The sequence below is a fragment of the Nerophis ophidion genome, linkage group LG04, assembly GCF_033978795.1.
Source record: "Nerophis ophidion isolate RoL-2023_Sa linkage group LG04, RoL_Noph_v1.0, whole genome shotgun sequence".
Classification (NCBI taxonomy): domain Eukaryota; kingdom Metazoa; phylum Chordata; class Actinopteri; order Syngnathiformes; family Syngnathidae; genus Nerophis; species Nerophis ophidion.
Window position 1 is genome coordinate 44,237,980 of NC_084614.1, and position 72,089 is coordinate 44,310,068.

Below are 72,089 nucleotides of genomic sequence, written 5' to 3' on the forward strand. Positions count from 1 at the left end.
CTCCCCTCACCTCCCAGGGGGTGATCAAGGGAGATGGGTTGAATGCAGAGAATAATTTCGCCACACCTAGTGTGTGTGTGACAATCATTGGTACTTTAACTTTAAATAATGGAAATCACCACTCCGCATAGCAACTGATGCTGTGGTCTTACAAACCCTGTTTCCATATGAGTTGGGAAATTGTGTTGGATGTAAATATAAACTGAATACAATGATTTACAAACCCTTTTCAACCCATAATCAGTTGAATATCCTACAAAGACAACCAACATATTTGATGTTCAAATATGTTTTTGCAAATAATCATTACTTTTAGAATTCGATGCCAGCAACACGTGACAAAGAAGTTGGGAAAGGTGGCAATAAATACTGATAAAGTTGAGGAATGCTCATCAAACACTTATATGGAACATCCCACAGGTGAGCAGGCTAATTGGGAACAGCTGGGTGCCATGATTGGGTATACAAGCAGCTTCCATGAAATGCTAAGTAATTCACAAACAAGGATGGGGTGAGGGTCACCATTTTGTAAGCAAATTGTCGAACAGTTTTAGAACAACATTTCTCAACAAGAGGAAAATATCCATTCGGATTGTTAAAGGCGCAAAGTTCAAAAGCCAGCATCCGTGATGGTATGGGGGTGCAAGGCATGGGTAACTTACACATCTGTGAAGGTACCATTAATGTTGAAAGGTCGATACAGGTTTTGGAGCAACATATGTTGTCATCCAAACAACGTTATCATGGACGCCCCTGCTTATTTCAGCAAGACAAGTGTTACAACAGTGCGGCGTTGTAAAAAAAAAGAGTGCAGGTCCTTTCCTGGCCCGCCTGTAGTCCAGACCTGTCTCCCATCGAAAACGTGTGGCACATTATGAAGCGTAAAATACGACAGCGGAGACCCCGGACTGTTGAACGACTGAAGCTCCACATAAAACAAGAATGGGAAAGAATTCCACTTTGAAAGCTTCAACAATTCTAAGTTAATTATTATTTGCAAAATAAAATAAAGTTTATGAGTTTGAACATCAAATATCTTGTCTTTGTAGTGCATTCAATTGAATATGGGTTGAAAAGGATTTGCAAATCATTATATTTTGTTTATATTTACATCTAACTCAATTTAACAACTCATATGGAAACGGGGTTTGTAAGTTGGAATTGCCACAAAACACATTTTAAGATTGTTCACACTCTACCGCCATCTGGCGGCTGAAGTGGATTGTAAAACCCCTTTCCAAATTCATCATGTTTCATGTGTCAGGTAAGCGAATGGGTCTGACTGTACACATACAAAGTCTCCAAGGCAGAAGCGTGTAAGAAAGTACACAGTAACAAACGTGTCCGCATCATTCAATTTACTGCATCATGAGTTTAACTTCATTAAGTAGTGTGACCACTAGGTGTCGCCCCAAAAATTACAACTCCACTTCAATTTAAAGACAGTAAGAGGCCTTTACAGAGTATTAATAAATAGGTTAGTGTTTTCCATGTTCTCTGTTTGACTAATTTTACTTGATTAAGTCTTTCGTAACAATACACACTACAAAAACATTGAAAGTATGTATGATTCCTGCTGACATTGTAACGGATCAAAGTCTGTATCAAATATCAAGGCTCCTAGCGAATCAAAAGTGGAAAAAGTTGTATCAGCTTACCTCTACGTTCAATTATTTTAAGGATTGGTTCAACACAACACAGTTGTTCTCAGTGGGTTTATGTCTTACCACCTCCACATGACAGACATGTGTTCATCATCACCCCTGCTTTATCAGCTGTGTGCACCTTGTTCTGTGTACTTCTTCTACTGGGTTGACCAGGCAGTTTGTTGATTGGTTTGAGCACTGCTGCCACCTAGCTGGAGGCTTGTGAATCATCACCCTATCCTATCATTTTCATACACCCATCCATCCATTTTCTACCCTATCCTTTCCTATTTCTACTTAAACAAGCAGGAACAGGATAGGACAAACTTTTTTTATCCCACATTGGGAAATTGTGCGGTTGCACTGCAGATATTTACATAGAGTAACAAAATCAAAACAAAATGAAAAAGTAAAAATAAGTAATCCTCCGTGCATTTCACCAACAGCTAACAGCTAATGTGTTTCCATACACAGTGTGGACCTACAAACCCCGTTTCCATATGAGTTGGGAAATTGTGTTGGATGTAAATATAAACGGAATATAATGAATTGCAAATGCTTTTCAACCCATATTCAGTTGAATGCACTACAATGACAAGATATTTGATGTTCAAACTCAAAAACTTTATTTTTTTTTGCAAATAATAATCAACTTAGAATTTCTTGGCTGCAACACGTGCCATGGTAGTTGGGAAAGGGCATGTTCACCACTGTGTTACATCACATTTTCTTTTAAAAACACTCAATAAACGTTTTGGGAGCTGAGGAAACTAATTGTTGAAGCTTTGAAAGTGGAATTATTTCTCATTCTTCCTTTATGTAGAGCTTTAGTCGTTCAACAGTCCGGGGTCTCCGCTGTCGTATATTACGCTTCATAATGCGCGGCACATTTTCGATGGGAGACAGGTCTGGACTGCAGGCGGGCCAGGAAAGTACCCGCACTCTTTTACTACGAAGCCACGCTGTTGTAACACGTGGCTTGGCATTGTCTTGCTGAAATAAGCAGGGGCGTCCATGATAACGTTGCTTGGATGACAACATATGTTGCTCCAAAACCTGTATGGACCATTCAGCATTAATGGTGCCTTCACAGATGTGTAAGTTACCCATGCCTTGGTCCCTAATACACCCCCATACCACCACGGATGCTGGCTTTTGAACTTTGCGCCTATAACAATCCGGGTGTTTTTTTTTTCTTTTTGTTCCGGAGGACACCACGTCCACAGTTTCCAAATATAATTTGAAATGTGGACTCGTCAGACCACAGAACACTTTGCATCAGTCCATCTTAGATGTGCTCGGGACCAGCGAAGCCAGCGGTGTTCCTTGGTGTTGTTGATGAATGGGTTTTGCTTTGCATAGCAGAGTTTTAACTTGCACTTACAGATGTAGCAACTAACTGTAGTTACTGACTGTGGTTTCATGAAGTGTTTCTGAGCCCATGTGGTGATATGTAAATTCTTTGAGGTATCAAATACCTTCTTTGTCATGTCCCCATATCAATCCAGTGCTAACTCAACAAAAAGGGTAATTTTTTCTCGTTTTTGACAGAGACATTATGGGGTGGTAAGGGTGCTAAATAACGATGTGTTTGAAGCAGTAGACATAGGTTTTAAGATTAATTTGGGTCGAGGTAGAGGAGCCGCAGCCACGCTTCACCTCGTACCTCTTGCTATTCCTAACAGAATTGCTATTGTGACAGCCAGTGGACGCATTTAAAACAGCAGTTTCTTTCATTTAAAAAAATGCAGCTCATTTTAATACTTGGCAAACTCAACACACGGGCCGAATAAAACCTGTTCAGTCCTGGGGGTCGTACGTTTGACACCCCTGAGCAAGGCTAACCGCTTAGCTATCTTTAAACAACTCCAACAAATAAGTGCTTGGTAAAAGTTAAAGAAGTGTAGATGAAAGCATGTCACGGCAGAAAGTAAGCAGATATTGACAGGAAAGTTACAAATAGATGATAAAAGTTGGAGAGAGGATACTACAACTGTCAGTCAGTACACCACATGTAAATTGGTTGTCGATCTCAGGAATGGTATCAGTATGTGATTGTTACAAGAGTGATTACATCAATATTTTTATTTTCTCAAAATCTTTTTTGAGGGTTTTTTTTTTGTTGTTGTTTTGTTTGGTAATTTCCTGCACACAAAAAGACTGAGGGCAAAGGCAAGTGATTGAAAAAAGTAGTAGTTTTTACTTTTGTTTATTTACTGTGCGACGAGGTGGCGACTTGTCATTATCAATAGTGCTATTGCTATTGTTGTTTGTATTGCTCCAGTTGTAGTGTAATAACGTTCATTTTCATTTCTGTGTTAATATTTACTTCACTAACTGCTTCTTTGCTATCACTTTTTGTATCATATATCTAAATATCGTATGTTGTTCTTGTTGTTGTTGTGTTGTTGTTCCTTTTCCTTATCCACCCTCTTTTTTCTGCAAATTCCCCTTCTGTCTTCCATTTTTTTCTCTTTTGATCCTCTCCTGATGCGGTCCGGCTGTGCCAAACATAAATATAAATCCATTAAGTCAAATACAAATAAGGCAACAAGAGAAGTATCCCACACTTTTGTTTTGTAAAGTAAATCTGCACAGCAAATATGGGCATCTACATCCACAATATGATTTGCCCGAGTAGCTAGACAGGACACACAAAAAAATAAACTATGACAGCTAATGGCAAGAACATCACGAAAAGATGCTTGGTTCGACCCCTTTTCCTCGTGAGGATTATGAGTCATTCTTCATCTAAACAGGACCATAAAACAATTCTATACGTTATCATAAAAACAGCAGACTTTGTAGAGGAAGTGATGTTTTATTATGTTTGTTGGCGCTCATCAAGTCTGTAGCGAGCAGTAATCAGTGATGTTGTTGAACAAAAAGCAAACGTTGTGATGTGTTTTGAAATCAATACATATGCTTTAAATAATCAAAATACGTAAACACATCCATCCATCTATTTTCTACGGCTTGTCCCTTTTGGGGTCGCGGTGGGTGCTGGAGCCTATCTCAGCTGCATTCTGGCGGAAGGTGGTGTACACCCTGGAGAAGTTGCCACCTCATCACAGAAATTCGTAAATATTAAATGTTATTATAAATGTGCCTGTTACTACATTACATATATTCTTACAGAATATATATACAACCCTAATGGAGGTGTTTGGATGTTTTTCAGGCAGAATAGAGCGGTTCCCATAGGCCCCATTGTAACCAAACTTTTAGTAGCATTTATTTAAAAGTTACAACGCATTAAAAAAAAAAAAAAACATTTGTGTTATTCTCTTTCATAAGGATTTTGAATGATAGGCACAATTTTTTAAAAAAAAGTACAGCTTCCCTCTAAATAAAAATTAAAATGATATAAATAAATAAACATTGATTGATTGATTGATTGAAAAGTTGTGATCGGAATAAAATTAAATTTAGCAAAGTAAAAGTAGCGTTTTTTTCTTCACAAAAAGTCATGTAAAGTCATGTTGTTTTTATGCAACATGCAGTACTTTTTACATTTACTCAGACAAATATAATGTATCCAAAAAGTGACCTAAGTAAATGTGACACTTTACCACCCACCCCTCTTCATTCTTAATGGGAGTTTTGTTTTGTTTTGGAAAATGTGGATGTATGGAAAATGAGGACATTTTTTGGAATACATCATCAGATAGTCAACGTGTTCTAAATTGTTTGAGATGTATGACACTACTGAGGCATAAGAAAAGAAATCCATTTGAATGATTTTGAATCCCCAAAATATGTTGTGTATTTTGAACACATTGACATTAAGACACAGAATGGAAGAAAATCCAGTAAATCCATGGACATGAATTAGCTGCAGCTGGTAATGATGAAGCAGAACATGTAGGGAATGTGACACCTCAGCACAGTAACCGTGACATGTGGAAATAAAGCAGAAAAGAGAACTATGATCCGTGATTACTCCGTGCAACATTATACATTAAAATTATCGAAATTGTCATGAAGTTTCCACAGCTAAGAACAAAATGTATTTATTATGTTTCTGTGCACTCCAACTTTTAAATCATTCACATTTTATCCAGTTACAATTTACAGCTTATGTGGGATTTTTTTCCGCCTTGTGTTATTTTGTTATTAGGCGTCTCTGTAATGAAAACCAGGATAAAAATGTTTGCAGTGACAAAATAGGTCAAAGTAACATTTGATGGAAGGCAGTTTATTCCAAGAGGTTTTCACATGGAGTCATGTTTAACATGACAAATGATTTGTTCATCTCGTCATAACAACCCTCTAACAAGACTACCAAAGTAATCATTTATAAAATAAAAAGTCTTAAACAAAAATATTGTATTTTGTATCACAATGTATATTTCAAAAGCTTTTTTCGGATAAATCTGTTGGAAATATCAGAACAGAAATACAAACCTCAAAACCAGTTGAAGTTGCCACGTTGTGTAATTTGTAAATAAAAACAGAATACAAGGATTTGCAAATCATTTTCAACTTATATTCAATTGAATAGACTGCAAAGACAAAATATATTTAATGTTGCAACTGATAAACTTTTTTTTTTTTTTTTTACAAATAATCATTAACTTAGAATTTAATGGCAGCAACACATTGCAAACAAGTTGGCACCCTGGCATTCCCAAACATGGCGTTTCCTTATAACACTCAGTAAAGGTTTGGGAACTGAGGAGACCAATTTTTGAAGCTTTTCAAGTGGAATTATTTTCCATTCTTGCTTGATGTACAGCTTAAGTTGTTCAACAGTCCGGGGTCTCCGTTGTCGTATTTTACACTTCATAATGCACCATGTATTTTTAATAGGAGACAGGTCTGGACTACAGGCAGGCCAGTATAGTACCCATATCATTTTACTACGAAGCCACGCTCTTGTAACACGTGCAAAATGTGGTTTGGCATTGTCTTGCTGAAATAAGCAGGGTCGTTCATGAAAAAGCCGTTGCTTGGATGGCAACATATGTTGCTCCAAAACCTGTATGTACCTTTCAGCATTAATTGTGCCTTCACAGATGTGTAAGTAACCCATGACTTGGGCACTGTTACACCCCCATTCCATCACAGATGCTGGCTTTTGAACAATTTAAAATGTGGACTCGACAGACCACAGGACATTTTTACACTTTGCATCAGTCCATCTTAGATGAGCTCAGGCCCAGTGAAGAAGTTGGCGTTTCTGGGTGTTGTTGATAAATGGCTTTCGCTTTGCATAGTAGAGTTTTAACTTGCACTTACAGATGTAGCAACCAACTGTAGTTACTGACTGAGGTTTTCTGAAGTGTTCCTGAGCCCAGGTGGTGATATCCTTTACACACTGATGTCGGTTTTTGATGCAGTACCGCCTGAGGGATCGAAGGTCCATAATATCATCGCTTTCGTGCAGTGATTTCTCCAGATTCTAAGAACTTTTTGATGATATTACGGACCGTAGATGGTGAAATCCCTAAATTCCTTGGATTAGCTCATTGATGATGATGATGGATTATATTTATATCGCGCTTTTCTATTGTTAGATACTCAAAGTGGTCACAGAGAAGTGGGAACCCATCATTCATTCACACCTGGTGGTGGTAAGCTACATCTGTAGCCACAGCTCCCCTGGGGTAGACTGACGGAAGCGTGGCTGCCAGTTTGCGCCTACGGCTGCTCCGACCACCATCATCAACATTCATTCACCAGTGTGAGCGGCACCGGGGGCAAGGGTGAAGTGTCCTGCCCAAGGACACAACGGCAGCGATTTGGATGTTAATAGGTGGGAAGCGAACCTGCAACCCTCAGGTTTCTGAGAAATGTTGTTCCTAAACTGTTCGACAAATTGGGCACACATTTGTTCACAAAGTGGTGACTCTCTCCCCATCCTTGTTTGTGAATGATTGAGCATTTAATTGAAGCTGCTTTTATACCCAATCATGGCACCTACTTGTTCACAATTAGCCACTTCACCTGTGAGATGATCCAAATAATTGTTTGATGAGCATTCCTAAACTTTCTATTTATTTTTTGCCACTTGTGCCAGCTTTTTTGAAACATGTTGCAGGCATCAAATTACAAAAGAACTAATATATGCAAAAAATAACAAAGTTTACTAGTTCGAACGTTAAATTTTTCGAAAACTGAATATAGGTTGAAAAGGATTTGCAAAGACCTCTATGAAAAAGAAAAATCGAGGACCCAGATTTCCCTCACCTGGACACAGGTCACCGGGGCCCCGCTCTGCAGCCAGGCCCGGAGTTGGGGCACGATGGCGAGCCCGAAGAGGCAACGTGGGTCATACCTCCAATGGGCTCACCACTCATTGGAGGGGCCATAGACGTCGGGTGCATTGGGAGCTGGGCGGCAGCCGAAGGCAGGGCACTTGGCAGTCTGATCCTCCGCTACATAAGCGAGCTCTTGGGACATGGAAGGTCACCTCACTGGGGGGGAAGGAGCCTGAGCTAGTGCGAGAGGTAGAGAATTCCGGCTGAATATAGTCGGACTCACCTCGATGCACAGTGAGGTCTCTGGAACCAGTTGTCTCGAAGGGGCTGGACTCTCTTCAACGCTGGCGTCGCACGCAGTGAGAGGCGACGAGCTGGGGTGGCAATTATTTTTTACTCCCCGGCTCAAAGCCCGTACTTTGGAGTTCAACCCAGTGAACGAGGGGGGAGCTTACCTCCGCCTTCGGGTGGGGGGGAAGGGTCATGACTGTTGTTTCTGCTTACGCACCAAACAGCAGTTCAGAGTACCCACCCTTTTTGGATACGCTCGAAGGAGTACTGAAAAGTGCTCCCCGGGGTGATTCCCTTGTCCTACTGGGGGACTTCAACGCTCATGTTGGCAACGACAGTGAAACCTGGAGAGGCGTGATTGGGGAGAATGCCCCCCCGGATCAGAACCCGAGCGGTGTTTTGTTATCGGATGTTTGTGCTCGTCACAAAATGTCCATAACAAACACCATGTTCAAACATAAGGGTGTCCATATGTGCACTTGGCACCAGGACACCCTAGGCCGCAGTTCCATGATCGACTTTGTGTTGTGTCATCAGATTTGTGGTGAGTTGCCTGCGATGGTGGGGGAGAATGCCAGACACACCTGGCAGGCCCAAATTTATTGTGAGGGTTTGCTGGGAACGTCTGCCAGAGTCTCCTGCCAGAGAGAGTTTCAATTCCCATCTCCGGAAGAACTTTGAACATGTCACGAAGGACATGCTGGACAATGAGTCCGAGTGGACCATGTTCCGCACCTCTATTGTCGAGGCCGCTGATTGGAGCTGTGGCCGCAAGGTAGTGGGTGCCTGTCGTGGCGGTAATCCTAGAACCCGTTGGTGGACACCGGCGGTGAGGGATGCCGTCAACCTGAAGAAGGAGTCCTATCAGGTTCTTTTGGCTCATGGGACTCCGGAAGCAGTGGGCAGGTTCTGACAGGACTCAATCCCACCACCACATCTTACTATGAGGAAGCAGTGCCTGGGGAAACTGTGGCGGACTTTCCTATTTCTGGGGCTGAGTTTGCCGACATAGTTAAAAAGCTCCCCGGTGGCAAGGCCCCGGGGGTGGAGGAGATCCGCCCGGAGTTCCTTAAGGCTCTGGATGCTGTGGGGCTGTCTTGGTTGACAAGCCTCTGCAGCATCGCGTGGACTTCGGGGGTGGTACCTCTGGATTGGCAGACCGGGGTGGTGGTTTCTTTTCTTTAAGAAGGGGACCCGGAGGGTGTGTTCCAACTATTGTGGGATCACACTCCTCAACCTTCCCGGTGAGGTCTATTCAGGTGTACTGGATAGTCGAACTTCGGATTCTGGAGGAACAGTGTGGTTTTCGTCCTGGTCGTGGAACTATGGACCAGCTCTATACTCTTGGCAAGGTCCCTTGAGGGTGCATGAGAGTTTTCCCAACCAGTCTACATGTGTTTTGTGGACTTGGAGAAGGCATTTGACCGTGTCCCTCGGGAAGTCCTGTGGGGAGTGCTCGGAGAGTATGGGGTAACGGACTGTCTGATTGTGGCGGTCCGCTCCCTGTATGACCAGTAAGTCAGACACGCTTCCAGTGAGGGTTGGACTCCGCCTAGGCTGTCCTTTGTCACCGATTCTGTTTATAACTTTTATGGACAGAATTTCTAGGCGCAGTCAAAGCATTGAGGGGTTCTGGTTTTGTGGCCGCAGGATTAGGTCTCTGCTATTTGAAGATGATGTGGTCCTGATGGCTTCATCTGGTCAGGATCTTCAGCTCTCACTGAATCGGTTCGCAGCCGAATGTGAAGCGACCGGGATGAGAATCAGCACCTCCAAGTCCGAGTCCCTGATTCGCGCCCGGAAAAGGGTGTAGTGCCATCTCTGGGTTAGGGAGGAGACCCTGCCCCAAGTGGAGGAGTTCAAGTACCTCGGAGTCTTGTTCACGAGTGAAGGGTGAGTGGATTGCGAAATCTACAGGCGGATCGGTGCGGCGTCTTCAGTAATGCGGACGCTGTATCGATCCGTTGTGGTGAAGAAGGAGCTGAGCCGGAAGGCAAAGCTCTCAATTTACCGGTCGATCTACGTTCCCATCCTCACCTATGGTGATGAGTTTTGGGTCATGACTGAAAAGATAAGATCACGGGTACAAGCGGCCGAAATGAGTTTCCTCCTCCGGGTGACGGGGCTCTCCCTTAGAGATAGGGTGAGAAGCTCTGCCATCTGGAAGGAGCTCAAAGTAAAGCCGCTGCTCCTCCACATCGAGAAGAGCCAGATGAGGAGGTGCGGGCATCTAGTCAGGATGCCACCCGAACGCCTCCCTAAGGAGGTGTTTAGGGCACATCCAACCGGTAGGAGGCCACGGGGAAGACCCAGGACACGTTGGGAAGACTACGTCTCCCGGTTGGCCTGGGAACGCCTCGGGATCCTCCGGGAAGAGCTGGATGAAGTGGCTGGGGAGAAGGAAGTCTGGGCTTCCCTGCTCAGGCTGCTGTCCCCACGACCCGACGTTGGATAAGGGGAAGAAGATGGATGGATTTGCTAATCATTGCATTCTGTTTTTATTTACGAATTACATAACATGCCAACTGGTTTTGGGTTTTGCAGACAAGCAATCAGGGAGCACATACGTCTCCAGGCCCTACACACAAATAGTAAAAAGTCCTCAATCCAGACGGTGATCTGAATCAGCCCCAAAAGGCCCTGTTACTTATCCCATTACTGAAATTTCCTGAAATTTTGACAAAAAAACCCCGTAACGTTTTGAGTTAATTACGGGGGAATGGGAGAATAAAGCCTTTTGTCTGTTATTCTCTTTGGGTGGAGGCGGGTACGCGGTAACTTAAAATGCTTCTCAATTAGAATCAGAATAGTTTTTATTGCCATTGTCTGAGAACGGGTTCACAAACTAGGAATTTTACTTGGCGCAATCGTGCAACATAAAACACATTAACACAGAATAGAATAACATGAGCTGTAACTAATTTAGTTGTAATTAATTTCTGCCATGAGCCTCCTGGGGTACAAAAATGTTCTAAGGCGACCCCTCTGAATTGAAATGCTATTGGGGACTTGACAGTCGTATTTAATGGCTGCAGTGGGCCCTTTTTGCAATTCACATCCTTTCAAGTCTGGGCTTCAAACCTCATATATTGCTACTCTTAACTCCTTCTCAATGTCAAACCAGAATCTGCACTTTTTTTTAATTGCAGCAACAGTAGAAAAAAACAAAACATGTTACAGACATAAGATGTTGTAAAGGGTAGTAGAATGGCAAAGGCTATGTAAGCTTTGTCAAACTTCTGGCTCTTTTTATTCTGGTTATCGTCACTTGTTTTCCTTGCCGCTGACAACTCCTTCATTTTTCCTTTCATTCCTGTCACAAACTTTCATGTCTCAGCCTCTGTTAGCTCAGTAAACATATTCCTGTGTACTTACCTCTTTTACTGGGTAAAAACGATCGAGCCTGTTGATCCCACTGTACGCAATACCTAAAGAGAATGGAAAAAAGCATTTCACTGTGGTGTAGTCTGCATGTGACTAATATAACTTGAGCCTTGAACTTTGATCCGATTGAGCACACTTTGCTTGTATCGTACATAAATACTTACTAGGAAAATCTCCCTTGCCACTCACAACCATCCTGTGACCTCAGGGGGTTCTGGACCCACAATTTGAAAAACCCCAATAAAGGAATGTTACAGAAATTACCCCGATCATCCCGAAATGTACTCACTTATTCCTTAGCCCATTTCTGAAATGTGCTGAAAGTTTGGCAAATATCAGCCCAGAACTTGTTTAGCATCCACTTGGTACAACAATTCTTCTCAACAAAAGAGGAGAATGTCATGTCTGGGATCCCGTTTTGTTTAAGTTATGTTCTGTTTGGTTTTTAGACTCTTTTAGTTCGGGCTTTTTCACTCCCTTGTCTGGTTTCCATGATTACCCATTAGTTTCACCTGTTCCAAGTTTGGACTTTCACACCTGTCACCAATCATGTCACTATTTTTTAAAGCCTGTCTTTTTCTGTTTGTCGGTGTGACGACAATAACGCTGTTAGACTTCTGCTACCGATGTTACCCATGCTACCATAGTTCCATATCTGTCAGGACGTGGACTATGGCAGGGTTTGTTTTCCCGAGATGCAAAGAAATTGGAGTGGACATGACGTGAAGGTAGGGACATCATTTTACTATTTAAAAAAAAAGGAACAAAGGGTGCAAACCATAGGCGCGCACATGGCGTATAACTAACTTGGCTTTGAAAACAATAAACTAGCACTTGAGCTAAAGCTATGGACATGAAAACGAAAACACTTACTGTGACAGGAAAATAGACATAACTCACTCCGCATGTAACTATGGTAGCAGAAGTCCAACAGCGTTATTGTCGCCACACCGACCAACAGAAAAAGACAGGCTTTAAATAACAGTAACATGATTGGGGACAGGTGTGAGAGTCCAAACGTGGAACAGGTAAAACTAATGGATAACCATGGAAACCAGACAAAGGAGTGAAAAAGCAGGAACTAAAAAGTGTCCAAAAACCAAACAGAACATAACTTAAACAAAACATGATCCCAGACATGACAGAGAACTATAACCTTGGAGGAAAATCAAATTTAAAACCTTTGGTATATAAGTATGTGGAATTAAATTATGGAATGGTATACCAAATAAATCAAACAAAGCACCAATATGACTCAGTTTAAGGGACTGTTCAAAGTACAAGTGTTCACAAAGTACACAGAACAAAAATTATGATGAACATCTCTGAGCTGCAACCTTATCGTGGTAGAGGAGTTTGCGTGTCCCAATGATCCTAGGAGCTATCTTGTCCGGGGGCTCCCCTGGTAGGGTCTCCCAAGGCAAACAGGTTCTAGGTGAGGGATCAGACAAAGAACAGCTCGAAAACCTTTATGAAGAAGAAAAAGCATGGACCCAGATTTCCCTCGCCCGGACGCGGGTCACCGGGGCCCCCCTCTGGAGCCAGGCCCGGAGGTAGGGCACGATGGCGAGCGCCTGGTGGCCGGGCCTGTTCCCATGGGGCCCGGCCGGGCACAGCCCGAAGAGGCAACGTGGGTCACCCCTCCAATGGCCTCACCACCCATAGCAGGGGCCATAGAGGTCGGGTGCAATGTGAGCTGGGCGGCAGCCGAAGGCAGGGCACTTGGCGGTCCGATCCTCGGCTACAGAAGCTAGCTCTTGGGACGTGGAACGTCACGTCACTGGGGGGGAAAAGAGCCTGAGCTAGTGCGCGAAGTCGAGAAATTCCGGCTGAATATAGTCGGACTCACTTCGACGCACAGCAAGGGCTCTGGAACCACTTCTCCCGAGAGGGATTGGACCCTCTTCCACTCTGGCGTTGCCGGCAGTGAGAGGCGACGGGCTGGGGTGGCAATTCTTGTTTCCCCCCGGCTCAAAGCCTGTTCATTGGAGTTCAACCCGGTGGACGAAAGGGTAGCCTCCCTCCGCCTTCGGGTGGGGGGGACGGGTCCTGACTGTTTGTGCTTATGCACCAAACAGCAGTTTGGGAACACTCGAGGGAGTACTGGAAAGTGCTCCCCAGGGTGATTCCCTTGTCCTACTGGGAGACTTCAACGCTCACGTTGGCAACGACAGTGAAACCTGGAGAGGCGTGATTGGGAAGAATGGCCGCCCGGATCTGAACCCGAGTGGTGTTTTGTTATTGGACGTTTGTGCTCGTCACAGTTTGTCCATAACAAACACCATGTTCAAACATAAGGGTGTCCATATGTGCACTTGGCACCAGGACACCCTAGGCCGCAGTTCCATGATTGACTTTGTAGTTGTGTCATCGGATTTGCGGCCTTATGTTTTGGACACCCGGGTGAAGAGAGGGGCGGAGCTTTCTACCGATCACCACCTGGTGGTGAGTTGGCTGCGATGGTGGGGGAGGATGCCGGACAGACCTGGAAGGCCCAAACGCATTGTGAGGGTCTGCTGGGAACGTCTGGCAGAGTCTCCTGTCAGACAAAGTTTCAATTCCCACCTCCGGAAGAACTCTGAACATGTCACGAGGGAGGTGCTGGACATTGAGTCTGAGTGGACCATGTTCCGCACCTCTATTGTCGAGGCAGCAGATCGGAGCTGTGGCCGCAAGGTAGTTGGTGCCTGTCGGGGCGGCAATCCTAAAACCCCTTGGTGGACACCAGCGGTGAGGGATGCCGTCAAGCTGAAGAAGGAGTCCTATCGGGTCCTTTTGGCTCATAGGACTCCGGAGGCAGTGGACAGGTAACGACAGGCCAAGCGGTGTGCATCTTCAGCGGTCGCGGAGGCAAAAACTCGGACATGGGAGGAGTTCGGGGAAGCCATGGAAAACGACTTCCGGACGGCTTCGAAGCAATTCTGGACCACCGTCCGCCGCCTCAGGAAGGGGAAGCAGTGCACTATCAACACCGTGTATGGTGCGGATGGTGTTCTGCTGACCTCGACTGCAGATGTTGTGGATAGGTGAAAGGAATACTTCGAAGACCTCCTCAATCCCACCAACACGTCTTCCTATGAGGAAGCAGTGCCTGGGGAATCTGTGGTGGACTCTCCTATTTCCGGGGCTGAGGTCGCTGAGGTAGTTAAAAAGCTCCTCGGTGGCTAGGCCCCGGGGGTGGACGAGATCCGCCCGGAGTTCCTTAAGGCTCTGGATGCTGTGGGGCTGTCTTGGTTGACAAGACTTTGCAGCATCGCGTGGACATCGGGGGCGGTACCTCTGGATTGGCCGACCGGGGTGGCGGTTCCTCTCTTTAAGAAGGGGGACCGGAGGGTGTGTTCCAACTATCGTGGGATCACACTCCTCAGCCTTCCCGGTAAGGTTTATTCAGGTGTACTGGAGAGGAGGCTACGCCGGATAGTCGAACCTCGGATTCAGGAGGAACAGTGTGGTTTTCGTCCTGGTCTTGGAACTGTGGACCAGCTCTATACTCTCGGCAGGGTTCTTGAGGGTGCATGGAAGTTTGCCCAACCAGTCTACATGTGCTTTGTGGACTTGGAGAAGGCATTCGACCGTGTCCCTCGGGAAGTCTTGTGGGGAGTGCTCAGAGAGTATGGGGTATCGGACTGTCTTATTGTGGCGGTCCGCTCCCTGTACGATCAGTGCCAGAGCTTGGTCCGCATTGCCGGCAGTAAGTCGAACACATTTCCGGTGAGAGTTGGACTCCGCCAAGGGCGTCCTTTGTCACCGATTCTGTTCATAACTTTTATGGACAGAATTTCTAGGCGCAGTCAAGGCGTTGAGGGGTTCCGGTTTGGTAACCGCAGGATTAGGTCTCTGCTTTTTGCAGATGATGTGGTCCTGATGGCTTCATCTGACCGGGATCTTCAGCTCTCGCTGGATCGGTTTGCAGCCGAGTCTGAAGCGACCGGAATGAGAATCAGCACCTCCAAGTCCAAGTCCATGGTTCTCGCCCGGAAAAGGGTGGAATGCCATCTCCGGGTTGGGGAGGAGACCCTGCCCCAAGTGGAGGAGTTCAAGTACCTAGGAGTCTTGTTCACGAGTGAGGGAAGAGTGGATCGTGAGATCGACAGGCGGATCGGTGCGGCGTCTTCAGTAATGCGGACGTTGTATCGATTCCGTTGTGGTGAAGAAGGAGCTGAGCCAGAAGGCAAAGCTCTCAATTTACCATTCGATCTACGTTCCCATCCTCACCTATGGTCATGAGCTTTGGGTCATGACCGAAAGGATAAGATCACGGGTACAAGCGGCCGAAATGAGTTTCCTCCGCCGTGTGGCGGGGCTCTCCCTTAGAGATAGGGTGAGAAGCTCTGCCATCCGGGAGGAACTCAAAGTAAAGCCGCTGCTCCTCCACATCGAGAGGAGCCAGATGAGGTGGTTCGGGCATCTGGTCAGGATGCCACCCGAACGCCTCCCTAGGGAGGTGTTTAGGGCACGTCCAACCGGTAGGAGGCTACGGGGAAGACCCAGGACATGTTGGGAACGCCTCGGGATCCCCTGGGAAGAGCTAGACGAAGTGGCTGGGAAGAGGGAAGTCTGGGTTTCCCCTGCTTAGGCTGTTGCCCCCGTGACCCGACCTCGGATAAGCGGAAGATGATGGACGGAAGGATTTTGAACCCATTTTTTTCTTTTTTTGTTGAGTCAAATATTATTTATTTATTTAATATTTGTTTGTGAAGTGAATTATATTTATATAGCGCTTTTTTCTAGTAACTCAAAGCGCTTTACATAGAGAATCCCAATATCTAAGTTAGATTTATACCAGTGTGGGTGGCACTGGGAACAGGTGGGTAAAGTGTCTTGCCCAAGGACACAACGGCAGTGACTAGAATGGTGGAAGCGGGAATCAAACCTGGAACCCTCAAAATGCTGGCACGGCCACTCTACCAAACGAACCATGCCATTTGCTTACTATGGTATATAATATATCGGTCTAAGCCCCCCCCCATTGTTTACCTATATTTCACCTTGACTGAATGGGGCGCCGGAAGTTCTGTCTCCCTGTAATGTTTGTTTGATCTTGAATGGGAGTGTGCTGATATTTTAATTTCTCCTCGGGGATTAATAATGTACTTCTGATTGTTTATTTATTATTTATGTCTTCACTGTTCTGTTACAGAGAACAAGGACATTGGATAAAATTGCTATGGTATTAAAAAGGGGTAGGATTAAAGGCCTACTGAAATGAGATTTTCTTATTCAAACGGGGAAAGCAGGTTAATTTTATGTGTCATACTTGATCATTTCGCGATATTGCCATCCATCCATCCATTTTTTACCGCTTATTCCCTTTCGGGGTCGCGGGGGGCGCTGGCGCCTATCTCAGCTACAATCGGGCGGAACCATATTTTTGCTAAAATGATTTAATAGAGAACATCGACGATAAAGTTCGGAACTTTTGGTTGCTAATTAAAAAGCCTTGCCTGTACCGGAAGTAGCAGATGTGCGCGTGACGTCACCGGTTGTAGAGCTCCTCACATCCTCACATTGTTTACAATCATGGCCACCAGCAGCTAGAGTGATTCGGACCGAGAAAGTGACAATTTCCCCATTAATTTGAACGAGGATGAAATATTCGTGAATGAAGATAGTGAGAGTGAAGGACTACAAGAAAAAAAAAAGAAGAAAAAAAAGACGAGGGCAGTGGGAGCGATTTATATGTTGTTAGACACATTTACTAGGATAATTCTGGAAAGTCTCTTATCTGCTTATCGTGTTACTAGTGTTTTAGTGAGATTATATAGTCATACCTGAAAGTCGGAGGGGTGTGGTGACTGCCAGTGTCTCTGAGGGAAGCCACAGAGGAGCCAAGAAAGTCGCAGCTGCCTCTTTGACAGCTGCAGGAGGAACGACACAAGCTCCGCTCATGTTTACGAAAAGAGCTGACTTATTTCCACAATTTTCTCACCGAAACCTGCCGGTTGACATGTGGTAGAGAACCATGTTCGCTTGACCTCTCTGTTCCACATTAAAGCTTCACAACAAACAAAGAAACACCGGCTGTGTTTGTATTGCTACAGCCGGCTGCAATCCACCGCTTTCCACCAACAGCATTCTTATTTGTAGTCCCCATTATTAATTAAGCAAATTGCAAAAGATTCAGCAACACAGATGTTCAGAATACTGTGTAATTATGCGATAAAAACAGACTACTTTTAGCCGTGATCGGTGCTGGGAAAACATGTACGCTACCACCGGTGACATCATGCATACACGTCATCATTTCGCGACGTTTTCAACAGGATACCTCGTGGGAAATTTGAAATTGCAATTTAGTAAACTAAACCATGTGTTGCAATGTTAATATTTCATCATTGATATATAAACTATCAGACTGCGTGGTTGCTAGTAGTGGGTTTCAGTAGGCCTTTAAATAAGCTCTGCTTTTTCCTACTCCTTTTCGGACGTGCTGAAATGAGAAAACTGGAATTATGTGATGCATTACATTGTGTTGTATGCATGTTCGAAATAAACTGGCACTGAACTAAACTTCTTTGTCTCCGTGGGTAGAGGTGGGGCCACTAGCATATGGTACACAATTTTAAATCAATCAATCAATCAATGTTTACATATATAGCCCTAAATCACTAGTGTCTCAAAGGGCTGCACAAACCACTACGACATCCTCGGTAGGCCCACATAAGGGCAAGGAAAACTCACACCCAGTGGGACGTCGGTGACAATGATGACTATGAGAACCTTGGAGAGGAGGAAAGCAATGGATGTCGAGCGGGTCTAACATGATACTGTGAAAGTTCAATCCATAATGGATCCAACACAGTCGCAAGAGTCCAGTCCAATGCGGATCCAACACAGCAGCGAGAGTCCCGTTCACAGCAGAGCCAGCAGGAAAACATCCCAAGCGGAGGCGGATCAGCAGCGCAGAGATGTCCCCAGCCGATACACAGGCGAGCAGTACATGGCCAACGGATCGGACCGGACCCCCTCCACAAGGGAGAGTGGGACATAGGAGAAATAAACTAATGGGACAGTTGGGAAGAAGTGCCAGAACAGCGCCCCCATCTGGCTGTAAAGAGACATGTAAGACAACGTTGTGATTTTTGAAAAATCATCACTAATTTAGTGGAATCACAAATAGGTTTTGTTACTTCAAAAATAGGTCTTTATAAGGATCATCTTATGGTCACGGTCGTCTTACATTTGTGTCAATACTGTTTCAATGGGAAGTATGAGTGAGTTTCATCCCTCAAATGGTTTATTATGTGTTACATGAAGTGTGGTGTGCGGCCCCTGAAAAGGAGCTTTGTAACATCTGCATGGCGCTCTGTGCCTTCGCTCTGATTCAGCCATTTATAACCTGGAGGCAGACTTAAGGTTAGCCGCAGGGTAAAGCATGTTTTTTCTGCACGCTCTCCTGACGTCGCTCGTTCCTATATGTATCACTTGTTGAAATACACTTCCTCCTCGCGTCTTGCGCAGGTTCGAACCCCCACACGCCCTCATTTTCCGATCCAATGTTTTAAAAGGGAATGTTTTCGCAAATAAAAGGGTATGCTGTTATGGACAGGAACATTTTATCTCATCCTTCCTCTCCTTGCTGTTATCGATAAGCCAAGTCCAATTAGTCAACATCAAACTTGGAACAACCTTCTTTTTCCACGACATCATCGTGGAAAGGTCAATGTACACACTGACTTATACAAGGTGGAACTAACATACATTATATTGCCAAAAAGTATTTGGCCACCTGCCTTGACTCACATATGACCTTGAAGTGCCAACCCATTTCTAACCAATAGGATGTGGGTCCACCTTTTGCAGCTAATCCAGCTTCAACTCTTCTGGGAAGGCTGTCCACAAGGTTGCGGAGTGTGTTTATAGGAATTGTCGAACAAAAGCGCATTGGTGAGGTCACACACTGATGTTGGTCCAGAAGGCCTGGCTCTCGGTCTCCGTCCTAATTCATCGCAAAGGTGTTCTACCGGGTTCAGGCCAGGACTCTGTGCAGGCCAGTCAAGTTCATCCACACCAGACTGCCATCCATGTCTTTATGGACCTTGCTTTGTGCACAGTCATGTTGGAAGAGGAAGGGGCCTGCTTCAAACTGTTCCCTCAAGGTTGGGAGCATGGAATTGTCCAACATGTTTTGGTATCCTGGAGCATTCAAAGTTAATTTCATTGGAACTAAGGGGCCAAGCCCAACTCCTGAAAAACAACCCCACATTATAATTCCTCCTCCACCAATGCAGTCTGAAATGTAGCGTTCTCCTGGCAACCTCCAAACCAAGACTCATCCACCCGATTGCCAGATGGAAAAGCGCTATTTATCGCTCCAGAGAACGCGTCTCCACTGCTCTAGAGTCCAGTGGCGACGTGCTTTACACCATTGCATCCGCTGACCCCTTTCTTGTCAGTTTACGTGGCCTACCACTTTGTGGCTGAGTTGCTGTTCCCAAATGTTTCTTTTTTTTTTTATAATAAAGCCATCAGTTGACTTTGGAATATTTAGGAGCAAGGAAATTTCACGACTGGATTTGTTGCACAGGTGGCATCCTCTGACAGATCCACGCTCGAAATCACAGAGCGGCCCATTCTTTCACAAGTACTATAGAAACAGTCCTAATGCCTAAGTGCTTGATTTTATACACCTGAGGCCGGGCAAAGTGATTAGGACACCTGATTCTGATCATTTGGATGGGTGGCCAAATACTTTTGGCAATATAGTGTATGTATACAAACAGCAAAACATGCATACATTCTATTAAAAACTAATCTGATTGTTGTAACACTCAAAATAAACTTTGATTGCGGTCTCTTTTTTTTAACACCAAATCTGTTAATACACAAATTAAACTACTCAAAATGTCCACTCAGGAAACTTTATCTCATTTTTGTACAAGCTTCTCTTACCATTTGGGTAACAGGAGGGAAGTTTTAGCATAGAATTAGCATATTGATTAAATATAGTCACTATACATGTATGCTAATAGCATGCTGACACTAAAAACATTACAGTGATCCCAAAAAAAAAATGTATTCTAAAATGAATAATCGGGTAACAGGACTGTGCTGGGGTTTGAATTCCTGAGTCGTAGTCCCAGAAACATGATAAACAAGGAATTTCGGAATTTACTTTTGTTCTTGCCATTACCTGCAGAATATTTGTAATGATGGGACTTCCTTTGGACTATGTGACATATGAGAGGGCGGGGGATGCAACACACTCAAGTTTTGATTTTTAAACCATTTTTTAAAAAAAGAACGAAAATTAGGTGTCCCGATACCACTTTTTCCAATTCTGATACGATATCGATATTGGAGCCTTGAGTATAGAGCGATACAATAGCAGCAGGACTCAGACCTACTTGTATTATTTTGTAATGTGGAATGTTGGGAAAGGTTTCCATCCACCCAGTTCCTACCGCTTGTCCCTCCCTGAGTCGCTGGGGGTCGGCAGCCTGTCACAGCTGCACTCGGGCGGGAGGTACCTCATCACGGAGTCGAAGGTTTGAAACAGAGAACAATGCTAATATTGAAAAATAACCTATTAATGACGGAATTGATGTATGCCGTCCTTAGGTTAAAGTGGCGTGGTCATTTTTTTGGCTCTATCGAGTCGCTTTTTTTATTTTTATTTTTTTTTTAAAAGGTAAACTTATAAGTTGAATGATGCGGACACGTTTCTTACTAGAGATTTTTCTAATAGGCTTCTGCCTTGGAGACGTTGCATGTGTATTGATATATCACCATTTGTTTATCTTGACAAATGTGTTTGTTTTAGACTGCAATATTGTTCAAAAAAGGACACTCATTATGACCACCAGCAGCTAGAGTGATTCGGAAAGCGACAATTTCCCCATTGAGCGAGGATGAAAGATTTGTGGATGAGGATAGCGAGAGTGAAGGACTATAGAAAAAAAAAAGACAAGGGCAGAGACACATTTACTAGGATAATTCTGGAAAATCCCGTATCTGCTTATTGTGTTACTAGTGTTTTAGTGAGATTATATAGTCATACCTGAAAGTCGGAGGGGTGTGGTGACCGCCAGTGTCTCTGAGGGAAGCCACGGAGGAACGACATGAGCGTGTAGCTTCTAGCTCCTCATAGCCTATAGCTGTTAGGGCTGGGCGAAAATGAGGACTCAGGTCCAGAAGCGTGACAATTGACTCAGACTTTACTTAATTAGTTTTCTTTGCTATCTCTAGGAGAGAATGGTCAAAACAAAGTGGCTACAAAATCTATCTGTGATATATGTGAGGAACAAAGGAAATGTAGCAAAGGGCATAAGGCAAAAAAAAATAGAAAATCACTCCATAAGGAGGAAAAAGGCAGTAGCAAAAATTCTATACTAGTCCAATAGCAAAAACCAACTACGATTATCTATAAAAAGGAAAATCAATCATGCAAAGGAGTCGAAAAGCCAGCAAACTAAAAGCGCTCCAGAAGGAGGAATAAGGAAGACAAGGCACTATGAAAGAGATACAAAAGAATAGCACGAAAAACTTCAGCAACAGAAAATCACTCTCTCAGAGGAAACAAAGAAATCAATAAATAAAGCGAGACAATACTTATCAAACTTGGTACAAGGCTGGAGGTACGTAGCGAGATGATATACTCTGGCACAAGACAAGAGGAGGACTAGACATTTTTACACATGAGGGAGGGTGACACAGGTGGGCACAATCAGGCAATCAGGAGAGACATCAGACCACTGAAACGGGAGGAAGAGCAAGTGACCTGAAACGAGAGGGAGAGTCAACCTTTCAAAATAAAACAGGAAATGACAAGACAACATGAAACCAGACAAGACTTCACCCAGGTGTGACAATAGCCTACTATGAGTACCTTTTGTAAATGACTTGACTAAAATAAAGTACTGTCCAACTGTCCAAAGTGAAAGCAGTTAAAGTAAAGTTGAGATAAGGGGTGACATTCATATGTAAACGTTATAAACTAGCCGTCAAATTTGATACACAGTCCAATTTGAGGAAGCATGGTAATCTAAATTCATCGTTTAAATTGTATTTGTTAAATATCCAAATAACAGCTTGATTAAAAACATTTACCAGATTGTATTATGTTACAGCTTTATTCCAAAACGGAATACATACAATTTTGTCCTCAAAATTCTACACAATACCTCATACTGACAATGTGAAAAGGGTTTTTTCTAAAAAAAAAATGTATCGCAAATGTATTAAAAAATAAAAACAACAAATTACATGCACATAGGTATTCACAGCCTTTGCTTTTTTGATGCACCTTTGGCAGTAATTACAGCCTCTGGAATACGATGCCACAAGCTTGGCACGCTTGTCTTTGGGCCGTTTCGCCCATTCCTCTTTGCAGCACCACTCAAGCTTCATCTCATTGGATGGGAAGCGTTGGTTTTCATCCAGGATGTGTCTCTGTAAATTGCTGCATTCATCTTAGTCTGGTCAGGGAGGTGACCTAGAACCCGATGGTCACTCTGTCAGAGCTCCAGCATTCCAGAACCTTCCAGAAGGACAACAATCCCTGCAGCAATCCACCAATAAGCATATAGCAGGATGGGACTTGAGGTAAGTACACTCGGTATGTTTCTGTGTTAACATCTCATTTTACAATCCTAATATTTGCTGTTTGGTGCTAATAAACACGGCCGAGAATGATGTGGTCATGAATTCTGCAGGTAGTGCTACAGAGCTGCAGTGTTGTTGGCGTCAATGAAATGTCTTGGACATTGCACTGCATTCAAAGCATGTTTTCTGAAAATATTTATTTTAAAAGATATTAAAAAAAAAAGTTTTTTCAGCACATATAAAGATCTTTGATGGATTGATGTTAATGACTTTATACATATATTCTCTCAACACTGCGTTAGTATAAACTAGATTATATTGACGTCTAATGAAATTATATCTGAATTCCGGCTTAAAATCCCATTTTAGAAGAATTTTAGAAGAGTCAAGAAATGATAAAAAACAATCCATCCATCCACTTTCTACCTACCGCCTGTCCGTTTTGGGGTGCTGGAGCCTATCTCAAATGTAAATCTTATGCTAACCAAATAACATATATACAGAGGTGGGTAGAGTAGCCAGAAATTGTACTCAAGTAAGAGTACTGTTACTTTAGGGATTTATTACTCAAGTAAAAGTAAGGAGTAGTCAGCCAAATATTTACTTGAGTAAAAGTAAAAAGTATGTTGTGAAAAAACTACTCAAGTACTGAGTAACTGATGAGTAACCTGTTTGTTTAATGATTACGGCAACAAATAATGCACAAAAACATAAAAATAGCAATGTGCAAATTCAGAGCCAGGAATATCTCTTAAGCAACTAAAACAATATTATATATTAAATAATAATACATTAAAATAAAAAAAATTAAGGCAAATTGAGCCACAATAACTTAACAGCACCATAGGCTCAGTAGGCATTCATTGATTGATTGATTGATTGAAACTTGTATTAGTAGATTGTACAGTACAGTACATATTCCGTACAATTGACCACTAAATGGTAACACCCCAATAAGTTTTTCAACGTTAATCAATTACTTAATAAATGACCAAGTCGAGGTGATCTACCTCATATATACATATACATACACACATAACATATATATATATATATATATATATATATATATATATATATATATATATATATATATATATATACATACACACATATCATATATATATATATATATATAATTTATATTTATTTATTTTGCCGTTTTTGTTCACATGTTAAAGGTGTTTTAATGAATATACATGCATGTTTAACATATAAATTCCTATCTTTAATGAAGACAAGAATATAAGTTGGTGTATTACCTGATTCCGATTACTTGCATTGATTGGAATCAGACAGTATAGTGCTGATAACGTCCCGGTTTTCAAATGGAGGAGAACAAAAGTTCCTCCTTCCTGTCTAATACATCATGAAAGTCGTTGGTTTTTGGCATCTTATTTGTCCAGCTTCCATATTCGTTTTTATACACTTTACAAGAAATACATTGGCGGCAAACTCCGTAGCTTGCTAGCTTGGTTGCGCTGGCTTTTGGAGACTCTTATTTTGTTAGCGCAGGCGCGATGGAGCGGCACTTTTATTGTGAAGACAGGAACTGTTCGATTAGTCTTTAGGCTTTTGACCGGAAGTACGGTTGAAATAAAAAGTGTCTTTTTTCCTTTACACTTTTGATTGATTGGTTGATTGATTGAAACTTTTATTAGTAGATTGCACAGTACAGTACATATTCCGTACAGTTGACCACTAAATGGTAACATCCCAATAATTTTTTCAAATGTTGGGCTCTACGTGTGACAGTCATGTGACCACCTGGCTCTGTTTGATTGGTCCAACGTCACCAGTGACTGCATGTGATTGGTGAAACGCAGGCATGCGTAGATCCTACTTTGAATGCGTGTCTGACAAAATCAAAACAAACAAAGCGTGCATTAACAGATCAATAAAAAAAAAGTAGCGAGTAGCGACCTGATTGCAGATAAATGGAGTGGAGTAAAAGTAGTGTTTCTTCTCTATAAATATACTCAAGTAAAAGTAAAAGTATGTTGCATAAAAACTACTCTTAGAAGTACAATTTATCCCAAAAGTTACTCAAGTAGATGTAACGGAGTAAATGTAGCGCGTTACTAGCCACCTCTGCATATATATAATGTGTCTAAAACATGTGAGTAAAAGCTTTGACACTAAATAGCACATTTGATATAAATGTTAAATTGCTTATTAGGACTTTTTCATACTCGTCCCTATTTCAAACATGACACAATTAAGGTAATTCATAAGGCAACTAGGGATCACACTAAAATACAATAAAAAAACAAAAACAATTCACTGCCTGGAAATGTTTTAAAAAGGTGAGTGTCATGATCTGGCAGCTAAACTGCCGCCTTTCTGCTTTTTGTTGCAGTGCTTGGTTTCTGTGTCAGGAGCGGGCCACCTTTGCGCACACCTGATTCCCATTTCTTCCTAACTATTTAAGCTCTTCATTGCATTCACTCAGGGCCAGCTAATGGTGTACCCTTCCAATCATCTCCTCTGCTTTGGCTCCACTCACGCTTCTTTACACTGCTGTGTAGTGTTAACTGTTTTTCCTCTCCACTCCTTTTTTGTGCGTTTTTTTTTTTTGCAGATGTTGATTGCATCATTAGTCATTTTTCGATTCATTGCGCACATAAAGGGAACGGCAAAACAGCTCAATCTTTGTTTCATCTGACATCACATGGACAAAGATAAAACCTTCTGGAGGAAAGTTTTGTGATCAGATGAAACAAAAATTGAGCTGTTTGGCCACAATACCCAGCAATATGTTTGAAGGACTGTTTTTGCGGCGGATACTGCCCTCCGAAATAGTTACTCTCGTTTTGAGGAAATAACATTAGAAGATTTGTCACAACGTGTAAATGGAGTAAAACGAAACACATGTTTACATGACCCACTTCCTGGGAAACTTATCAAGGAGCTCTTTGTATTATTAGGTCCATCAGTGCTAAATATTATAAACTTATCACTTTTTCTCTGGCACTGTTCCCCTAGCATTCAAAAAAGCAGGGATTCATCCTCTCCTCAAAAGACCTAACCTCGATCCTGACCTCAAGATAAACTATCGACCGGTTTCTCACCTTCCGTTTATTCAAAAATCCTCCAAAAAATTGTTGCAGAGCAGCTAAATGAACACTTAGCGTCTAACAATCTATGTGAAACCTTTAAATCCAGTTTCAGGGCAAATCACTCTACGCAGACAGCCCTCGCAAAAATGACTAATGATCTATTGCTAACGATGGATTCTGATGCGTCATCTATATTGCTGCTCCTCGATCTTAGCGCTACTTTCGATACCGTCGATCATAATATTTTACTAGAGCGTATCAAAACACGAATTGGTATGTCAGACTTAGCCCTGTCTTGGTTGAACTCTTATCTTACTGACAGGGTGCAGTGCGTCTCCCATAACAATGTGACCTCGGACTATTTTAAGGTAACGTGTGGAATTCACCATGGTTCGGTCCTTGGCCCTGCACTCTTCAGCATCTACATGCTGCCACTGGGTGACGTCATACGCAAATACGGTGTTAGCTTTCACTGTTATGCTGGTGACACCCAACTCTACATGCCCCTAAAGCTGACCAACACGCCGGATTGTAGTCAGCTGGAGGCGTGTCTTAATGAAATCAATCAATGGATGTCTGCTAACTTTTTGCAACTCAAACCCAAAAAAAAACGGAAATGCTGATAATCGGTCCTGCTAGACACCGACCTCTATTTAATAATACAACTCTAACATTTGACAACCAAACAATTAAACAAGGGGACTCGGTAAAGAATCTGGGTATTATCTTCGACCCAACTTTGTTACATCTGTTCGTTATCGTGGTGCCGTTCGATTCCCTCGAGGATGCGTCAAAATAGAACACAGCAAAGGTAAGTTTTAACAGATTTATTCTACAACAATGATCTAAGAAACAAAACACTGGAGCTAACTAAAGGAAACCAAAGATGCTAGTATGAGAACTAGGTGATAAAAAATGCAAACTAAACTGACCCGTAGGCACAAAAGAGAAAACAGAACCTTCAGCATGAGAACTGGAATGAACAATGGCTAGCGTGAAAAACTTAGCGAGAATATACATACATGAAAGTATTGCAGGCGTAACTCGTTGCGTGAAAAGCAAATCATGAACCCAGAAAGAATAATGAAAAGGGACGGGCTTAAATAGGGAAGTAATCAAAAGTGACAGGTGTGCAGAAACCTTGATTAGCAGGTGGGATCAATGAGCAACCATGGTGACTGACTAAACAGGAAGTAAGAGGGTAGAACGACGGAGTGATACAACAACTGGAAGTATAAACAATAATATGTGGTGATCCAAGTAGCGGATCACAACAGTATATCCCCCCCAAAAAAGACAGATTCCAGATGTCCAATAAACAACAAAGAAAAAACTTGAACCCCCTCCCCACAACAAGACAGTCCACAGAAGAAGGGAGGGCGGAGAGAGGACATGGCGGAGGGTCGCCAGGTCGCGTGTCCCCGAATCCACCGAGGACAGGCAATGTGGCGGCGGCGGATGGAACGCCTCTGCCGAAAGAGTTTTGGTGGGCGACTTCGAAAAGGCCACATCAGCGGCCGCCTTGCAGGATGAGGTGCCCAGCGAGGCGGGCGACCCGGGCACGGCCACATACGCGGCCGACATGGAGGAGGGAGTGTCCGGCGAGGAGGACGACCTCGCAGAGGCCACATCCGTGGCCGACATGGTGGAGGACGCTTCAGCACCGAAGTTATAGCTGGCTTGGACGTAGCAGACGAGGGTGCGGGGACTGCAGCCAAAGTAGGCCCGGGTGCAGCAGGCGAAGAGGAAGCGGTTGCTGCAGCCGAAGCAGATGGCGTCATCGTTGTCGTGTAGACAGGTGCAGGTGCTGCAGCCGAAGAAGGCGTCATTGGCGGCGTGGAAGCCCCAGGTGTCCTCGGCGTCGTGGAAGTCGCGGTAGTCATTGGCGGCATGGAGGCCGCAGGAGTCGTGGAAGGCGTGGAAGCCATGGGCGGCGTGGAAACCGCAGTAGTCATCGTCGACGTGAATGCAGGCGTAGTCGTCGGTGGTGCCGGCGTGGGCTCCAGCCCCGTCGTCGGTGCCGGTGTGGGCTCCAGCCCCGTCGGTGCCGGTGTGGGCTCCAGCCCTTTCGTCGGCGGTGCGTGGTGGCGTGGAGCTGGTACCGGTGCTTGGCGGCGTGGAGATGGTACCGGAGTGGGCTCCAGCTTAGGAACTGGTGCTGGAGTGGGCTCCAGCCCTGGAGTTGGTGCTGGCGTGAGAACCAGCTTAGAGTCTGAAACTAGCGTGAGAACCAGGCTAGAAACATTTTCTGGTGTGAAAACCAGGCTTGAGTCCTGTGCTGGTGTGAGAACCAGACTGGGAGAAGTAGCTGGTACAAAAACCAGGTGAGAGTCTGATGCTGGCTTTATAACCAGGCTAGGGACAAAACTAGATGGACTGGGACAGGGACTTGTGCCGAACACCGGAGGAGGAGATACGTGCTGGAGGTAATGACCTCGCAAGTCTGAACACTGGTGAAGGAGGTCTACAAGGCCGTTGAGACTTGGCCTGGGGAAAAACAGGTAAAGGTGGTCTGCATGGTGGCTGTGGTTTAGAGGGTAGCATCTGTGCTACCTCCGTAGCACAGCTACAGGCCATAGCCCCCCCCCCCCCTCCAGACGGGCATCCCAGACCCGTTCCCTATGGTCAGGGACTGACCTTAAGGGAGGGTGGTGGGAGGTTTGGAGGCGGGCCGACTCCTCCACTTTAATTTGTCCAGAATGTCCTTTAGAAAAGGGATGAAACACCTTGCACTTGGCCGGAGAATGAGGTTTTATAGGAGGTGTAGGAGAAGCAAATGATTGTGATTTACCAGAATAATAAAAAGAAAAATTGTCCTGATAATTTTGTATTTTATCATAAATGTTATTGTTAGAAAATTGTTGAGAAGTAGATTTACTGTCCACAATATAAAAATCTTCAGCAAAGATATCGACGACAGGGGGTGGTGTTGCGTCACCGGTGGGCATTCCCCACATGTCGTCATCACTACAGTCTGAGATGGTGTCATGGCGGCCGAAGGAATGATCGGCGGCTACATCCAGCGGCCTGTGAACACCACTTCCCTCCATCCTGAAGCCGGATTTAAATGGAAGATGCGAGACTACTGGTCTGGGTAAGGAGTCAGTTAAATTAGAACAAGTTTTTTCTGCTTTGAGTGTTTCAGAGTTGGACATGTGTTTTACTGAGGTGGCTAACTATGATGCGTGCAGTTTATCAAAGCAACAAACAAACAATCGGAAAATTCCCGTCGTATCAATTCCTAGATATGGTCGTAATTATACTAAATGCACTGGGCATAAACACAACATTATTAATATTGCTACTACGGATAATTTGATCAAAAATTCCCTAAAACAGCCCACTACCTATAATATAGGTTTTTTAAACATAAGATCATTGTCTCCCAAAACGTTGTTGGTTAATGATATCATCAGAGACAACAATCTTAACGTCATCGGTCTCAGCGAAACCTGGCTTAAACCAAACAACTTTTTTGCGCTAAACGAGGCATGTCCTCCTAACTTTACACATGCGCATACTGCCCTTCCTCTTAAAAGGGGTGGGGGGGTCGCACTAATATACAACGAAAACTTTAACCTTAGTCCTAACATAAATAATAAATATAAATCGTTTGAGGTGCTTACTATGAGGTCTGTCACACCGCTGCCTCTACACCTGGCTGTTATCTACCGCCCCCCAGGGCCCTATTCGGACTTTATCAATGAATTCTCAGAGTTCGTTGCTGATCTAGTGACACACGCCGATAATATAATCATAATGGGGGACTTTAATATCCATATGAATACCCCATCGGACCCACCGTGCGTAGCGCTCCAGACTATAATTGATAGCTGTGGTCTCACACAAATAATAAATGAACACACGCATCGCAACGGTAGTACGATAGACCTAGTGCTTGTCAGGGGTATCACCGTTTCCAAAGTTACGATACTCCCGTATACTAAAGTATTGTCCGATCATTACCTTATAAAATTCGAGGTTCAGACGCATGTTCGGCAAACTAATAATAATAATAACTGCTATAGCAGCCGCAACATTAATACGGCCACAACGACAACTCTTGCTGACCTACTGCCCTCTGTAATGGCACCATTCCCAAAGTATGTGGGCTCTATTGATAACCTCACTAACAACTTTAACAACGCCCTGCGCAAAACCATTGACAACATTGCACCGCTAAAGTTAAAAAAGGCTCCAAAAAAGCGTACCCCGTGGTTTACAGAAGAAACTAGAGCTCAGAAATTATTATGTAGAAAGCTGGAACCCAAATGGCGCACGACTAAACTTGAGGTGCACCATCAAGCATGGAGTGATGGTTTAATAACTTATAAACACATGCTTACCTTAGCTAAAGCTAAATATTACTCAAATCTCATCCACCGTAATAAAAACGATCCTAAATTTTTGTTTAGTACTGTAGCATCGCTAACCCAACAAGGGACTCCCTCCAGTAGCTCCACCCACTCAGCTGAAGACTTTATGCAATTCTTTAGTAAGAAAATTGAAGTCATTAGAAAGGAGATTAAAGACAATGCGTCCCAGCTACAACTGGGTTCTATTAACACTGACACGATTGTATATACGACTGATACTGCCCTCCAAAATAGTTTCTCTTGTTTTGAGGAAATAACATTAGAGGAATTGTTACAACGTGTAAATGGAATAAAACAAACAACATGTTTACTTGACCCACTTCCTGGGAAACTGATCAAGGAGCTCTTTGTATTATTAGGTCCATCAGTGCTAAATATTATAAACTTATCACTTTCCTCGGGCACTGTTCCCCTAGCATTCAAAAAAGCGGTTAGTCATCCTCTCCTTAAAAGACCTAACGTCGATCCTGACCTCATGGTAAACTACCGACCGGTGTCTCACCTTCCCTTTATTTCAAAAATCCTCGAAAAAATTGTTGCGAAGCGGTTAAATGAACACTTAGCGTCTAACAATCTATGTGAAACCTTTCAATCCGGTTTCAGGGCAAATCACTCCACGGAGACAGCCCTCGCAAAAATGACTAATGATCTATTGCTAACGATGGATTCTGATGCGTCATCTATGTTGCTGTTCCTCGATCTTAGCGCTGCTTTCGATACCGTCGATCATAATATTTTATTAGAACGTATCAAAACACGAATTGGTATGTCAGACTTAGCCCTGTCTTGGTTTAACTCTTATCTTACTGATAGGATGCAGTGCGTCTCCCATAACAATGTGACCTCGGACTACGTTAAGGAAACGTGTGGAGTTCCCCAGGGTTCGGTCCTTGGCCCTGCACTCTTCAGCATCTACATGCTGCCGCTAGGTGACATCATATGCAAATACGGTATTAGCTTTCACTGTTATGCTGATGACACCCAACTCTACATGCCCCTAAAGCTGACCAACACGCCGGATTGTAGTCAACTGGAGGCGTGTCTTAATGAAATTAAACAATGGATGTCCGCTAACGTTTTGCAACTCAACGCCAAAAAAACGGAAATGCTGATTATCGGTCCTGCTAGACACCGACCTCTATTTAATGATACAACTCTAACATTTGACAACCAAACAATTGAACAAGGCGACACGGTAAAGAATCTGGGTATTATCTTTGACCCAACTCTCTCCTTTGAGTCACACATTAAAAGCGTTACTAAAACGGCCTTCTTTCATCTCCGTAATATCGCTAAAATTCGCTCCATTCTGTCAACTAAAGACGCTGAGATCATTATCCATGCGTTTGTTACGTCTCATCTCGATTACTGTAACATATTATTTTCGAGTCACCCCATGTCTAGCATTAAAAGATTACAGTTGGTACAAAATGCGGCTGCTAGACTTTTGACAAGAACAAGAAAGTTTGATCACATTACGCCTGTACTGGCTCACCTGCACTGGCTTCCTGTGCACTTAAGATGTTACTTTAAGGTTTTACTACTTACGTATAAAATACTACACGGTCTAGCTCCATCCTATCTTGCCGATTGTATTGTACCATATGTCCCGGCAAGAAATCTGCGTTCAAAGGACTCCGGCTTATTAGTGATTCCCAAAGCCCAAAAAAAGTCTGTGGGCTATAGAGCGTTTTCATTTCGGACTCCAGTACTCTGGAATGCCCTCCCGGTAACAGTTCGAGATGCCACCTCAGTAGAAGCATTTAAGTCTCACCTTAAAACTCATTTGTATACTCTAGCCTTTAAATAGACTCCCTTTTTCGACCAGTTGATCTGCCGTTTCTTTTCTTTTTCTCCTATGTCCCACTCTCCCTTGTGGAGGGGGTCCGGTCCGATCCGGTGGCCATATACTGCTCGCCTGTGTATCGGCTGGGAACATCTCTGCACTGCTGATCCGCCTCCGCTTGGGATATTTTCCTGCTGGCTCCGCTGTGAACGGGACTCTCGCTGCTGTGTTGGATCCGCTTTAGACTGGACTCTTGCGACTGTGTTGGATCCATTATGGATTGAACTTTCACAGTATCATGTTAGACCCGCTCGACATCCATTGCTTTCCTCCTCTCCAAGGTTCTCATAGTCATCATTGTCACCGACGTCCCACTGGGTGTGAGTTTTCCTTGCCCTTATGTGGGCCTACCGAGGATGTCGTAGTGGTTTGTGCAGCCCTTTGAGACACTAGTGATTTAGGGCTATATAAGTAAACATTGATTGATGATTGATTGGAAAAAAAACAAGCAGGATTACCGGTAGTGGAAGGTGAATCCTGAATGGGATGACGTTTGCTGTGTCCATGGGGAGGAATAAGTGGTGCTGGAAGATTACTGCCGCGCGGGGGACCTCTCTACTGGACCCCCCCGCCTCTTCGGGGCAGCGCGAACAGCTTCGGAGGAGACTTCAGGTTCACAGCCGAGTCTTTCCTGCTCCCAAGCCATGAGCTCCAACCACAGCCCTAAGTCGAAGGGTTCCTTCCTCTGGTTCGACACGAGGGAATTCTTTTTTGATGGGTTCATACTGTTACGTCTGTTCGGCATCGCGGTGCCGGGTTCGATTCCCTCGAGGATGCGTCGAAATGGAACACAGCAAAGGTAAGTTTTAACAGATTTATTCTACAACAATGATCTAAGAAACAAAACACTAGAGCTAAGAAAAGGAAACCAAAGATGCTAGTATGAGAACTAGGTGATAAAAAATGCAAACTAAACTGACCCGTAGGCACAAAAGAGAAAACAAAATGTTCAACATGAGAACTGGAATGAACAATGGCTAGCGTGAAAAGCTTAGCGAGAATATACATACATGAAAGTATTGCAGGCGTAACTCGTTGCGTGAAAAGCAAATCATGTACCCAGAAAGAATAATGAAAAGGGACGGGCTTAAATAGGGAAGTAATCAAAAGTGACAGGTGTGCAGAAACCTTGATTAGCAGGTGGGATCAATGAGCAACCATGGTGACTGACTAAACAGGAAGTAAGAGGGTAGAACGACGGAGTGATACAACAACTGGAAGTATAAACAATAATATGTGGTGATCCAAGTAGTGGATCGCAACAAACTCTCTCCTTTGAGCCACACATTAAAAGCGTTACTAAAACAGCCTTCTTTCATCTCCGTAATATCGCTAAAATGAGCTCTATTTTGTCCACTAACGACACTGAGATCATTATCCATGCTTTTTTTGCGTTTCTGTCATGATCCACGTCTTGGATCATGGCATATTCTGGTTTTGGTTCTGTTTATCACATTCTGTCTTGTATTTGTCTTCCTCAGTTCTTTGTGGCACTTACTGGTTTGGGTCTGTTGTCCTAGCAACGCACTTGTGTCACCTGCCTTCCGTTTAATCACGCACACCGGCCTCCAGATTTATCTCTTAATTTAAGACCGCCTTTGTTGGACATTCCTTCTTGGACTCTTGTTTGCTCCCACGCAACAGATGACGTCGCATTCCAGCATTGTGGTAACTATTAGCGCTCGATAAGCTTCCACGCTATTTTGTTTGTTCTTTTCCCAAGTTCTCACACTAGTGCTTTCTGTTCTTTCTAGCATCCACGCTAGTTCTGTTGTTTTGTTAGTTAGTGCCTTTGTGCAAAGTGTTTTGTTTCCTAGTCTGTTTTATAGTGTTCTTTAGTGTGCTATAGAGCGTTTTCCATTCGGGCTCCAGTACTCTGGAATGCCCCCCCGGTAACAGTTTGAGATGCTACCTCAGTAGAAACATTTAAGTCTCACCTTAAAACTCATTTGTATACTTTAGCCTTTAAATAGACCCCCTTTTTAGACCAATTTATCTGCCGTTTCTTTTCTTTTTCTCCTCTGTCCCACTCTCCCTTGTGGAGGGGGTCTGGTCCGATGGCTATGGATGAAGTACTGGCTGTCCAGAGTCGGGACCCAGGATGGACCGCTCGCCTGTGTATCGGCTGGGACATCTCTGCGCTGCTGATCCGCCTCCGCTTGGGATGGTTTCCTGTTGGCTCCACTGTGGACCGGACTCTCGCTGCTGTGTTCGATCCGCTTTGGACTGGACTCTCGCGGCTGTGTTGGATCCACTATGGATTGAACTTTTACAGTATCATTTTAGACCCGATCTACGTCCATTACTTTCTGTCCCCTAGAAGGGGGGGTTGCCCACATATGTGGTCCTCTCCAAGGTTCTCATAGTCATCATTGTCACCGATGTCCCACTGGGTGTGAGTTTTCCTTGCCCTTATGTGGGCCCTACCAAGGATGTCGTAGTGGTTTTTGTTGTGGTTTGTGCAGCCCTTTGAGACACTAGTGATTTAGGGCTATATAAATAATCATTCATTGATTGATTGATTGATTGAAAATGTGAGGACTGTCACGACCGATGTCTCAGGTCCTCTTTTGTTTTGTGTTATGGTTAATATTTGTAGTTTAGTCTTCTGTTTTTGTCCTCAAGACTCCTTCTTCTGTTTACTTTTCTTGTTTCCTAGGGCACTGAGTGGACAAACCTGTTTCCAGTTTGCTATTTGTCTTCCCACCTGCCTCCTTAGGTAATCACAGCCCTATATATTCTTTGCTCACGTCGCTGGATCATTGTACACTCAATGCGTCAGCTACGTTCCATGTCATGCTTACATAGGTTGTGTGCTTGCTAGCTCTATGCCAAAGCTTTACGTTTTCGCCTCGTATAAAAGAATTAAAGAAGTCTTACCTGCACTGCTGTTTCCTGTTCTTTCTCCGCCGAGTGAAAACACCACCATCACAGTATTTCTACCAGAACGTAACAGTAACTGTACAGCAATCATATTGTCTAGGACACTAGTATCGTGGGATACAAGTTTAATTGGTTCTGTGATGCAGCTTTAAAAATGTGTCCCTTAAATCAGTGTCTCCCATTGAAATGAATTAAAATCATATGTGCTTTTCCCCCTTTTAAACATGACAATTTTAACATGTTACATGTCTTTCAAATGAAAAACCTCCAGATAATAAATGTTGTATGAAAAACAATCCAATAAAATGTAGTACAAACAAATGCAGTAGTTTTATTAATTAATGTAATAATAATTTACAGCATTTACCTTGAAGGGCGGACTTCTATGGTAACTCCTTCCGGCTGCTTCTCGATCAAACACACCATCAGCAGCTTCTCCGTTTTTTCCATGGACGAGTGACCGCCGTTTGGATTTTATTTCAACGTCTTTTGCTGGTGTTATCAACTCGTTCCGCTTCAGTATGGTGCAGACTCGCAGTACTACGCGCCAACTGCTTAACCAAATTAGCTAGCTATGCGTTCTGTCGTGTTTTTGTTGACTTCTTCAATTCAAAGAATATCTTCCACTTGTTCACTCAGTTTCTTCCTTACCTTGGTTGGAAAAAAACAAATTCATGTTCATCTCTAGTTATAAGCTAATGCTAGCGAGAACGACCAGAAGTTAGGTGATTCACTTTGACATTCACAACACCAACTAGTGGTGGGGAGTCTCAGAATCCTATATTGTGTGTCTTGAATCAGATTGCAGAAGACTTTGATTCTGTGTCTGATTTCACAGTAAATCCAGGAATAATCCTCATATTAATATTAGGACAAACGCGAGGCTGGTATTTATTTCAAGGGACAATAATGGACAAAAATGTGGAGAAATCTGTGGATCGTCTCGGTCGGATCTCCTTCAACAAAGACAAGCCAGAAACACTTGGCCACGAAACAATAAATGTGGTTGAAGAAGAAAATGCGTCTATTACACTTAATAAATCTAACACACATGCAGAATTATGCTGGTCGGAATCAATAAGCGTTAAACAGGGCTGGTGTTGTGCAGAGCGTTGGTCTGTGGGTGTCTTTTTAACTTCCATCACAACAGCCATGTTTAGCATGAACAATAAGCAGCAAACAAAACAAATGGTACATGGATCATACTTGCATCGTGCTTATTTTTACTCAAAGCGCTTTGATACTATTTCTACATTCAAGCACATTTTCACACACTGATGGCGGAACCTGCCGTGCGAGGCGCTAACCTGACCCATCAGGACAATGAACAGTGGTAGCAGGTGATGAGTTGGCGACTTGTCCAGGGTGTAGCTGCCTTCCGCCCGAATGCAGCTGAGATAGGCTCCAGCACCTCCCGCGACCCAAAAAGGACAAGCGGTAGGAAATGGATGGATGGATGCTCCTAGCAACAGGAACCCAGGGAGGTTTTGGAGCACTGGCAATATACAGTCGTGGACAAAAGTTTACATACACTTGTAAATAACATAATGTCATGGCTGTCTTGAGATTCCAATCATTTCTATAAATCTTATGTTTTGGTGATGGAGTGATTGGAGCACATACTTGTTTGGCCACAAAAAACATTCATGAAGTTTGGTTCTTTTAAGAATTTATTATGGGTCTACTGAAAATCTGCCGGGTCAATTTTGGTTACAATCAACAAAAGTTACAATCAAATCAAATTAGCTTCATGGCCTCTTAACTTCAGGTGAGTAATTATGATTGACGACACCTGTTTACTTCGCTGAGCTCATTTAAAGAGGACTCAAGGGATGCAGTCATTAGACTCGGTTACAAACGCGACAATGGGAAAGCCAAAGGAACTCAGCACAGATATGAAAAAAGTAATCATTGACTTGAACAAGTCAGGAAAGTCACTTGGAGCCATTTGAAAGCAGCTTAAGGTCCCAAAAGCAACTGTGCAGACAGTCGTTTGTAAGTATAAAGTGTCATGGCACAGTTTTGTCATTGCCACGGTCAGGAAGAAGACACAAGCTATCACCTGCTGCTGAGAGAAAATTGGTCAGGATGATAAAGAGTCCACTGAGAACCACCAAAAAGCAGGTCTGCAATCAATTGGATGCTGCTGGAACACAGGTGTCAGTGTCCACAGTAAAGCGTATTTTTCATTGCCATGGACTGAGAGGCTACCATGCAAGAAGGAAGTAAACACAACTTGATCCAGGCAACGGAGCATGACAATATTCAGTCAGCTCATTTTTGCAATGTGACCCACATTGCATTGCATTTACCACCACGTCATACTTATTGTGCAATCACTAAAGATATTTACCGTGCGGGACTTATGTTTCTGGGTTAAGGTGCTATCTTCACCGCGACAAGCATGTTGACCAATTTTTGGTGGAACAACTCCAGCCTCATCAATAACACATCTCCATATTGGTGAGCCTTTGACGTTAAAAGCTAAGATCAGCGGGCAATGCTAAGTGGAGAGGAAGTCTGTTGATGCACTGCATCTTTGGCATCAATAACTCAACTCCACACGGGAAATGCAATGCTAACAACAATTGTATAGGTCTAACCCTATGGTTTCAGCTCAACAAAACCCAGTTAACATGGAGTAATTAGCCAGGATGTCATGATGTATTTCCAAGCAGTGTTGTGGTTCTTGTACTCCCCAGTAAACATCAAACACGCCCTGCATCTGCGCGTGCATATCAATCGAGGGAGTGCAGAAATAAAATTGAAGGACTCTTTAGTCAATCGTTCCCATAACTAATGCTATATTTTGGTGGTTTGTCATTTAGCATACACCTGTTACACAAAAAGCGATTACATGTATAATGTATTTGATTATATAGGGGGTCTTTTGCGGGTACACTTTTGGCACTTGATTTTTGACAACTTCACATGAAACAATGGGTTTCCCGATCCGATGTTAATATCGGATATTGGTCTGATATCTTTAAAAAAACATATATTTTACATATATCATTTGCATGTTAAATATTATACAAGCAGTCCTGCATTGTGTTTACTTGTGCCTAGTAACATTGAAATGTCCTCCAATAAGCACACAAGGTTGGTCTTTTTTCGTATTTTAGTCAAGTCATTTACAAAAGGTATACATGGTAGGCTACAGGCCACTTGGAGCGAGCAGCTACACAACAGCTAAGCACACAATAGCACACAAGCTAGCCATACGTAGAAAGTGTCCTTCGTTATTGCAGTCTAAAACAGCACATATGTCAATATAAACTAGTGTCAAATAATTATAGTTCCATATTACTTACAAATACAAAGTCTCCAAGGCTGAAGTGTTTTAGAAATTATGCAGTAACAAATGTGTCCACATTTTTTAACTTACTTAATGAATCATTGAGGCCACGAGGGTTTGCCAAGAACAATTACCACTCCAATTCAAAAGCATTAATCTGTCATAAGGTTAGTGTTTTTCATACCTACCAGTATTCTCTCTTATACTAATTTCAGTTGTTCAAACCTTTTCTAACATTAAACACTACAAAATAATACGTGTCCGTATGGCTGGTTCATCTTGTTTATTTATTGGATTAATATCGGTACTCGCAAATACTTAAGGCTCCGATATCGGTATGAAATCGAAAGGTAAAACATATTGGGACAACGCTACATGAAACCATAACCTAATAAATTGTACGTTAAATCATATTGTAGTTTGTATTGTAAAACATTTACCGGTATATTAAATGACAAAATACCAAAACATAGCGTTGTTTAATGTAGTATTTGTACTCACGTGAAAGATTCCTTTCATGCACAATTACATTTCTGCATTTGTTGGATTCTTACACATGTGGAGATGTAGGGGGTGCTTGAATTCCAATGAGGAGTACTGTCATTTACAGTAAAACCCACTCAAGGCTACTATGTTAGGTCAAACAAGTAGAGGTGACTATATTGGTGTGTTTTCATGTTTAGAGGGCTCAAATTATGGTTAAAAAATATATTTTTTGAAGGTTGTAAAGAGTGTTTTATGCTCTAACTATGAAATTGTTCGATGTATTAATAATAATCCCACTTTGCCGAAATTTGTTTGACTTGGTCATGCCTGCAACCAATCAGCCACACTAAACGAAAGGACCACCATGACAGTTATTGAACTGCTCTGATGTTTTGTAATAATCCATTTGACAGCTTTTGGGACCGAAATCGGAGGACGTTGCTTTGAGGAAAAAAAGGTGCGAGCTCAATATTTATGGAATGTTGCCTAGAATAAAAACCTGTTCATGAAGGTTCGGATGGTTCTGGCAGTTTGCCTGCAAGGCCCTGAGACCTGTAATGTCTCTTAGTCCTGTTGAGAAAGTGGTCCTGGAGGCCCCTCTGCAATAACAAGGAAAGCCGACAGCAAAAATAATCCTCCCCACACACAATAGGGGAGTATGTGGACGTGATAAGAACCTCTTTATCGTCAAGAAGAAGGATATAGTCTCAGACTTAGCGGACTATCCATCTGACTTCTTGGCAGCTGAAACTTCTGGCAGCATTCATCACACAACTCCAGCAAGCCTCGTTCTGAGCAGCGATTAGAAGCACAACAAACATTGTCGCCATGGTGACCATTGGCCTATCGCTGGGAAATAATCCTTCATTGGAGAATTATGAGTTCATTTGAACGCACTTGTCTTGGAGACTGATTGCAAGCAGACGGTTTATCATCATAATATTCTGTGTGTACTTGGCCTCTGATATGATGTCATGTTTGTCTTCATTCACCTGGTTAAAAAGTCAATGAGTTTGGACATAAAGATTAGAAAAGGATAAAAAGCTTCTCATACAGAGGAACTTTGCAGAGTCAAATTCAACTGTTTCTCACTTTTTGATTGATGTTCAGTTTTAAGTTTTCCAATTTCTCCCATTGGAAGAAGTCTGTGAATATTCTCAATCATCACTGACTTGATGACAGCTGGACTGTTCAGGTTGTCCTAAAGGACGTATCGCCTCTCGACACGTCCTATGAAGTCTTTGAGCGTGACCTAATGAAGCCTGTTTTGGGTAAATAAGAATGAAAAAAACACTTGAATAAATAAAAATGCATTTATTTATTTTTTTAGCACAAGAATTTTTACCCCAGCAAAATTATTTAAAATCCTAAAAAAGGCAAGTATTTCATCAACCTGTTTTTCGAATCTTTCAAATCAACCATGTGCACAGTGCATGTTTCGTTATCATTCAATTAAAATTCAATTCATCAGGCCTCCATCAGTCGTAACGACTATGGAAACTGCGCTAGTCCAGAGGTCAAGTTTAAACTCAGCGACAACGCCTGCTGTGGCTGATGAGTCCGATGCGTGAGAGGCAAACACGGCCGCATTTACTGCAGATGTAGCTGGAAGGCGCAACTGCAGGAATGCTTGTCTTCCCCTTGGTTCTTTTTTCATTGGCTGTGGCATGGATCTTTTCCTCGCTAGTCTTCCGCTCTTTGTGAAGGACACCGCGCCATTTGCTGCAGTCAGCCGCTGCATCTTCTCAATGTTCAGTGTCAAGGTCCAAGGCTTTTATGTCCCGCTTGCAGACATCTTTGAAGCGCAGTTTTGGCCGGCTAACATATCTCTTGCCAGAGGCAAGTTCGCCATACAGGATGTCCTTTGGGATAGACCATCCTCCATACGTCACACGTGGCTGAGCAAACACAGTCTGCGTTGTCTGAGCAGCGTGAACATGGTAGGAAGACCAGCGCATTGGAGGACCTGGGCATTCGTCACCTTGTCAACTCCAATGGATGCCGAAGATGCGGCGAAGGCAGTGCATGTGGAAGGTTTTCAGTTTGGAGTATGTTGTCCAGGTTTCGCTGCCATAGAAAAGAGTGCTGACAATGCAGGCTGTTCGTCGCAATGGATGTTTTTTGCAGGGCTGTGGGAACACAAACTGCGGCAATTTCCATACTGAATCGCAAGATGGATCACATCATGGAGAAGCTTGCTGAGAAGGAACATTTAATTGAAATTGAGAGCACCCAGCATAGACAAATAGAACAGACAAGTCATTGTTTCTTTTGTCTACTCGCGGAAAACAAACATCCTAATCTACGATTTGACCCGGCCTTGACGCTGTGGAAACAGGACCAGGCTGTTCTGAAAACACCCCTAAGGACACCTCAACGATAGACGCTTTGACCTCCCTCCCTCCTCAATGACACCTGGAGTCAAACTTTTGCAGATCGGCCTCAGTCTAAAAAACATTACGTCATCACACCCAAGACAATTGGGCATACACGCACACACACCCCAGCCCCAACTTATGCCTTCACCACCGCTTTTTCCCCTCAGTTGATGGTTGGATGGCAGCGCTTCAAAGCAGCAGTCGCCTTCCAGGGCCTCAAATCCCCGCACCTCTGTTACAAGTTTTTTTTACTCATCTTCTTCCCCAGCGTTTTACCTTTTCCCATCTTTTACGGGGCGCCTCGTGTTCTTTAACCCTGTATACTGTTTGTTTGTGTAATCTTGAACGGGTTTGTGTTGTAAACAAAAATGTTGTTGTACTTGTTGCAATGACAATAAAGACCTACCTACCTACAATGCCATCTTGGTAGGAGTTGTCAGACGTGGGTCTTGAGGCGCCCTAGGGTTGTGGCAGCTTTGCCGATACGTTTGTTGATCTCACCATCGAGGGACAAATTGTCACTGTTGATGGATCCCAGGTATGTGAATTGGTGTACGACTGCGAGTTGGTACTCATCGATTGGGATGGCTGGTGGAGTGTCCATTTTCTGACTCAGCACATTGGTCTTTTTTAGGCTGATGGTAAGCCCAAAGTCTTTGCAGGCCTTGGAGAATCTGTCCATAAGGCACTGGAGTTCTTGTTCAGTGTGCGAAATGACTGTGGCATCATCAGCAAAGAGCATGTCCCGGATGATTGTCTCACGGACTTTGGTCCTTGCTTTAAGACGGGCTATGTTGAAAATTTGGCCCTCAGATCTGGTACGTAGGTATACCCCTTCTGTTGCAGTCCCAAAAGCATGTTTGATGAGCAGGGCGAAGAAGATGCCGAAAAGGGTAGGAGCAAGGACGCAACCTTGCTTGAATCCGCTCTTAATGTCAAATGGGTTGGACATGCTACCCAAACAACTTTATTGATCCCTCAAAGGGCAATTGATTTTGAGCAGCAGGTTGTTATAGTTCATCACAAGAAATAGTCAATACAACACACATCAGACAACAACATAGATCTTAGGATGGACATTGATGTAAAAGCTAGTTTATGATAGCCTACTCTACAAGTACAGATACTCAACAAACCACATTGCTTTAAGAATGAATAAAGTAAATACAGGAACGAATTCAAGAGTCATCTTGTAAAAACTACACAGATCCATCCCTGTGTTTCTATTCATCACAATTACACTCAGCACATCCATTTTCTACTGGTTGTCCCTTTGATGACATTTTAAATTATAGTAACAAAGTAAAATTGATATGTCTTAGTTTATGTTTTGTAGCCTTTTCCTGTTTTAGTCTAGTTTTGTTCCAAGGAGAACTTGGCTTGTTTTCAAGGTTGCAAGTTTTACTCGTCACAAGCAAAGTACACCAGAGTGAAATGCTTTTTTCCATGCTCTTCAAATATTGCGTACAGTGTGATCCAAACATTAGTAGCAGAATCTAATACACTGAATACCAATAATACAGAAATTTGAATAGCTCTGATGTACATTAATTACAAGACAATAAGTTGCACAATAAGTTACAGTAGTTATGGTAAAGGTATCATTACAAGTAGAAGTATAGTAGTCAAATACAGTACCAGTGCAAGATTGTTTACTTTCTTGTTGTTAGGTGCACTGATTTGACGCACCTGCCATTGTTTAGTATTTAGTGTCTCCACCGGCTGTTTTGGTCACTAATAACGCCCCTTCAAAGGTCTACTGAAATAACATTTTCCTATTTAAACGGGGATAGCAGGTCAATTCTATGTGTCATACTTGATCATTTCGCGATATTGCCATATTTTTGCTGAAAGGATTTAGTAGAGAACATCCACAATAAAGTTTGCAACTTTTGGTCGCTAATAGAAAAGCCCTGCCTCTACTGGAAATCGCAGACGATGGCGTCACAAGGGTGAGGGCTCCTCACATCCTCACATTGTTTTTAATGGGAGCCTCCAACAAAAAGAGCTATTCGGACCGAGAAAATGACAATTTCCCCATTAATTTTCTAGCGAGGATGAAAGATTTGTGTTTGAGGATATTGATAGCGAAGGGCTAGAAAAAAAAAAGAAAAAAAATCAAGTTAAAAAAAAAGGCGATTGAATTGGGACGGATTCAGATCTTTTTAGACACATTTACTAGGATAATTCTGGGAAATCCCTTATCTTGCTATTGTGTTGCTAGTGTTTTGGTGAGTTTAGTAGTACCTGATAGTCAGAGGGGTGTGTCCACGGGTGTCTTGGGGCCAGTGTCGGAGGGAAGTCGACGGCAGCTGTATGGACGGCACGAGCTAAGCTGATCTCCGGTAAGTGGCGACTTTTTACCACAATTTTCTCACCAAAAACTGCTGGTTGACATTTGGTCGGGATCCATGTTCTCTTGACCACTCTGATCCATAGGAAAGCTTCACCTCCAGGAATTTTAAACAAGGAATCACGGTGTGTTTGTGTGACTAAAGTCTAAAGTTTCCCAACTCCATCTTTCTATTTGACTTCTCCAATATTAATTGAACAAATTGCAAAAGATTCAACAACACAGATCTCCAAAATACTGTGTAATTATGCCGTTAAAGCAGACCACTTTTAGCTCTGTGTGTGTGCAGCGCTAATATTTCCTTACAGTCCGTGATGTCACACGTACACGTCATCATTCCGCGACGTTTTCAACAAGAAACTCCCGAGAAATTTAAAATTGCAATTTAGTAAACTAAAAAGGCCGTATTGGCATGTGTTGCAATGTTAATATTTCATCATTGATGTATAAACTATCAGACTGCGTGGTGGGTAGTAGTGGATTTCAGTAGGCCTTAAATGCCCTTGTTGTGGGTCACTTGGCGCGGGTTTGTTGTTTGCTATATGCGACTGTTGAGGTACATTCTTTGAGCATTTTGGCTGTTTATTTTCTTTGCGTGTATTATGTGAGTCTCAAGGTTCATTTCATTCTTAGGATTATATATCATTGATATATAAACTATCAGACTGCATGGTGGGTAGTAGTGGGTTTCAGTAGGCCTTTAAATGCCCATGTTGTGGGTCACTTGGCGCGGGTTTGTTTTTTGCTATATGCGACTGTTGAAGTACATTCTTTGAGCATTTTGGCTGTTTATTTTCTTCGCGTGTATTATGTGAGACTCAAGGTTCATTTCATTCTTAGGATTGCACCTACGTTTTGTATTAAATCATTGTTTTACCTGCACGCAACCTCTGCATCGTTGGAAGCGGATTTTTATGTATGGTAGTCATGTGCAGAAGACATATATTTTATATGCAATATCATATAAAATATATCATATAAATCAGTGGTTCACAAACTTCTTTCACCTAGTACCGCAAAGCGTGGCTTTCTAGGAACCACCATAATGACCGAGGTTAAATTACAGCAGCTTAGTAGGTTAAAGTATTCATTGAAAAAACAAGGCAGAGGTTTTGCTCAACATGTATAATTAATGTATTTGGCCACTGTAACATTTCACATAGTTTGAACAGTAACACTGTGTTTGAATATTGGAAGATAAAACACTTTAATCAAGTGATTATTTGGTGTTATACTAGATAGAGCCCACGTACCACGTTTTGAGAATCCCTGATATAAATCAATACAATCAATTAGCATCTTAAATGGGTGTGCATTTTATAGGAATTATGGTAAAGTTGTACATGGAAATATTGGAGTGCGGGACCGGAACCTATATTGAATGTTAAATGCTAACGATGATTCTGTCTGTGCTGTGCGTGTATCATTTAAGTGACAAGACCCAGTGATTATTTCAAGTTTTCACTTTTTTTAATTGATTAATATGGGCCAGCGGATTACTGGATCTTTGACAGCCCTTTGAGACACTTGTGGTTTAGGGCTATATCAGTAAACATTGATTGATTCATTCATTCCTTGGATCGCTTAGAGGAGCATCATAAGAAGTGTGTTCACTTTTGAACTGTCACTAACTCTTCTTGTCATCCGTGACTTTGAGGGACTAGGAGGTAATATTGTTGTATTACAAACTTTTGTGTGGTGTTGCCTCCTTATTTGTGATTATTCTGTGTTGATTATGAGATCCCGCCCGTGTCTTTTCTAGCAGCACATGAACTGAATGTGACAGCTTGTCATAATTATTACAGTCAGCCTGATAAAAAAAAATGTACAGACAGCCGTGTCATTAGTCCAGAATCTTAACAAGTCTTTCAGGACCGACCCAATTATGAACGGGTACCAAAAAATACCCATGCACGGTATACATCCCCAGTCAGGATAGGGAGAAAGATGAATGCAGCAATTTATAGAGACAATCTGGATGAAAACCAACACTTCAAATCCAACCAAGCTTGATAATGGGTGAAACTGCCCAAAAATAGGTGTGCCAAGCTTGTGGCATCGTATTCAAAAATACTTGAGGCTGTAATTGCTGCCAAAGGTGCATCAACACAACATTGAGCAAAGGCTTTGAATACTTACAGTGGGGCAAAAAAGTATTTAGTCAGCCACCGATTGTGCAAGTTCTCCCACTTAAAATGATGACAAAGGTCTGTAATTTTCATCATAGGTACACTTCAACTGAGAGACAGAATGTGAAAAAAATCCAGGAATTCACATTGTAAGAATTTTAAAGAATTTATTTGTAAATTATGGTGGAAAATAAGTATTTGGTCAACTATTCAAAGCTCTCACTGATGGAAGGAGGTTTTGGCTCAAAATCTCACGATACATGGCCCCATTCATTCTTTCTTTAACACGGATCAATCGTCCTGTCCCCTTAGCAGATAAACAGCCCCAAAGTGTCAGGCTTGCCCCTGACAGTTTGTCTATGTTTTAGTTTTTTCCTCTGCATTTATCTGTTTCCTGTGTTTAGTATTATCTGTCTTTTAGTTCCTGTCAAGTGCTCTTAATTTGTCAGCTTCCTGTCTTGTTTCCTGAGTGCTGTGTTCCTTCTCAGTGTGTTTAGTATTTCCTGTCCTTAGTTCCTGTCTAGTGCTCTTATTTTGTCAGCTTCCTGTCTTGTTCCCTGAGTGCTGTGTTCCCCTTCAGCTGCGGCTGATTGGCATCTGGCCACACCTGTTACCAATCAGCCGGCTCCTATTTGTACCTCCTTTGTCTTGTGTCAGTTGCTGGATCATTGTATTGTCATTTGTATTGCCGTTGTCTCATGTCACTCTTGTCGTGCTACCTGTTGTTTTGTTGCAGCTATTACCTGTCGTGCCACATCTTGTCCTGGTCGTCGTAGCAGTAAGCTGTTTTTGTTAGCCATAGCTATTTCCAGTTTTTCTGTTTGTGATCCTCTAGCTTCCATGCTAAAGTTCATTTTTGTTTGTATCCGCCCACGTGCGCGCTTCTGGTTTGAACCCTTTGTTTGGTTTTGTCTTAGTATTTATATTAAAATCCTGTTTGCTGACTCCATGCCTGCCTGCATCTCTGCACATTGGGGTTTGACACCAAATAACCCTGACACAAAGCATGATGTTTCCATCCCCATGCTTTACAGTAGGTGTGGTGTTCTTGGGATGCAACTCAGTATTCTTCTTCCTCCAAACACGACGAGTTGAGTTTATACCAAAAAGTTCCATTTTGGTTTCATCTGACCACATGACATTCTCCCAATCCTCTGCTGTATCATCCATGTATCCATTTTGGTATAAACTCAACTCGTCGTGTTTGGAGGAAGACGAATACTGAGTTGCATCCCAAGAACACCAGACCTACTGTGAAGCATGGGGGTGGAAACATCAAGATTTGGGGCTGTTTTTCTGCTAAGGGGACAGGATGATTGATCCGTGTTAAGGAAAGAATGATTGGGGCCATGTATCGTGAGATTTTGAGCCAAAACCTCCTTCCATCAGTGATAGCTTTGAATAGTTGACCAAATACTTATTTTCCACCATAATTTACAAATCAATTCTTTAAAATTCCTACAATGTGAATTCCTGGATTTTTTTTTTCACATTCTGTCTCTCACAGTTGAAGTGTACCTATGATGAAAATTACAGACCTCTGTCATCATTTTAAGTGGGAGAACTTGCACAATCGGTGGCTGACAAAATAGTTTTTTGCCCGACTGCATGTACATGCATTTTTTTAAATAAATTAGCAAATAAATATAAAATAAATAAAACATTGTCACATTGTCATTCACTTATGAAATGGAAAACAAATTATTTAATTTTAACAATGCAAAATGTGGAAAAAGTAAAGCGCTGTTAATACTTTCTGGTGTACGGTATTTTTTTTTTTTACATTTTCCTTGTTCTCACCACAGTTACAGTTCGCTGCAATCTGGTTGTCTATAGGAACATGGCGGAGAAGGATGGCTTGTGTCCTCAGATGATTTAACTGACTAGTAGGAATTTATGCATTTTAGTGCCAACAGTAACTTCACAGTATTCATTTATTGCAGAAATGTGCTTCAAACTTTGAGTGTGATGTAAGCTTTGACCTTAAATCCTACTGAATAGCTCTTAATCTTCTTCCCTTTATGCGATTTCAAATTACCGGTATTGAAATTAACCTCCTCCATTTTGAAAGTGATGACAGGGGAAGTGTCACTCGTGACGTCACGAAATTTGACCAGGCGGTAATACTAAGCATGCGCTAATTATTTTGCGAAGCGAGTTTGACCCGGCAGTAATTCAAGGCAGGCGCATACTATATGCCCTGTGGCAATTCAAGGAAATAAGGTATTTCCATCACTTTTCCAAGACCTCTGAAAAACATAATGTTCCATAACTTCTCCAAGGTCTGTAAATTGCATTTAAAAAAAAAATTCCATGACTTTTCCCGGTTTTTCATTACCCTGTTAAATACGTGTCTTATGAATATCTGAGTAATGGGGTTAGGACATGCACTCACTGAGACATCCATATTTCAAATGATGTCACGTTCAAACATGAACAATTCTGGCTTGGAGACGCACATCAAATGTGTCCGGCCTTCATTATCACATGCCTTTTTCATTCAAGTTAGGAGGAAATTAAAATGGATGGAAGAATTACTGTCATAGTTAGGAAGGTCCCCAAAATATATTTTTTCTGCAGTGGAAAAAAAAAAAAGGCGTATAAATTCACAAACGTTTGGATGAGTTCATCAACAGTGAAGTGGTATTAAATAATATTTCATGCTAGACATTGATGACACTACATAACCAATAAGAAGCCATAGCAACACTTTAAATTTAAAGTACCACTGATAGTCACTCACACACTAGGTGTGGGGAAATTTGTCCTCTGCATTTGACCCATCCCCTTGTTCCACCCCCTTGGAAGTGAGGGGAGCAGTGAGCAGCAGCGGTGGCCGTGCTCAGGAATAATTGTTGGTGATTTAACACTTTGTGCTTTACTTGAACTCTTGAAGTCCTGAAGTGACGCACGGGAAACATATTGGAGGGGTTGTCATGTGACAGTCAGGATCTAACAAGAGAGGGTGCTCAGTTGTCAGTCCATCTTCCTACTGGTTCCTGTAGGAAGGGGATCCATATGGCCCCATTCGTCACGATTTACCTGACAGATGAAACATGAAAAATTGTGGGGGGGATACATTATCCACTTCATAGAGGTGTTGAATATCTTAATTTGCGTTTTGTGGCATTTCCAAATTCGACCACATCTTCAGTTGCTATGTAGAGTGGCGCTTTCAATCATTTCCAGCAGACTGCATTGCCAAATGCTTAACATTGCTCTCACGCGAGATCCAACCTGGAATGGGGTAAACAAGACTATTTAAAAGCCTACTGAAATGAGATTTTCTTATTTAAACGGGGATAGCAGGTCCATACTATGTGTCATACTTGATCATTTTGCGATATTGCCAGATTTTTGCTGAAAGGATTTAGTATAGAACATCCAGGATAAAGTTCGCAACTTTTGGTCGCTAATAAACAAGCCTTGCCTGTACCGGAAGTAGAAGCTGATGTGCGCGTGACGTCACCGGTTGTAGAGCTCTTCACATCCTCACATTGTTTTTTTTTTGGTCCTGTCCAGCTTCTCAGGCAAATCATATAGTTGATGTAGATGCCCATATCGGCTGTTCAGATTTACTATACAGAAGAGAAGTGTAAGAGACTTCTCTTGTTGTCTTATTTGAATGTGACTTTATTAAGAAAGAGAAAAAAAAGGAAGACAGAGGGGAAATTGTGGGGATAAGAGGTGGATTAGACAGAGAGACAAAAGCAACAACAGCAAATACAACAATAACAACAACAACAATAAAACAACACCAGCACATACATAATATGTACAAATATGATCGTAAAAGTGATAGCAAATAAGCAGTTAGTGAAATAAATAATAATATAGAAATGACAATGAGCATTTTTACACTAAAACTGGAGCAATACAAATACCAATAGAAAAAGCGCTATCGATCATGAACAAAACCAATAGATTACCTCTATTATCAACAATAAAGTTGTTCAAATGCAACGATACGTATACATAATGATAGCTATAAAGATAATTTAAAAAATAAAAAAATTAATTAAAATAAAAAATAAAATTAAATTAAAAAAGAAGAAGGAATACCGAAAGATGTAAGGGAAGAGAGAGAGGCAACCTATATTAATCTTGTAGATTGTTATAGTAACAATGGTTTAAGCTCTGTCAATATGCCTTGTGTTACTCAGTTTACCCTAGAGCAACAGCATTGATATATGTTTGATGAAACATGATTATGTGCATGAGTGTATGTATGTATATGTACTTGTATATGAACAGTATGTGTATATGAATGTTTGTACAGTAAATGTATATGTACAGTATATGTGTATTTGTTTGTACAGTAAATGTATATGTACAGTATGTGTATATGTATGTTTGTTTGTACAGTGAATGTATATGTACAGTATACAGTATGTGTGTCTGTTTGTACAGTGAATGTATATGTACAGTATATGTATGTTCGTACCGTGAATGTGCGCGTGGATGGACAGACTTGGAGTATGTAGATATGTAATGTATTTGTATATGTATGTGGGAGCGTAGGTACCAATGTATGGACGTTTGTATGTATGAGTAACGGTGTGTGTTGTGTGAGTATATGTGTGTTTGTATGTACAATATATTTGACCCCTAGCGTGCGCAGGAGCCAGAGTGCGGACCCAGCCGCCCAGAGAGCCCAACCCAAACAGCAGGTGTGGCGCCCAGGGAACCAGGGACCACCCGCCCCACGCAGCCAGGCCGGCCTGCGGCGGGAACCTCAGAGCCCGACCCATCGCGCCGCCCGGGCAGGGCACGAGAGAAGCAGCGGACGGCCAGACCCCAAGCCAGCGAGAGAGAACCCCCACACGGGCAGAAAGACGGGACGCCCCGCCCGGGGGAACCCAGAGACTCCCCGCAGCCGGACGGGAAGACCGCCTCCGCCCCACCAGCACCCGGGCCCCCCCGACCCCATCCCCACCCCCGGGGTGCACGGCGCGGCCCACACCAGGCCACCCCACCCGAGCCGGCCGCCACAGGACCACCCAGCGCAGGGCCGCGGGGACCACCCACCCCACCCGCAGGGACCCCAACGATGGAGATGGAACAACCAGCAACCGCCCTGTTGAAGTCCCCCCCTGAGGGAGGGGAGAAAAGGAAAAACTTTTTTTTTTTTTTAAAACAAAACAAAACAAAAAAACAAAACAAAATAAATACATTAAATTATATATATATATATATATATGTACTTTTTTTATATATATATGTATATATATATACACATACACATATATATACATACATATACATACACATACATATATATATATATATACACATACACATACATACACATACCCGTACATCTACATATATATACACATACATACATACACATCCATACACATATACACACATGAATACACACACATAAACACATACATACATATACGTATATATACACATACATACACAAATACACATACATATACACACACATACATACATATACGTATATATACACATACATACACACATACACATACCTACACACACACACATACATATATATATACACACACACACATATACACATATATATACATACATGCCCACATACACATATATACATACGCATCCACGGAGGGACAAACATTACTATGCCAATCAGTCATTACAATTAATATTGATAAATTGAATATTTTCATAATCAGAGCATACAAGAACTGTTTAAATATTAAAAATATGTTTTTTTTAACATAATTATAGCCATCAAAACATAAATAACACCTATGGGGACGGTGTGGCGCAGTGGAAGAGTGGCCGTGCGCAACCCGAAGGTCCCTGGTTCAATCCTCACCTAGTACCAACCTTGTCACGTCCGTTGTGTCCTTGAGCAAGACACTTCACCCTTGTTCCTGATGGGTGCTGGTTAGCGCCTTGCATGGCAGCTCCCTCCATCAGTGTGAATGGGTGAATGTGGAAGTAGTGTCAAAGCGCTTTGAGTACCTTGACGGTAGAAAAGCGCTATACAAGTACAACCCATTTACCATTTACCATTTACACATACATACATACATATATATACCCACATATACACACATATATATATATACATACATGCACACATACACATTTATACATACATACATACATACATATACACACACACCTCCGCATACATATATACACACAAAAAAAATAAAAATAAAAAAAATAAATAAATACATAAGATCACAGACAGGCTGACGCACAACCTCACTACCCCATCAGCTGGCCGACTCGCAGCAATTCGGAATACCCTGCAGCACCAAGCTACCACAATGGATGAGGGGACTTGACCCAGACGGCCCCAACCAAGAAGGACACCTGGAAGGGATGGACGGCGGGACCCAGGGGCCCCAGACATGCAGCCCGGATGCAGTAGCCTGAGGCGCCGACCCCGATTGACCAGCATGCCCAGAGCGTATCCCAGAAATATACATACACATATATATATACATACACACATACATACACACACACATACATATACAACTATATACATCTGCATATATACATACACACACGCGTGTGTATGTATATATTCATACATACACATACCGGCATACATATGATATAGCCATATATATATATATATACAGTATATATATACATGTATATATATACATATACACATACATACATACACACATATATATATACACATACATATACACATGCATACACACATACACATATATACATATATACACATACATACATACATTGTTTACAATCATGGACACCAGCAGCTAGAGCCATTCAGACCGAGAAAGTGACAATTTCCCCATTAATTGGAGCGAGGATGAAAGATTTGTGGATGAGGATAGTGAGAGTGAAGGACGAGAAGAAAAAAAAAGACGAGGGCAGTGGGAGCGATTCAGATGTTATTAGACACATTTACTAGGATAATTCTTGAAAATCCCTTATCTGATTATTGTGTTACTAGCGTTTTAGTGAGATTATATAGTCATACCTGAAAGTAGGAGGGGTGTGGTGACCGCCAGTGTCTCTGAGTGAAGCCATGGAGGAGCCAAGAAAGTCGCAGCTGCCTCTTTGACAGTTGCAGGAGGAACGACACAAGCTCCGCTCATGTTTACGTTAAGAGCCGACTTAATACCACAATTTTCTCACCGAAACCTGCCGGTTGACATGTGGTAGAGAACCATGTTTGCTTGATTGCTCTGTTCCATATTAAAGCTTCACAACAAACAAAGAAACACCGGCTGTGTTTGTGTTGCTACAGCCGGCCGAAATCCACCGCTTTCCACCAACAGCATTCTTATTTATAGTCTCCATTATTAATTGAATAATTTGCAAAAGATTCAGCAACACAGATGTCCAGAATACTGTGTAATTATGCGATTAAATCGGACGACTTTTAGCCGTGAGTGGTGCTGGGATAAAATGTCCGCTACAACCAATAAAGTCACAAGCAGGCGTCAAAATAAGCGTCGTCATTCCGCAACTTTTTCAACAGGACACTTCGCGGGAAATTTAAAATTGCAATTTAGTAAACTAAAAAGACCGTATTGGCATGTGTTGCAATGTTAATATTTCATCATTGATATATAAACTATCAGACTGTGTGGTGGGTAGTAGTGGGTTTCAGTAGGCCTTTAAAGCAAGCACATGTTGATAAAAAAATAAAAAAAAGAACAAAAATTGAGTGTTATGAGGAAAAAATCATGTCCGATTTGGGACAAGCTAGGAAGTTATCCAATCACAAAAGGGGGCGGAGTTTTATAGTGCGGTCATGTGACTGCCAGGCTCAGTTTGATTGGTGAAATGGAATCAAATGTCACTTGTTCTTACAGTCCGTTGGATTGGTGGAACAGTCATGTGACAGTAATCTCTCTCACGAGCCAAATTAATGTCTTTGCAAGCAGTAATCAATAACTTATAAATGAATATAATGATGATATGTTTTGGACACTCGGGTGAAGAGAGGGGCGGAGCTTTCTACCGATCACCACCTGGTGGTGAGTTGGCTGCGATGGTGGGGGAGGATGTCGGAGAGACCTGGGAGGCCCAAACGCATTGTGAGGGTCTGCTGGGAACGTCTGGCAGAGTCTCCTGTCAGAGAAAGTTTCAATTCCCACCTCCAGAAGAACTTTGAACATGTCACGAGGGAGGTGCTGGATATTGAGTCCGAGTGGACCATGTTGCGCACCTCTATTGTCGAGGCGGCTGATCGGAGCTGTGGCCGCAAGGTAGTTGGTGCTTGTCGGGGCGGCAATCCTAAAACCCCTTGGTGGACACCAGCGGTGAGGGATGCCGTCAAGCTGAAGAAGGAGTCCTATCGGGTCCTTTTGGCTCATAGGACTCCGGAGGCAGTGGACAGGTACCGACAGGCCAAGCGGTGTGCAGCTTCAGCGGTCGCGGAGGCAAAAACTCCGACATGGGAGGAGTTCGGGGAAGCCATGGAAAACGACTTCTGGACGGCTTCGAAGCGATTCTGGACCACCGTCCGCCGCCTCACGAAGGGGAAGCAGTGCACTATCAACACCGTGTATGGTGCGGATGGTGTTCTGCTGACCTCGACTGCAGATGTTGTGGATAGGTGAAAGGAATACTTCGAAGACCTCCTCAATCCCACCAACACGTCTTCTTATGAGGAAGCAGTGCCTGGGGAATCTGTGGTGGACTCTCCTATTTCTGGGGCTGAGGTCGCTGAGGTAGTTAAAAAGCTCCTCGGTGGCAAGGCCCCAGGGGTGAATGAAGTCCGCCCGGAGTTCCTTAAGGCTCTGGATGCTGTGGGGCTGTCTTGGTTGACAAAACTCTGCAGCATCGCGTGGACATCGGGGGCGGTACCTCTGGATGGGCAGACCGGGGTGGTGGTTCCTCTCTTTAAGAAGGGGGACCGGAGGGTGTTTTCCAACTATCGTGGGATCACACTCCTCAGCCTTCCCGGTAAGGTTTATTCAGGTGTACTGGAGAGGAGGCTACGCCGGATAGTCGAACCTCGGATTCAGGAGGAACAGTGTGGTTTTCGTCCTGGTCGTGGAACTGTGGACCAGCTCTATACTCTCGGCAGGGTTCTTGAGGGTGCATGGGAGTTTGCCCAACCAGTCTAAATGTGCTTCGTGGACTTGGAGAAGGCATTCGACCGTGTCCCTCGGGAAGTCCTGTGGGGAGTGCTCAGAGAGTATGGGGTATCGGACTGTCTTATTGTGGCGGCCCGCTCCCTGTACGATCAGTGCCAGAGCTTGGTCCGCATTGCAGGCAGTAAGTCGAACACATTTCCAGTGAGGGTTGGACTCCGCCAAGGCTGTCCTTTGTCACCGATTCTGTTCATAACTTTTATGGACAGAATTTTTAGGCGCAGTCAAGGCGTTGAGGGGTTCCAGTTTGGTGACAGCAGGATTAGGGGTCTGCTTTGTGCAGATGATGTGGTCCTGATGGCTTCATCTGACCGGGATCTTCAGCTCTCACTGGATCGGTTCGCAGCCGAGTGTGAAGCGACCGTAATGAGAATCAGCACCTCCAAGTCCGAGTCCATGGTTCTCGCCCGGAAAAGGGTGGAATGCCCTCTCCGGGTTGGGGAGGAGACCCTGCCCCAAGTGGAGGAGTTCAAGTACCTAGGAGTCTTGTTCACGAGTGGGGGAAGAGTGGATCGTGAGATCGACAGGCGGATCGGTGCGGCGTCTCCAGTAATGCGGACGTTGTACCGATCCGTTGTGGTGAAGAAGCAGCTGAGCCGGAAGGCAAAGCTCTCAATTTACCGGTCGATCTACGTTCCCATCCTCACCTATGGTCATGAGCTTTGGGTCAAGACCGAAAGGATTAGATCACGGGTACAAGCGGCCGAAAGGAGTTTCCCCCGCCGTGTGGCGGGGCTCTCCCTTAGAGATAGGGTGAGAAGCTCTGCCATCCAGGAGGAACTCAAAGTAAAGCCGCTGCTCCTTCACATCGAGAAGAGCCAGATGAGGTGGTTTGGGCATCTGGTCAGGATGCCACCCGAACGCCTCCCTAGGGAGGTGTTTAGGGCACGTCCAACCGGTAGGAGGCCACGGGGAAGACCCAGGACACGTTGGGAAGACTATGTCTCCCGGCTGGCCTGGGAACGCCTCGGGATCCCCCGGGAAGAGTTAGACGAAGTGGCTGGGGAGAGGGAAGTCTGGGTTTCCCTGCTTAGGCTGTTGCCCCCGCGACCCGACCTCGGATAAGCGGAAGAAGATGGATGGATGGATGGATAATGATGATATAATTAATTGTAGCGATCAGAATGTGACAAAGTAAAAGCACAGTTTCTTCTTAACAAAAGCAAAAAGCAGCACAACTACTCTGACAAGTACAATTCATCCACAAAGTTACTCAAGTAAATGTAGCGATGTCTCTGATGCTAGGGATGTTAGTGACTTGTATTTTCCCACACGTTTAGTCACATTTACTGTCTTTCAGTTAACAACAAGCCCTTTGGCAGCCCTTATAATGTACAAGTTTGACACCCCTGCTTTTGATAGTCAAGTTTTATTGTCTTCTTGGGGCTGACTCTGACGTGTCCAATCTGAGGACCTGACTAAAATAACCAATTTCTGCTGTATTTTTTTGTTTTCTCTGAGCTGCCACCTTAACGTGGTAGAGGAGTTTGCGTGTCCCAATGATCCTAGGAGCTATACTGTCCGGGGGCTTTATGCCCCCTGGTAGGGTCTCCCAAGGCAAACAGGTTCTAGGTGAGGGATCAGACAAAGAGCAGCTCGAAGACCTCTATGAAGAAGAGAAAACATGGACCCAGATTTCCCTCGCCCGGACGCGGGTCACCGGGGCCCCCCTCTGGAGCCAGGCCCGGAGGTGGGGCACGATGGCGAGCGCCTGGTGGCCGGGACTGTTCCCATGGGGCCCGGCTGGGCACAGCCCGAAGAGGCAACGTGGGTCACCCCTCCAATGGGCTCACCACCCATAGCAGGGGCCATAGAGGTCGGGTGCAATGTGAGCTGGGCCGCAGCCGAAGGCAGGGAACTTGGCGGTCCGATCCTCGACTACCGAAGCTAGCTCTTGGGACGTGGAACGTCACCTCACTGGGAGGGAAAGAGCCTGAGCTAGTGCGCGAAGTGTAGAAGTTCCGGCTGGATATAGTCGGACTCACTTCGATGCACAGCAAGGGCTCTGGAACCACTTCTCTCGAGAGGGACTGGACCCCCTTCCACTCTGCCGTTGCCGACAGTGAGAGGCGACGGGCTGGGGTGGCAATTCTGGTTGCCCCCCGGCTTAAAGCCTGCACGTTGGAGTTGAACCCAGTGGACGAAAGGGTAGCCTCCCTCCGCCTTCGGGTGGGGGGACGGGTCCTGACTGTTGTTTCTGCTTACGCACCAAACATCAGTTCAGAGTACCCACCCTTTTTGGGTACACTCGAGGGAGTACTGGAAAGTGCTCCCCCGGGTGATTTCCTTGTCCTACTGGGGGACTTCAACGCTCATGTTGGCAACGACAGTGAAACCTGGAGAGGCGTGATTGGGAAGAATGGCCGCCCGGATCTGAACCCGACTGGTGTTTTGTTATTGGACTTTTGTGCTCGTCACAATTTGTCCATTACAAACACCATGTTCAAACGTAAGGGTGTCCATATGTGCACTTGGCACCAGGACACCCTAGGCCGCAGTTCCATGATCAACTTTGTAGTTGTGTCATCGGATTTGCGGCCTTATGTTTTGGACACTCGGGTGAAGAGAGGGGCGGAGCTTTCTACCGATCACCACCTGGTGGTGAGTTGGCTGCGACGGTGGGGGAGGATGCCGGACCGACCTGGCAGGCCCAAACGCATTGTGAGGGTCTGCTGGGAACGTCTTTTTGCAGATGATGTGGTCCTGATGGCTTCATCTGACTGGGATCTTCAGCTCTCACTGGATCAGTTTGCAGCCGAGTGTGAAGCGACCGGAATGAGAATCAGCACCTCCAAGTCCGAATCCATGGTTCTCGCCCGGAAAAGGGTGGAGTGCCATCTCCGGGTTGGGGAGGAGACCCTGCCCCAAGTGGAGGACTTCAAGTACCTAGTGTGGTGTAATGTCATTATATGGGTAACGTTGACGTCATGACATCATGCATGTATGAGCGAATTAGGTGCGTGCCCGGGAACGTACCCGGAAGGGTATGTAAATGAGCTGACTGCTGTTGAGACGCTGTGTTGTATGACTCGCTACCAAACTGTTCAGTAAACGTTTTGTAAACGCCACCTCTGGTAGTTTACCTTGCCTCTAAACAATAACACGACATGGTGTCAGAAGTGGAGCTACTTTGAGCGACGGGACGTGTTTTTTTTATTGGACATAAGACCGCGCACACAACAAGCCGGCATGAGTGATCAGGAAGGGGGGGTCGCACCTCCGCAGCCGCGGGGGAACGCAGGAGCAGCCCAGGCGGGGATAGCGGCACCTCCGACGGCAACGTTCACCATCAAACCACCGGAGTCTTTCCACTTCACAAAGCCACACGAGTGGGAGAAGTGGATAAGGAGGTTTGAACGTTTTAGACTGGCGAGCAACCTGAACTCCTCTTCCGAAGCGAACCAGGTAAATACACTGGTGTACTGTATGGGGGATGAGGCTGACGACGTGCTACGAGGGCTTGATTTAACAGCCGAGCAGCGACAGCGGTATGACAAAACGGATTTGACAAGTTTTTTATCCCGAAGAAAAATGTTATCTATGAACGTGCCAAATTCAACAAAAGAGTACAACAGCCTTCAGAGTCAGTGGACGCATTCATCACAGCACTCTAGCAGAGAATTGTGAATATGGGGATCTGCATGACGACCTATTAAGAGACAGACTAGTAGTGGGTCTTAAAGATTCATCCCTGTCAGAGAGAATGCAACTGGATAAAGACCTCACTCTAGTTAAAGCCATCACAATGGCCAGGCAGTCTGAAGAAATAAAGAGACAACAGACTGATCTGAGAGAGTTAAGTGCCAGCAAGCCAGCCATGGATGCTATGCATTTTAAGAGGGGGAAACAAAACAAATTCAGAAACAAAGATCAGACTCAAGGACAGATCAAAAACTGGAAACCTGATAAATCTTTGCAGCACAGAGCGGAAAATAAAGCATGTGGAAAATGTGGAAAATCACCCTCTCACCCAGTGTCACAGTGCCCAGCTAAAAGTGCAGATTGCCACAACTGTGGAAAACGTGGCCATTTTGGAAAGGTGTGCAGATCTACCAAAAATGTACATGAAGTTGCTGAAGATGTGGATGGACTGTTTTTAGGTGTAGTAGCCTCTGGAGAGGACCCATGGATGGCTGATAGAAGCATAAGGGGCAGCACAGTGTCCTTTAAAATAGACACCAGAGCAGATGTCACAGCCATTTCTGAGCAGGTATATAAGAGCGTTACACACAGAGAGGGGGAGCTAGAAAAATCCCTTAAACCACTCTATGGGCCGGGTGGTGCTAAATTAACTGTTCTGGGGTCAGCCACAGAAACACTCTCTTACAAAGACAGGGAAATCACAGAGAGGATTTTTGTAGTGAGAGGCGTACAGGTGGCACTATTGAGCAGGCCAGCTTCAGTAAGCCTCAAATTAGTGGCCAGAGTTGATGCTATAAATCAAGAGTCAGTTAGACAGACTTATCCTAAACTCTGTGATGGGCTAGGGCTGGTTCAGAAGCCGTACACAATTAAACTCAAGCCTGACGCTATACCGTTTTCCCTTAAAGTGCCGTGCCGAGTCCCATTGCCACTCATGGACAAAGTAAAAAAAGAGCTGGAGATGATGGAAAATTTGGGGGTCATCAGCCGCATTGAAGAACCAACAGACTGGTGTTGCGGTATGGTGGTGGCTCCAAAGAAGAACAAAGAGGAAGTTTGCATCTGCGTGGACTTGACACCACTAAATGTGTCAGTGTGCCGAGAAAAATATATCCTTCCCTCTGAAGAGCAAACGCTAGGCATGCTCACAGGAGCACACTATTTCACCAAGCTGGACGCAAACATGGGTTTCTGGCAGATTCCCCTGGCCAAAGAATCAGCTCTCTATACTACCTTCATCACGCCATTCGGGCGTTACCATTTCAACCGCCTGCCTTTCGGCATCTCCTCTGCCCCAGAACACTTTCAGAACATGATGGTGACTGAAGTTACTTCTGGCCTCGAAGGTGTAGTGTGTCACATGGACGATGTTCTAGTCTGGGGGGCTACAAAGCAGCAGCACGACGCCAGGACGCATGCTGTACTGGAGAGAGCAGTGAAAGCAGGGGTCACACTCAACATGTCAAAATGTGAGTTTGGAAAGAGAGAGATCAAGTTCCTTGGTTACGTCATATCAGCAGACGGCATGAAGCCGGATCCGGATAAAACCAGAGCTGTGCGGGACATGAAAGAGCCTACTAACATAAGCGAGCTCAGAAGTTTCCTGGGAATGGTGAACCAGTTAGGGAAATGTTTACCTAACCTGGCTGAGAAGGATAAAGCACTCAGAGATCTGCTGTCCAAAAAGAATCAGTGGTGCTGGGGTCATGAACAGCAGAGGGCTTACTGCAGCCTCAAAGAGGAGCTCTCCACAACACCGGTCCTCCAGCTCTACGACCCTAACAAGCCACTGAAAATATCAGCCGATGCCTCGTCCTATGGGCTAGGCGCAGTGATGCTCCAGAACGACAGAGAGGTTTGGTCACCAGTAGCGTATGCTTCCAGGTCCCTGACTGACACCGAGCAGCGATATGCGCAGCTGGAAAAGGAGGCATTAGCGCTGGCATGGGCCTGTGAGAGATTTAGCGACTTCATCCTGGGCCTACATTTTGAACTGGAAACGGACCACAAACCTCTTGTGAGTCTACTGGGTGGGCAGGCACTGGACGCGCTGCCACCTAGAATTCAAAGATTCAGGATGCGCTTAATGAGGTACTCCTATACAATCTCATACACACCGGGGAAGAGCCTCACAACTGCTGACACACTCTCTCGTGCCCCGCTCAAAAGCAATGTGGAAAGAGCAGACAAAGACCTAATGGAAGATACTAACATCTACGTTGACTCTGTGATGGAACATCTTCCCACAAGTGATAAATATCAGACGGAACTCAAGGAGCAGCTGTGTGCTGACAGTGTCTGTGCTCAGGTCATGGAGTACTGTGTCGAAGGCTGGCCGGACAGACATCAGTTACAGGGCCCAGTCAAACACTACTGGCATGAGAGAGCGCACCTGAGCGTGCATAACGGACTACTCCTGCATGGCACAAGGTTAGTGATACCTACTAATATGCGAAATGATGTTCTTGACAGGATACATGAGGAACAATAGGGGGTGGTTAAGTGCAGAGAACGCGCACGTCAAACAGTGTGGTGGCCTGGTCTGAGCAACCAAATGAAAGAGCTAGTGCTCAACTGCAGAGACTGCATCAAGGAAAGGGTTAATCCGAGAGAACCACTGCTGCCAACCAAACTCCCAGATGGGCCCTGGCAAAAGCTAGGAGCAGATCTATTCACCTTGAAGGAGAAAACCTATCTGCTAGTGGTGGATTATTTTTCCAGATATGTGGAAATTGCTCTTCTCAGCCCATCTAGGTCAGCAGATGTGATAGTTCACCTGAAATCAATGTTCTCACGTAAAGGGATTCCTTTTCAGTTTATTTCTGATAATGGGCCGCAGTTCTCTGGACAGGAGATGAAACAATTTGCAGCAGACCATGGATTTGTGCACGTGACCAGCAGCCCTAAGTACCCACAAGGCAACGCTGAGGCAGAGCGTGCTGTCCAAACGGTTAAAAACCTGATTAAAAAGGCCAAAGATCCATATCTAGCCCCAATGGCCTACAGGGCCACCCCTCTGAGTAATGGCTACTGCCCTGCCCAGTTGCTCATGGGGCGCTGCATTCGCACCACCGTACCGATCCTTCCTGAGAAGTTGCAGCCAGCTTCACCGGACCTGCTGGCCCTCCAGCAGAAGGAGCGAGAGAAGCGACTGATGGACGCAAAATGTTTCAATGAGAGACACAGAACAAGAGCTCTCACAAACTTGACACCTGGGGACCAGGTTTGGATTACCAACGCAAAGGTACAAGGGACAATGACTTCCGTACACCCCAGTCCACGATCCTATCTGGTGTGTGGGCCACAAGAGACTCTAAGAAGGAACCGTCAACATCTCGTGCCTATGCCGGGGCCTCAGGATGAGACTCAGCATGTGCAGGGGGACACTCCTCCGAGTGCAAGCCCAGAAACTCTGTCTCCACCAGAGCCATGTCAGAGCACACCTACTAGTGTGAGAACAAGGTCGGGCAGAGAAGTTAGAAAGCCACAGAGACTAAACCTGTGAAAAAAAAAAAAAATCAAAGGGAATGCGATTTTGTTATGTTCTGTTAAAATGTGAGATATGCTGCCGATGCTTATGTTAATTGCAAGTATGCTTTGAGTTTTATCTTGCTAAAAAAAAAAGAAGTTTATTCTTTCTTTTGAGTAAAAAAATTAGTAAGAGAAAAGAGGTGATATTCCTTTTCTGTGGGAAAAAAAAAGGTAAATAGAAATTTGTATTTTGTGTTTGGGGGAAAAGAAGAAATGTGATTTGTAATATGTGTGATTTGGGATTAAGACTTGCCCAAGAAAACAGTTAATGCTATTTGGGGTTTTGTATGTTCAGGCTATTTGAAAAGATGTTACAGCGGAGGGTCTTTTCAAACCTTAGTAAGGGGGATGTGGTGTAATGTCATTATATGGGTAACGTTGACGTCATGACATCATGCATGTATGAGCGAATTAGGTGCGTGCCCGGGAACGTACCCGGAAGGGTATGTAAATGAGCTGACTGCTGTTGAGACGCTGTGTTGTATGACTCGCTACCAAACTGTTCAGTAAACGTTTTGTAAACGCCACCTCTGGTAGTTTACCTTGCCTCTAAACAATAACACGACACCAAGGAGTCTTGTTCACGAGTGAGGGAAGAGTGGATCGTGAGATTGACAGGCGGATCGGTGCGGCGTCTTCAGTAATGCGGACGTTGTACTGATCCGTTGTGATGAAGAAGGAGCTGAGCCGGAACGCAAAGCTCTCAATTTACCGGTTGATCTATGTTCCCATCCTCACCTATGGTCATGAGCTTTGGGTCATGACCGAAAGGATAAGATCACGGGTACAAGCGGCTGAAATGAGTTTCCTCCGCCGTGTGGCGGGTGTCTCCCTTAGAGATAGGGTGAGAAGCTCTGCCATCCGGGAGGAGCTCAGAGTAAAGCCGCTGCTCCTCCACATGGAGAGGAGCCAGATGAGGTGGTTCGGGCATCTGGTCAGGATGCCACCCGAACGCCTCCCTACCGAATGTCAACCAGCAGTTTTCGGTGAGAAAATTGTGGTTAAAAAGTCAGTTCTTACCGGAGAAAAGCTGAGCTTGTGCCGTCCATAGCTGCCGTCGACTCCCCTGAGACACTGCACGTCAAGACACCCATGGAGACACCCTTCCGACTATCAGGTACTATTTAACTCACTAAAACACTAGCAACACAATAGAAAGATAAGGGATTTCCCAGAATTATCCTAGTAAATGTGTCTAAAAACATCAGAAACCGTCCCAATGCAATCGCATTTTTTTTTTTCTTTTTCTAGTCCGGTGCTATTAATATCCTCAAACACAAATCTTTCATACTCGCTCAAATTAATGGGGAAATTGTCGTTTTCTCGGTCCGAATAGCACTCTTTGTTGGAGGCTCCCATTAAAAAAAATGTGAATATGTGAGGAGCCATCAAACATGTGACGTCATCGTCTGCGACTTCCGGTAGAGGCAGGGCTTTTCTCTTAGCACCGAAAGTTGCAAACTTTATCGTGGATGTTCTCTACTAAATCATTTCAGCAAAAATATGGCAATATCGCGAAATGATCAAGTATGACACATAGAAAGGACCTGCTATCCCTGTTTGAATAAGAACATCTCATTTCAGTAGGCCTTTAAGTCTATTTGAGGTGGGGGAAAAAATGCAAATTTTATTTTTTTGTGGGGAACCCCATTAGCTGTGGTCTTGGTAGCATAAATGGAGCACACATGCAATCATACAAAAATGTTTCAAAACACTGGAGGGTTGGCATCGGGCATTGTAGGAACCGGAATGTACATTCCAATTCTGCTAGTACCGTCCACATTTTGGATGTTGATTCCTATTTTTAATGCTCAGTCCGAAATTGCTGCTACTGAGGTGGCAACCATTCCCCTGAATTTTTTCATGATTTCAACCCGGAAAACAATGTTGGGAACGTGCCTTAAAGGGACTGCCTTTAGCGTCCTCTACAACCTGTCGTCATGTACGCTTTTCCTCCATACAAACAGCGTGTTGGACCAGTCACTTAATATATGCAGCTTTTACACACACATGAGCGAATACAAGGCATACTTGATCAACAGCCATACAGGTCACACTGAGGGTTGCCTTATAAACAACTTTGACACCGTTACAAATATGCGCCACACTGTGAACCCACACCAAACAAGAATGACAAAAACATTTCGGGAGAACATGCGCACCGTAACACAACATAAACACAACAGAACAAATACCCAGAACCCCTTGCAGCACTAACTCTTCTGGGACGCTACAATATACACCCCCGCTACAACCAAACCCCGCCCACCTCAACCCCCCATCTCCCAAATTCGGACGTCTCAAGGTTGGCAAGCATGCTAACTATATCGCCATACACAGTGTGGAACCGCTCCCAAAGTCAATAATCCTCCATTGTGTCAAATAAACTGCAGTTCTTACATTCTACTGTCATTGAGCGACTGGAGGACGCGGCTAAACATGTTGCGCACGGAGGAAGAGCAAGCAGGAGCAGGCAAGCTAATCGCTAAACTAGCCGCTAAGCTAGCTTGAAACAAAGAATAAAAAGTGCTTGGTAAAATTGAAGAAGCGTCGATAGAAGCATGTTACACCAGAAAGTAAACTGTTTGAACAAGTATAGCCGTATAGCTCGGTTTGTAAAGTGGCCATGCTAGCAACTTGAGGGTTCCAGGTTCGATCCCAGCTTTCGCCATCCTAATCAATGCCGTCATGTCCTTGGGCAAGATATTTTACCCACCTGCTCCCAGTGCCACCCACACGGGTTTAAATTGAACTTAGATATTGGGTTTCACTAGAGAAAAGCGCTATATAAATATTATTTTCTTCACTTCACCTATATTTATTTATAAGAGTTAGAAATAGGATAATGTAACAACAACTCCGGTGCTGTTCTGTTGTTGTTTAGCGACCGCTCTCAAGCACAGTAAGAGGAAGATAGACCAATCCATAAATTGGTAGTGTCGATACTAAGGGTAACATCAGTATATCACCGATACTGGAGTGTTTAAGTCACTCAATAAATCAATCAAAGTTGATTTATATAGCCCTTAGTCACAAGTGCCACGAAGGGCTCCACAAACCATAACAACATCCCCTGATCTGAACCTACATCAGGGCATGGAAAAACTCCAAAAGTCAAAAAAATGGTAAAAAATAAACCATGGGAAGGGGCCGCAGATGTTGGGACCCAACTTCTGGGTGACCACCTGCAATTATTGCGTAGTGCAGTGGTCCCCAACCTTTTTGTATCCGCGGACCGGTCAACGCTTAATAATTTGTCCCGCGGCCCGGGGGTGTCCTTTTTTTTTCTTTTTTTTTTTTTCTTCTTTGTCATGAAAAAGGGACGTTTTTGTCATGAAAAAGGGAGTTTTTTCGTGGTTGGTGTACTATTTGTAAGTGTATATTGTGTTTTTTATGTTGATTTAATATATATATTTTTTTTTTTTTTTTTTTTTTTTTTTTTAATAAAAAAATATTCTGCGGCCCGGTACCAATCGGGCCTGCAGTTATTGAACTATTCATGTGAGACTCCAGTCCATTTGGAGCCCAGCAGAGGAGGTCTTCTTTCATGTTGCAGAGGAGGGGTCCATCCCAGGCTTAGAGCAGTGGTTCTCAAATGGGGGTACCCGTACCCCTGGGGGTACTTGAAGGTATGCCAAGGGGTACGTGAGATTTTTTTTAAATGTTCTAAAAATAGCAACAATTCAAAAATCCTTTATAAATATATTTATTGAATAATACTTCAACAAAATATGAATGTAAGTTCATAAACTGTGAAAAGAAATGCAACAATGCAATATGCAGTGTTGACAGCTAGATTTTTTTGTGGACATGTTCCATAAATATTGATGTTAAAGATTTATTTTTTTTGTGAAGAAATGTTTAGAATTAAGTTCATGAATCCTGATGGATCTCTATTACAATCCCCAAAAAGTTGATGATTACTTTTATGTGTAGAAATCTTTATTCATGATTAAATCACCTGTTTATTTATAAACACGTTTTTTCGTTATTTTTATATCCTTTTTTCCAAATAGTTCAAGAAAGACCACTACAAATGAGCAATATTTTGTACTGTTATACAATTTAATAAATCAGAAACTGATGACATAGTGCTGTAATTTACTTCTTTATGTCTTTTTTTCAACCAAAAATGCTTTGCTCTGATTAGGGGGTACTTGAATTTACAAAAATGTTCACGGGGGGTACATCACTGAAAAAAGGTTGAGAACCACTGGCTTAGAACACCTAGCGTCTCCTCCAGACTGGTACCTTTCCAGAAATTATCCAGGACCACCTAGTAACATCTTTATACAGAGGAGGGTGGATAAAATGAGGTGTGTGTTGCCAGTAGGGAATCCCAGAGTACTACAGCTTAGATGAGTTTAGTTTATTAAGGATCCCCATTAGTCTACACCGCAGTGGAGACTATACTTCCTGGGTTCCAGGAAAAAAACATAGATGTATATATAGTATATAATTTAGTTATTTATTTTGCCGTTTTTGTTGACATGTTAAAGGTGTTTTAATGAATATACATGCATGTTTAAAATATAGATTCCTATCTTTCATGAAGACAAGAATATAACTTGGTGTATTACCTGATTCTGATGACTTGCATTGATTGGAATCAGACAGTATAGTGCTGATAATGTCCACATTTTCAAATGGAGGAGAAAAAAGGTTCCTCCATGTCTAATACCACATGAAAGTCGTTGGTTTTTGGCATCTTATTTGTCCAGCTTCCATATTCGTTTTTAAACACTTTACAAAAAATACATTGGCGGCCAACTCCGTAGCTTGCTAGCTTGTTTGCGCTGGCTTTCGGAGACTCTTATTTTGTTAGCGCAGGCGCGATGGAGCGGCACTTTTATTGTGAAGACAGGAACTGTGCGATCAGTCTTTAGGCTTTGGACGGGAAGTACGGTTGAAATAAAAAGTGTCTTTTTTCCTTTACACTTTTGATTGATTGATTGAAACTTTTATTAGTAGATTGCACAGTACAGTACATATTCTGCACAATTGACCACTAAATGGTAACACCCCAATAAGTTGTTCAACTTTTTTAGGTCGGATTCGACGTGTGACGGTCACGTGACCGCCTGATTTTGTTTGATTGGTCCAACGTCCCCAGTGACTGCATTTGATTGGTGAAACGCAGGCATGCGTATATCCTACTTTGAATGCGTGTCTGACAAAATCAAAACAAACAAAGCGTGCATTAACAGATCGATAAAAAAAAGTAGCGAGTAACGAGCTGATTGTAGATAAATGGAGCGGAGTAAAAGTAGCGTTTCTTCTCTATAAATATACTCAAGCAAAAGTAAAAGTATGTTGCATAAAAACTACTCTTGGAAGTACAATTTATCCCAAAAGTTACTCAAGTAGATGTAACGGAGTAAATGTAGCGCGTTACTACCCACCTCTGACCGGGAACTAGTGCAGGTGGATCAGTACAGGCCAAATATGGTCCCACTTTATTGTCTTAGCCATGAGTCTAGCAGTCACATTTTGAACCAACTGTAGTCTTTAATGCTGGACGTTGGGAGACCCGAAAATACCACGTTACTGTAACTAAGAAGAGACGTACAACAAAGTCAGTATTTTTATTTTCACAAAATCAAATTTTTGTTGTTTTTGTTAATGTTTACAAGCTCAGGGAATAATTCCCTGGACGCAGGGGGACTTTGGGGGGGTGAAAAACCAAACAATTTAGAAAGAGCTAAAGATTTAAAAGCATAATAGATTGTTTTTGTTTAGTTGTTGTTTACTAGTGACAGGCAATACATGTGATATCGGTATTGTTGTCAGTCGATGTCTCTCATGGATTATTGGAATCGGGATCGGCAGCATAAAACCCTGTGTAATATGTGTAAATAAATGAGGTTTTCAAAGATGAAGTGAAACTTTTGTGAAAGTGTCCACCTGTGAAAAGAAACTTTCAAATAATTTATGTTGAAGTTTAAATTATTTACATTTATAAACTTAAGGAATCGGAAGCTAGAATTGTTGAGAACTGTAACGAATTGAGCAGCCAAAATAGTCCAAATTCAAACTCTGCGCAAATATGTGGTCATCAGCCGATCGCGGACTTGTGCTCACGTTGTATTTCACAGAATCAATTGAATTTTATTCAGACCTTACCAGGTGCACTAGCCATGCCATAGACCTGATTGAAAGTCATTTCTGTTAAGTCCCTTTTATTAATTTTATACCATGGAGCAGGTTTCTTCTCTGACTTCTCAGACATTAACTAAAAACCAACTAAACTCTGCATAATCAAGTGTTAAGAAAAGACTCAGTGGACCAGAGCCCAGACTTTGTAGTTCTGTCGTCGAACTACATGTTTCCTGATGTTGGAACAACACGAGACATTTGTTTCTTACACTTTTCTCTCTGTTGTGGACACCTAAGACATGCCTATGAAAAGTGTTGGCTGTGGATTCAACAAACCTCCACCCTGCCTTTGTACCCGGGAGACCAGTGATGCAGTTCTTGGCACGTTTAAGGTTGAGAAGTGAGCCAGGCTTTTTGTCTATGAGGTCTAATAGCTTTGACCTCATTCTGCTGGTTCTCTAATCTGCTCTTAAACAGGTTCAGTTCTTGCCTTCAGCTACTTATTTTTACCTGGGTGACTTCATTTCCAGATTACAGCAATTAGGTCAGTGAACGTTGTCTTCATCACGGACAAAACCTTGCTCGGGGAATGCTTCAAAAAGAGGACTATTAAGGCATACTTGATATCCTAATTGCGTTCGCAGAACACATAATTGAACAATCTGGGGAGTTTGCGTCACAATGCTTTTCTTTACAAAGTCAATGTATCGCTCTTACATACAGTTGGTATGTTTGCACGCACTAAAACAGTACGAATCTTGGGGTGCCGGAAAAAAAATAGTTTGAATTGATTCAAAGTGTTGAAGACACTAATTTTAAAAAATACTTTTTTACAGACTTCAACATTTCAAAGATCTATTTGAGACGTGATGAGTCAAGAATCGATTCTACATCAAATGGTCACCCCAAGAATTAAAATCAAGTTGTATTGTGAGTTGTTGGAAGTCTACAGTCCGTTTTCGAATTACCAAAATTGTTGGGACTCTTCAACCGAATGAATGCAATAATAATTTTTTTTGGACCGTATGTAAATGTAAAAGCCTTCGGCGTGTCCCCAGGAAGGCGCCAATTTATTCTTCTTGGTCAACTATATTAGCATAACGGATGCAAGCTGGGTACATAGAGATCGGTACCTTTCACATTTGAATCGATACAGTACTAATCCTCTGGAAATCAAGACCGTTATTAATTTTTGGGACTTCTGTGTGTGTTCATGTGTAAATAAATTCTATGTGTCATACTTGATCATTTTGAGATATTGCCATATTTTTGCTGAAAGGATTTAGTAGCGAACATCGACGATAAAGTTCGCAACTTTTGGTCGCTAATAAAAAAGCCTTGCCTTTACCGGAAGTCGCAGACGATGATGTCACCCGTGTGAGGGCTCCTCACATTGTTTATAATGGGAGCCTCCAACAAAAAGAGCTATTTGGACTGAGAAAACGACAATTTCCCCATTAATTTGAGCAAGGATGAAAGATTTGTGTCTGAGGATATTGATAGCGAAGGACTAGAAAAATAAATAAAGTAAAAAAAAATAAAAATAAAAGGCGATTGCATTGTGATCAATTCAGATGTTTTTAGACACATTTACTAGGATCATTCTGGAGGATCCCTTATCTGCTTTTTGTTTTAATAGTATTTTAGTGAGATTTTAAAGATTGTAAAGACATACCTCGAGGTCGGATGGCTGCGGTGAAGAGAGAAGCCGAGGAGCCAAGCTCACAGCTGCCTTTTTTGACATGACAGCTGCTGCAGGACGACGAATAATCCATTGATGTCTCCGGTAAGATATATATCACAATTTACCCATCCAAAAACATGCTGGTTGACGTAGAGAAACATGTTCGCTTGACCGCTCCGGTTCACAACAAACAAAGAAACACCGGCTGTGTCTCGGTGCCAAAGGTAGCTGCAATCCACCAACAGCATTATTCTTTATAGTCTCCATTATTAAATGAACAAATAGCAAAAGATTCAGCAACACAGATCTCCAAAATACTGTGTAATTACGTCATGAACAGAAACGACTTTTAGCCGTGTTTGGTGCAGCGCTAATATTTCCTTACAGTCCGTGACGTCAAGCGTACGCATCATCATTCCGCGACGTTTTCAACAAGAAACTCGCGGGAAATTAAAAATTGCAATTTAGTAAACTAAAATGGCCGTATTGGCATGTGTTGCAATGTTAATATTTCATCATTGATATATAAACTATCAGACTGCGTGGTCGGTAGTAGTGGGTTTCAGTAGGCCTTTAAACCTGAATGGCTCGCCACAATAACATTCTTTTGGACGAGCCGTGCAGACATGAGTATATCTTACGTTCGGAAACCATGTTGCCTCTGTCTCTCTCTCTCTATCTCTGACAATGAACTTCAGATGTGCATGTAATTGACTGTGGGATCTGAAGACCTGGATGCACCTGTGACACACAAGATGAGACAATTACACACGAGGTCATTAGTGAGGAGAGTCAATGAAACAGCCTTAAAGATCCGGCCCTCCACCCCCCCGAAATGCTGCTATTTCAGTGATAGCGTCCATATGTGCGCTATTATCACACAGCGACATGATTGGAGCTTCTTGGAGTCATACCTGCATCCTTGTTGGAAGAAAAAAAAAAAGCACATGCACCAAATGAGTCATGTTGTTTAACATCTAGTATAGAACAAAAGATCCAACATTTTCAGTTAAGACCAAAGAGTATTCCGTGGGGCAGCAAAACTGAATACTCTCCTTCCCATATGAGTCCAAAGCTGAGGACCAGACAGATGGACAATGTCACTGGAACAAAGAGCATCATGACTTTGCATCCTTCAAAGGAAAGTTTTTAAATGATTCGGAAACAGACCCCTATTGTAGATCAGCGTCATCTTCCGAGTATTGCTCAATGACTATCAACCAGAATGTTCACAGAGTTGTGCACAGCCAGTATGAAACCTCAGAGCACATTCGTAAAACGTGTCTATGGATGTTCTCATTCATCCAGTAGTTTCATCTCAGGGCATTCAATCGATCGCAACTGGTCTGTTTGGTTTGTCCTAGAAGACGTTCCGCCTCTCATCCGAGTAGGCTTCATCAGTTCATGCTCATAGACTTAGATTGGTCAGATCTAGTCTAGCGCCTGGTGCCAAACCCCCAAATATTTATACTCCAAAACCAGGAGGGTGTGCCTGGGCAAGAATTTTTTCGCCCTATCGTAGTGAGAAAAACAATTGTTTCGATGCCAACTGTTAAGGTCATGGTCAAGTGGGGGTGACCCCAGGATGCAGAGACGGGAGACAAGGTGGGATTACAAAAAAAGGAAAAAATGTAATTAGACAAAAAGGGACAACTAAGGGCGATGAAGCAGAAACGCACACCATGTAATCAGGACAAAAGAGCTTCCTCAGATGAAAGGGCCAGGGCACACTGAGCAAGGCAAGAGTCCAACACAAGAAATCTTTTTACCTCAGGGGGTGTAGGTAATAAGCACACAAGAGTTTAGGGAATTCAGGACAAAGTAGTAAAAACATACCGGTGAAGCAGGTGCATGCACGAGATGAGTTCGGGATTCAATAACGGGCAAGGCCAAGCTGTCATTGACGAGCCTAAATACTGCCGGGTTAATTGAAAGCAGGTGTGCCACAAGGTCCGCCCCTTGCCGAGGATGAAACACTGATAACACAGGTGCAGAAAAGGAGAAGGCAGGATAACTCTAAAACTCAACAGCGAACGAGCAATCCTAACTTTCAATGGTTGTTGAAGTAAAATTTCCCCTCGTTAGCACTGAGGTATTGTGTGGCAGAATGACCAAAATTGTCAGAGTCACCCACGTTAGCATTTCTTTCAGTTGTAAAC

The 72,089-nt window shown here is 43.4% G+C and overlaps 1 long non-coding RNA gene across 1 annotated transcript; it reads right to left on the bottom strand.

Annotated features, from left to right (window-relative positions):
* Window positions 1-11,514: 11,514 nt before the first annotated feature.
* LOC133550569 (uncharacterized) lies at window positions 11,515-22,146 on the bottom strand. The gene is made up of 3 exons (XR_009806318.1): window positions 22,076-22,146; window positions 21,525-21,630; window positions 11,515-11,568 (listed from the first exon to the last, which is right to left on the bottom strand). It is a non-coding gene; the product is annotated as an uncharacterized LOC133550569 (long non-coding RNA).
* Window positions 22,147-72,089: the final 49,943 nt, after the last annotated feature.